Source organism: Cnephaeus nilssonii, assembly GCF_951640355.1.
Source record: "Cnephaeus nilssonii genome assembly, chromosome: 13".
NCBI lineage: Eukaryota > Metazoa > Chordata > Mammalia > Chiroptera > Vespertilionidae > Cnephaeus > Cnephaeus nilssonii.
This window is the reverse complement of record NC_137084.1, coordinates 140,894-210,761: the sequence shown is the minus strand read 5'-3', so window position 1 is coordinate 210,761 and position 69,868 is coordinate 140,894. Positions and strand designations below refer to the sequence as shown.

At 57.0% G+C, this 69,868-nt stretch overlaps 3 protein-coding genes across 14 annotated transcripts; 1 reads left to right on the top strand and 2 right to left on the bottom strand.

Moving 5' to 3' along the window:
- Window positions 1-24,867: 24,867 nt before the first annotated feature.
- LOC307109199 (uncharacterized protein) lies at window positions 24,868-25,494 on the bottom strand (the record flags this gene model as incomplete). Its single annotated transcript, XM_079787896.1, has 1 exon — window positions 24,868-25,494. The coding sequence occupies one exon, from the start codon at window positions 25,492-25,494 to the stop codon at window positions 24,868-24,870; it is 627 nt and encodes a 208-aa protein (XP_079644022.1).
- A 1,910-nt stretch (window positions 25,495-27,404) lies between these two features.
- LOC307109196 (uncharacterized protein) lies at window positions 27,405-64,480 on the top strand (the record flags this gene model as incomplete). 12 transcript variants are annotated; one of them, XM_079787887.1, is made up of 4 exons in its annotated part: window positions 27,405-27,470; window positions 27,591-27,715; window positions 35,103-35,257; window positions 41,966-42,423. In XM_079787887.1, the coding sequence occupies 4 exons, from the start codon at window positions 27,405-27,407 to the stop codon at window positions 42,421-42,423; spliced, it is 804 nt and encodes a 267-aa protein (XP_079644013.1). The 12 variants fall into 12 exon arrangements, with proteins under 12 accessions (XP_079644013.1, XP_079644019.1, XP_079644009.1 ...); XM_079787888.1 differs by lacking the exons at window positions 27,405-27,470; window positions 27,591-27,715; window positions 35,103-35,257 and adding exons at window positions 41,803-41,866; window positions 46,337-46,965 and having other exon boundaries at window positions 41,993-42,031; XM_079787893.1 differs by lacking the exons at window positions 35,103-35,257; window positions 41,966-42,423 and adding an exon at window positions 27,772-28,094 and having other exon boundaries at window positions 27,405-27,609.
- Window positions 39,916-40,545, bottom strand: LOC307109198 (uncharacterized protein; the record flags this gene model as incomplete). The annotated part of the gene is made up of 1 exon (XM_079787895.1): window positions 39,916-40,545. One exon carries the CDS (start codon window positions 40,543-40,545, stop codon window positions 39,916-39,918), a length of 630 nt encoding a protein of 209 aa, XP_079644021.1.
- Window positions 64,481-69,868: the final 5,388 nt, after the last annotated feature.

The following is a 69,868-nucleotide window of genomic DNA, read 5'->3' as shown; positions in this document are numbered from 1 at the left end:
ATGGAAGGTTCTGGAAATGGGACATGATCAGACGTGCACTTGGCGGGTGCGTCCTGGGGAGACGGTGGCTCAGGGTGTAGAGGCCGGGACTTCAGAGAGGGGCCAGCACCGGCCTCGGTGCCCTGGGACAGGATAATAAAATTATACAGGATTCAAGTGTACAATTCTATATACATCATCTTCCCCGTGTGGGGAAGGGGGGGTCACACAGTTCATGCAGGGACGAGCTGACAGGCAGGCGCCTGCGAGGCAGCCAGGACGTGCCTGGGCAGTGGGTTTCAGGAGAGAATGCCTTGCATACAGATGTCTGTCATGGGGAGAGATAGAGAGATGGAGAAGAGATAGAGAAGATAGAGATAGAGAAGAAAGAGCAGGAGGAGGAGGAGAGGAGGGAGAAGGTCAGAGGGAGTTCAGGGTCCCACAGATGGGGACAGGCAGGGGGACAGGCAGGGGGACAGGCAGGGGACAGGCAGGGGACAGGCAGGGGGGCAGGCAGGGGGACAGGAAGGGGGACAGGAAGGGGACAGGCAGGGGGGCAGGTGGGATGGACTGAGGCAGCCCCAGTCCCAGTCCCAGACCCAGGCTGGGGGACAGTCCCAGTCCCAGGCTGAGATGTAGCTTGTTACCCACCAACCAGCACAGGGGGCAGGCATGGGGACAGGCAGGGACACAGGCAGGGGGACAAGCAGGGGGACAGGTGGGGGGACAGGAAGGGGACAGGCAGGGGGGCAGGCAGAAGGACAGGCAGAGGCCTGTGGGCACGAGAGGATGAGATTGGAAAGGGACCTTTCGTGGTGGAAGATGCTGGTTGCCCACCTGTGCTGGGTGGCGGGTAACAAGCTACACCTCAGCCTGGGACTGGTCTCCGGGGAAATAAACACACTCAGCCCCCACCTCCTCCAGCCTCACGGCGGGCCCGGCACCTCTGCTCCCCGGGAAGGCTGTGCCCCAGCCGGGCTCCGTGTGACAGAGAGGGTGAGGCACAGAGGACCTCGTCCCTGCGGGAGGGCGGGGTCACCAGCCAGCACACGGGCATCGCCCCTGCCCAGAGCACCAGCAGTGGGCACAGTGACAGGGCCCGGGCGACACCTGCTCACACAGCAATCGCTCAGCACGTAGCACACTTGTAGCCCCAGCAGCCTTGTGGCTTGAGGACAGCGAGCCCGAGCAGCAGGCAGCCCCTCCCGGGCCCGGGCGCCCACAGCGGCAGGCTCCTGAGTGACCAGCTGCAGACGGGGCTCCACCAGGGGTGCTGGGCTGCGTCTGGAGCCCACGGCGGGCACGTGGAGGCACCCGGGGCCCCGCTGACCGCCTCTCCCACACTGACCGGGGCTGTCAGCTGAACCTGAGACCAGCTGAGGGAGATCCCGTGGGCTCTGCCTCCTGGGCCAGGGCCCCATGACTGTGTGTGGAAAGGTGTGCGTGGACACCGCTGTCCAGCAGGGGGCAGGTGTGGGCGCGGGCTGGGCTGAGCTCACCTGGCTGCAGGGCTGGGCTGGGGCTGCCTCAGGGATAGGGGAGCAGGCCCACTTGGGCCCTGGGGTCTCCCCTGCAGCATCGGGGATCAGCCCACCTCCCCGCCCTGGAGGTTAACCTTCATTCTCAGCCTTCACCTGGTGAAGCCGTCCGTGCCGCACCAGCACCTGGGCTCACGGTGGCTGGCGGGACAGCCCCTCTCCTGGCTCCAGGACGGGTGGTCCCCGTGGGCCCCAGCGCGGGCTCCAGGAGCCCCTCTGCTCTGTGAGGAGGAAGGGCCCTCCCAGCCGGGACGGGAGACGGGGTCTGACACAGCTGTCCCCTCCCGGACCTGCACAGCCTCGTCTTCCCCCCGGGCCCGGGGCCCTCTCCCCCCTCCACACGCCCCAGACAGGACATGGGACGTCCCGTCTCACTCAGACACGGACACACTGTGGTGTGTGTGCCTGCGCACGCGGCCCCTTGTCATTAGGGAAACAGGGGCAGGTACCTCCAAACCACCCAGAGCCACTGAACAGTCAGGCGCCCGGTGTGTGGGAAGACACCTGAGACACACGGCAGCGCTGGTCACCCTCGTTTCCAGGGGCCGGCACGATCCACTAGCCGCCCACCCAGAGGAAAAGGGGCCGAAGGATGTGGGCACCGTGTATGAAATGGGGAACCACATCAGGAAAAGCAAGAAGAGAAACGCAGGGGAGACGTGACGGAGCCGTGGGCCCGGGGCAGGCGTGGGGCCGGGGGCCGCAGGCACGGGGGACTTTCTGGGCACGGCCCGCAGGGCCCCGCCCGAGCTGCCCCGAGCCCACAGGCCGCTTCCTGCTGCCGTTGATCTGCAGAAGCACCCGCAGGCCTCGCAGGAGGAATGCTGGCTAAAGGTCCCGCCGTGATCACGGGAAGGCACAGCCGCCTGGAACACTGCGAGCCAGCACACGGGTGTCAGGACCAGGAATGTCGTGGGAAACGCACACGTCCTGCGCAGCTGGCATCGCTCGGCTTTGCGAGGAGACGTCATTGCCCGGAGCCGACGCTGGAGGCCCAGGGAGGAGGGAGGCGGGGGACCCGGCGCTGGGACAGGGTCTGCTTCAGTCCATGGCGTGTTTTACAACAAAGTGTCCCAACTTCTCAAACCCACGAGTTGTTTCTGAAAAGCGAGTGTATCACAGACCACCCAGCCACGGGCTCACACGCGGCAGCGCCGCCCTCACACACGTGTGCTAGGTGAGCTGTGGGGCCGTGGAGGCTGGTGGAGGAGCCCCGGCACACAGCAGGCGCCCCAGCCCCTGGGTCTCTGCTCCCTGATCCCGGGGGAGGGAGGCGCCTGCCCTGTCCTCACGCCCCGGGAAGCAGCGAGGAGCACGGGCTGGGCTGGGGGTGGGGGGTGAGGACAAGGAGGCTCCGGCCAGCTCGGTGTGTTTCTGTTAAGACACAGAGTTACACGGCGTTTCCATGTGACCCCGCACCCCACTCCTACGAATGTCCCCCCACAACTGAGAGCAGAGGCTCCAATGGGTCGTGCTCACCAGGCGCACAGCAGCCCAAGGCGGGGAGCAGCCCGCGTGTCCACAGGCAAACGGGAACACACACGTGGCCCCTGCACACGGAGCCCCCTGGGCACCGAAAGGAAGGACATCCTGACACCTGTGCCCAGGGAGGCCCGAGGACACGCAGGCCCAGGGGACAGGAGGGAGGACGGGAGCCTGCCTGGGGGTCAGACACCGGAGCGGCCCTTTCTCCGTGGCCGGGGGCAGGGATGCGGCCGGGCTGTGTGGGCCAGGCAGGGCCAGGGTGGCCTGGAGGAAGGGCAGGGGGCAGCGGCGGCCCAGCCACCGGGCCCTGGGGTGACGGCCCACAGCAGCGAGCGGAGGGGGTGCGAGGGGCCGGGGGACAGGGCTGGGGCATTCGGGTCGGCATCCCCCGTGGGCGCAGGGGCTGCCTTTGTCCTGGAGGCTTTGGGGAGCAGGTGGGGACTCCCGGGGCCAGAGGATGGACCTGCAGACCTCGCCCCCTGGGAGGGAGCTGCCGGCCCAGCCAAGGCCGGGGAGCCGGGTGCTGAGCTGCTGCTCAGAGGGGCCTGGGAGCCTCTGCCCGGACGCTCCCGTGGGTGCTGAGCCCCTTCACCTGCCGCCACACGGGGTCAGGTGGGCTGAGGGTCGGACAAGCCGTGTGGCGTGTGGTGATGTGGCTCCAACAGCGTGTGGGGGCCATGGCCACAGAGTCAGAGGACAGGGGGCCCCAGGATGTCATGCTTGTCCACGTGGCTCTGGGGGCTGAGAGGACGAGGAGGGACCCGGGCAAGAGGGGGAGAGTGGGGTCACAGCCCCCCAAAACAGCCCCCAGTCCCCACAGCTGGAGCCACAGCCCCACAGCTCCTCCAGGGCCATCACTGACCCCAACCAGCGCCTGCCCACCCGGTCCTCGTCCAGTGGGGGCCCTCAGTGTGCATGGACGGTCCTAGATCCTGGGCCCCCTCTCGGCCTCTGCTCCCAGAACGCTCCAGAGGTTCCGCCGTCCCGTCCAACAGGCCAGTTTGGGGCAGAGACGGGCCCTGCTACAGCTGAGGTGCTGTCTCGGGCTGAAGGCACCCCTGTCCCTCTCCCAGGGCCCCACCCCCCCCCCAGGCACTGCCCACCCAGCTCGGGCTGACCCTGGGGGCCAGGCCCGGGTCCGAGAGGTCCCAAATGGGGTCGTGGGGAGATGGAGTGACTGGTGGGGAGCCCCCATAGTCCCGGGGGACCCTGGCGAGCCCTGCACAGCATTACTGCCACATGAAAGGGAAGGGGGGTGGGTGGTGGCCTTGGTGTCCTGTAAACACGCTGATTTCTCAACGTAAACCAGATTCCAGCCCAGGACACAGATAAACATCTGCGTCAGCGCCCCCACCCCGGGGCTCGGGCCTGGTATCGCCGCCTCTGGGGCCTGTCAGAGTGACCGCTGACACGTTTCACAATCAGGCAGGACTGGTCTCGCATTCCTTCCCCAAATCCCCCTGATCTCTGCAATGTCAGGTCTTCTCAAAAACACAAATATTTGGTAACTAAACGACCAAGTGGAAAATGCATAGGATGTTTTCTCAACTGGAAAATGCCAACTAAGGAAGGGAATTCTGCGTTTCGCCCACCTTGGGCTGAGCTGGGAGCTTATCTCTCTGGGAAGAATCTGCTGAGGCCAGGGCCTGGGGCGGGGCGGCCTGAGCCGCTCTGGGAGCTTGGCCTGGGAGGAGGGGGAGCTGAGGCGAGGGCCTGGAGAGGGGCCCAGCGACCCCGACTCTGGGACCCCGGTTTTGGGGACGGAGGCCCCGACGTTGTGAACAGCTATGTGGCAGCACCAAGGACAGGGGCCGTGGCTGCAGTGTGGGTGATGAGCTGAGCCTGCTGCCAGCTGGCTGTGTCCACCCTGTCCCTCTCCTGCCCAGAGGGCGGCCGCGTGGAGGGCTGCTTGTCCAGACTTTTGTTCGTAGAAAATGTGGTGTATTTCTGGGTTCCATGCTAATTGCTCCCTTTCCTTCTCAGTTTTTTCTTCTTCTTTATGTCTGTGACCAGATGGAGCACAGAGGGGCCCTGGCTCTTGTAACGTCCCCGTCCCCGTCCCAGTCCCCGTCCCCGTTCCTGGTGTCTCGCCACTGGGGGACATTTCCTGGGCTTTGTCTGCAAGAAGGACACGCACGTTGATTTCTTCTTCTTCCTCACACAAGATAGCTTTGTGTAAAGCTCGTATCGCCTCTTTGAAAATAAGCGTTTTATGTGAAATGGTTGTAGAGTCCCAGGAAGCTGTAAAAGTAATTCAGGGGTTTCCCACAAGCTTTCCAGAAGCCAGCGGGGTGGTCGCAGCCTGGACCGGCTTTGCTACAATGTGTCTCCCTCTGAGCCAGCTCCCTGGACCCTCTGTCCCCCTCACTCTGGCCTCCAGCTACGCTGTCTCTGTGGCTGCTGTCCTGTCCTGTGAATAAATGCAATCACACCGCCTGCGACCTTTGACACGGCGTGTCTCAGCGCAGTGCCCGGGGCCCGCGTCTCGCCTCTCCGTGCGTGTTTCTTTCTTGGGAAGGAGCACCCAGCGTGCCTGCAGACCAGCATGGGTCGACGCTCACCTGGGGAAGACATTGGAGCTGTGTTTTGTGTTTCTCTGTTGCAAATAGAGCCGCAGGGAACCCGTGTCCATTTTCTCGTGTGAACATAAGTTTTCACTTGGGAGGGTCAGCCCGGTGCCCCGCGGGGCCATCTGGGAAGTGCGTGGGAGGTTTTAGAGAAACTGTCAAACTGCTTTCCAGGTTGGACGGACGTTTTCCATGCCCGGCAGCTGCGCCGTGACCCCTCCCGTTCCCACGGGGCCAGCCTGGGGCTCGGCCGTCGGTTTTACTGAGCGGCTCCCACGGGAGCGGGGTGTCTCCCTGTGGCCCCTCGTGTCTGAGGCCCGTGTCGTCGGTCTCGTTGCTGCTGAGCTTTGACCGTCTGTGAATTGCCTACGAGCGAGTCCTCTGACACGTGGCGGGTTTCCTCCCCACCTCTTCCCAGCGGCCTCTTCAGGGCCAAAGGGCGTCATCGGATGAAAGCTTAGTTATTCATTTTTAAAACTGTGAGGATCATGGTTTTCATGTTACATTTAAGACGCCCTGAAGATTTTGTCCTGTGTGTCCTTCTGAAAGTCTTATATCTTGTTGAAATCTTGGGATCCGGTTTGAGTTGATTTTTGCATAAAGTGGTGTGAGGTTCGGTCCAGGGGGCCCCCAGAACGTGTAACGGCTGCAGCCCCGTTTGTTGAAGGGACCACACTCCCTCTAGCGATTCTGCTGTAAGGAGCCTCCTGTGGGGTCCCCTGGGGGTCCCCTCTGCCCCTCCCCAGGGCCCCCACCCCCGGCCACAGAGCTTCACAGGAAGTCTGAGCACTGAAGGGTCTGATTCCTCCCACGTGAGGCTTGCTCTTTGTGTTTCTAAATGGACGACATTAGTCCTTTTGCCTCCGATCACTTAGTCAGGGCCTGGTGCTCTGGTGGGACTGTTTAAGCCACATAATCAGGTTAGGGACGGTTACGTGAAAACGGGAAGCAACCAGCATAAGCAACTACATTAATGAAGTTAGACATCAGGGGTGGAGGGGGGGCAAGCTGTTTCCTATCCCCGAGCCCCTCTGAGTCCCCCCTCCCCTGCGGCCGGCCTTCGGCTTGGCTGGCCTCTGCTTATGGACTGTGCAGGGGCTTGAACATGGCTCTTTTCCGAGCCGTATTCGCTAGAAAGGTTTTCTCTCAAGCTGCCTTCCTCCATTTCCTCGTGGCTTTCCCTGGGGGGGGGGGGGGGTGTCACCGGAAAGCGACTCGGAGACATTGGGCTGTTAGTTCTGAGGTGCGGGCGGGGTCCGCGCACCCTACCCCCTGGGAGCACCCTCGCCCCCTGCGTGTCCCTCAGACACACGACACTTTTATTTTCCTGTTTGGCTTTCGGTCGCTCTTTACTTTCCCGGCCGAGCTAGGCAGGGTGGCAATGCCGTCTCCCCTTTTCCTGTTGACTGCAGCCTGTCCGTCTGTCCCGGGTCCTGCGGGCGCCTGTGGTGGACGTGCCGGGGCCCTCATTGTCCCGGCTCTAATCTGCAGTCCTGCCCGCAGGCTGAGTCACTGCCCTGCTATCTTGCTGGGAAATCTGGGCCCCTGACTTCATATTTTTCTTTAAAAAATGTTAATAGCTGCTCTGCCCACATGCCCTTTGATGAGACTCTCAGAGAACGCCGGAGGGTGAAAATAGCCCCTATTGTAACCGGGGTGGAATGACGTGGGCAGGCTCGCTAGGGGAAACCCCACGTCTTCCCACCGGGGCACGGCGTTTTTTCTCCGGTTGGTAAATCTTGTCTTGGGGGGAGTAGGATCTTAAGACCTTTTTCTTTTGGCTAAACTTTCTTCCATTGATTTTCATTTTCTCCACGGAGCTTGCTGCAGGGGTCGGATGTCGACACTCTGAGTGGGAAGTGTCCCAGGCCCTGGGCCGTGAGCGCTGTCTGCACAGAGCTGGACGGCTCTGGTGGGCTTACACCTTCCTCCTCAATATTTCCCTTACGCCCGGCCAGCGTGGCTCAGGGGTTGAGCATCGACCTATGAACCAGGAGGTCAGGGTTCGATTCCCGGCAGGGCACATGCCCGGGTTGCAGGCTCGATCCCCAGTGGGGGGCATGCAGGAGGCAGCCGGTCCATGATTCTCTCTCATCATGGATGTTTCTATCTCTCTCTCCCTCTCCCTTCCTCTCTTAACCAATAAAAATATATTTAAAAAACATTTTCCATCGCACTTTTTATTCGTCCCCCACCCTCACCCATGGCCGTGTTAGCTCACACCGGCCCGGCGCCCTGGCCGCCCCCTAAGATGGGTCAGTCCCACTCCCCAGGCCTGCCTGGCCGGGGGACAGGCACTGCTAGCTTTCCAAGTTCCCCTCTTCTCTCAGCAGCCCTGGGCTTTGACCTTCAGGGCTTTGACCTTCAGGACCGAGATGCACGTGAGCCTCTGCAGCTCCCGCTGACGTGCCAGGATCACCTGAGCCAGCGTGGCCCTCGGCTTCCCGGAACCCCTCAGCCCGGTCGGTGCCTGGCACATAGCAGACGCTCCACAGATGCCGGCCGCGTAGCTGAGCGCCCGGCGGGGGGGCCAGGGAGAGCCCCCGTGTGGGGCCTGCGAGCTGGGGGGACGTGAACCGAGGGCCCCCGTGGCCCACACGCTCCCTTAGTGGGTCCCCCTCAGCGGCAGAGGAGGGGGCCATGGGTGCAGCGAGGACACGGGTGTCCCCAAACCCTCGTGCTAAGGGACAAGGCCAGGCCCTGAGGCACCTGTGTCACGGTTCGCTCTCTGAAGAGCCGTGACTGAGAGCGGCCGTGTGGGCACTTGGAGGGCAGCACGCAGGGCGTCCCAGCTCACCCCCCGCCCCCAGTCACTTCCCGTCTGGTGCACGTCAGTCATCACACAGGACTGGCCGGCCCCCACGCTCTCCAGGCCTCCAACTGATTAGATGAGGCCCCGTCGCCTCACGGAGGACCCTCTGCTTCCCTCAGAGTCCAGAAAAGCAAATGTTAGACTCGGCCCAACCCCTCTGAGCTCTCTATCCCCCGGGCTGTGTCCCGGGCTGTGTGTCCTGGGCTGTGTGTCCTGGGCTATTTTTTGAGAGAGAGGAAGGGAAAGGGAGAGAGAAAAACAACGTTGAGCAGCTGCCTCCTGCACACACCCTGATGGGGGGATCGAACTCACAACCTGGGCATGTGCCCTGACTGGGAATTGAACCCAAGACCCTTCAGAGCCCGGGTCAGACAACACTCCAGCCAATGGAGCCTGCCAGCCAGGGTGACAAATCCTCGTCTGAGCACACCATGATGAATTCTAAGTCGTCTGTGGTGGTTAATTGTATGTGTCCACTCAGGGGGGTTGGGGCTGGGGCTGTAACATTACTTTTCTGGACGTGGCGTGAAGCAGATGGTCTTCTGTGAGCTGGGTGGGCCTCAGCTCATCAGTTGAAGGCCTGAGCAGAGCAAGGACTGAGCTCCCTGAGGGAGAGGGAGTCCCGGCAGACGGCCTTCTGACTTCAGGGGCACCAGTTGCTCTCGGGGCCTCCAGCCTGCTGGCCTCCTGCAGATTTTGGGCTCACCCCCATCATCTCCCGAGCCCATCCTTAGGGTAACCCTTCACACACAGGCACCCACATATGCTCATTGGCTGGTCTGTCTCTCACGAGAACCGGCTGCCAGGATCCCAGAGAACCGGGATCCACAGGGAAGTGGCCTTCAGCCCCAGGGACTTGTGACGCCCGACAGTGCCCGTGTGGAGAGGCAGCCCTGGCAGAAAGCACCGAGGAATCCAGCGCCGTCGAGGGGTGCTGGGCCTGCTGACCTGAGGGGCCGGGCGCCAGCGAGGCCTGGGCAGGGACTCCCCCTGACACGGTCCCCGGGACCCGGCTCTTCTCCTGTGTCTGAGAGGAGGTGACTTTAGCTGGGAAGGAAGCTCTGTGGCTCATACTTTGGACTGATGTCTGTACACACTGTCGGAGGCCATGGAGACTTTTTGGGGTGCCGGCCCCGGCATGGCCCTCAGTACGGTGACCTTGGCCAGCCTCCCAGTCCCTCTGAGCACCAGTCTCCTCCGCTGTGAATTGGGTGGCAGGGGCAGGGGGACAGCACGGGCTTCGCAGAGATGTCTGGGGGCTGCCTGTCACACACAGGTAATGGGGGACCCTTCCGCGCTCCCTCCCCCACTCCTGCTCCCCAAATGGACAGCGTGAGGGCCCCAGCGGGGGCTTGAGCACCAGGCACAAGGTCACGGCCCCGAGGAGGGCAGGAAGCGCTGATCCCAGCGGCTCCAGGCTCCAGGCAGTATCTGCTGCCCCCCCGCCCCTGGAATGTCCAGGCGGCTGAGCTGAGAGCGAGGACGTGCCTTATCAGGAAAGTCAGCAGGGCTCTGGCTCCCGGCAAACCGTAAACAAGGCCATTCCAGCCTCTGCCCTGGAGACTCCTCGGAAATAACTCTCCCACGGCAGCTCAGCCTGCTCAGCCCTTCTGGGGTGTTCCTCACCGCCCCCCGAGCAGCCCCCTGCCCCCCAGGCCCGCGCAGAGCCCCGCTCTCTGTGGCTCCCCTGGTGCCCGAGGCCAGGGAACCAATGCGGGGTCCCTTCTCCTTCAGAGTGAGCACAAGGCCCTGATGTCCAATCCAGACGCGTGTTCTCACGGCAGCCAGGCCGGGGGTCCCCTGAGGGCCTGTGCACCGGAGAGGGGGACCCTGTGCTCCGGCCCCTCGGGGGGCTGTGGGCCCTCCTGGCACCGAGGCCACGGCGGGACCGTACCCAGTACCCAGGGCGCCAGGTGGCGTCCCTTCTGTGTCCTGCCCGGTTGACGGGGACACCCTCAGGGGTGGGACCACCTCCTCCATCAGTCCCTCACCCGAACCCCCAGAGGCGAATGTTCCGAAATGCACGTGGGGATTGGCCAGACTTTCTGGAACCCAAGGGTCTGGAGAGTCATCACCCCTCGGATGCAGGGGACACTCCCTGAGCCGGGGGTGGGGACATCGGGCCCGTGGACTGAAGCCTGTGGGTCTGGCCCTGCCATGGCGTGAGGGGAGTGAGTTACATGTGGCCAAGCAGATGGTGAGGGGGTAACTGTGTGGCCCGCGAATAATGTTGTAAACACCAGGTGGCCTTTGGCAGAAAGAGGTTCCCCACCCCGTTCCTTCGGCCCCCGGGGCTGGGCCGAGGGCGGCGGCGAGAGGAGACCCCAGAGGATGGCCCTGCTGTGGGGACCTGAAACTCCCGTGCACGGGTGGGCTCAGGGCGTGGCAAACGCGCCCACCGCCGGCGCTGCGACCAGGGCTCTGCTCTGCCGTCGTGAACGGAGGGGTGACTGCGCCCCAGGAAAGCAGTCACTGAATAGGGACGTCCACAAAGTGTTACTCTCTGATTTCTGTTAAGCAGTAACATGTACAATCCTTCTCAGCTCATGGCCGCAGAGAAGAAGGGGTGCACGGGGCTCAACCTGGGGCCCAGCCCTGGGTCAGGGTCCCCCAGGGTCCCTGCTGACTGGTCTCTAGAACAGGAGGGGGTCCGGGGCCTGCCCTGAGGGCAGAGGCGCACCCGTGTTAGCAACGCAGACCCCACACCTCCCCCCTCCAGAATCCAGGCCAGGCCCCCACAGCCCGGACTCTGAGCGGGTGCAGCAGGGAGGGAGCCCCCCGGCCAGAAAGGGGGGCAGAGCCAGGCTGACCGTCAGGGAGCTGCTTCCTCCCGACATGGCAGAGCTCCAGGCAGGAGAGGGACAGGGTGGGACAGCCAGCTGGCAGCAGGCTCAGCTCATCACCCACACTGCAGCCACGGCCCCTGTCCTTGGTGCTGCCACATAGCTGCTCATAACGTCGGGGCCTCCGTCCCCAAAACCAGGGTCCCAGAGTCGGGGTCGCTGGGCCCCTCTCCAGCCCTCGCCTCAGCTCCCCCTCCTCCCAGGCCAAGCTCCCAGAGCGGCTCAGGCCGCCCCGCCCCAGGCCCTGGCCTCAGCAGATTCTTCCCAGAGAGATAAGCTCCCAGCTCAGCCCAAGGTGGGCGAAACGCAGAATTCCCTTCCTTAGTTGGCATTTTCCAGTTGAGAAAACATTCTATGCATTTTCCACTTGGTCGTTTAGTTACCAAATATTTGTGTTTTTGAGAAGACCTGACATTGCAGAGATCAGGGGGATTTGGGGAAGGAATGCGAGACCAGTCCTGCCTGATTGTGAAACGTGTCAGCGGTCACTCTGACAGGCCCCAGAGGCGGCGATACCAGGCCCGAGCCCCGGGGTGGGGGCGCTGACGCAGATGTTTATCTGTGTCCTGGGCTGGAATCTGGTTTACGTTGAGAAATCAGCTTGTTTACAGGACACCAAGGCCGCCCCCCACCCCCCTTCCCTTTCATGTGGCAGTAATGCTGTGCAGGGCTCGCCGGGGTCCCCCGGGACTATGGGGGCTCCCCACCAGTCACTCCATCTCCCCACGACCCCATTTGGGACCCCTCGGCCCCGGGCCTGGCCCCCAGGGTCAGCCCGAGCTGGGTGGGCAGTGCCTGGGGGGTGGGGGGCCCTGGGAGAGGGACAGGGGTGCCTTCAGCCCGAGATAGCACCTCAGCTGTAGCAGGGCCCGTCTCTGTCCCAAACTGGCCTGTTGGACGGGACGGCGGAACCTCTGGAGCGTTCTGGGAGCAGAGGCCGAGAGGGGGCCCCAGGATCTAGGACCGTCCATGCACACTGAGGGCCCCCACTGGACGGGGACCGGGTGGGCAGGAGCTGGTGGGGGTCAGTGATGGCCCTGGAGGAGCTGTGGGGCTGTGGCTCCAGCTGTGGGGACTGGGGGCTGTTTTGGGGGGCTGTGACCCCGCTCTCCCCCTCTTGCCCGGGTCCCTCCTCGTCCTCTCAGCCCCCAGAGCCACGTGGACAAACATGACATCCTGGGGCCCCTTGTCCTCTGACTCTGTGGCCATGGCCCCCACACGCTGTTGGAGCCACATCACCACACGCCCCACGGCTTGTCCGACCCTCAGCCCACCTGACCCCGTGTGGCGGCTGGTGAAGGGGCTCAGCACCCACGGGAGCGTCCGGGCAGAGGCTCCCAGGCCCCTCTGAGCAGCAGCTCAGCACCCGGCTCCCCGGCCTTGGCTGGGCCGGCAGCTCCCTCCCAGGGGGCGAGGTCTGCAGGCCCATCCTCTGGCCCCGGGAGTCCCCACCTGCTCCCCAAAGCCTCCAGGACAAAGGCAGCCCCTGCGCCCACGGGGGATGCCAACCCCAAAGCCCCAGACCTGTCCCCCCGCCCCCTCGCACCCCCTTCGCTCGCTGCTGTGAGCCGTCACCCCAGGGCCCGGTGGCTGGGCCGCCGCTGCCCCCTGCCCTTCCTCCAGGCCACCCTGGCCCTGCCTGGCCCACATCCCTGCCCCCGGCCGCATCCCTGCCCCCGGCCACGGAGAAAGGGCCACTCAGGTGTCTGACCCCCAGGCAGGCTCCCGTCCTCCCTGCTGTCCCCTGGGCCTGCGTGTCCTCGGGCCTCCCCGGGCGCAGGTGTCAGGATGTCCTTTCTTTCGGTGCCCAGGGGGCTCCATGTGCAGGGGCCACGTGTGTGTTCCCGTTTGCCGGTGGACACGCGGGCTGCTCCCCGCCTTGGGCTGCTGTGCGCCTGGTGAGCGCGACCCATTGGAGCCTCTACTCTCAGTTGTGGGGGGACATTCGTAGGAGTGGGGTGCGGGGTCACATGGAAACGCCGTGTAACTCTGTGTCTTAACAGAAACACACTGAGCTGGCCGGAGCCTCCTTGTCCTCACCCCCCACCCCCAGCCCAGCCCGTGCTCCTCGCTGCTTCCCGGGGCGTGAGGACAGGGCAGGCGCCTCCCTCCCCCGGGATCAGGGAGCAGAGACCCAGGGGCTGGGGCGCCTGCTGTGTGCCAGGGCTCCTCCACCAGCCTCCACGGCCCGACAGCTCACCTCGCACACGTGTGTGAGGACGGCGCTGCCGCGTGTGAGCCCGTGGCTGGGCGGTCTGTGATACACTCGCTTTTCAGAAACAACTCGTGGGTTTGAGAAGTTGGGACACTTTGTTGTAAAACACGCCATGGACTGAAGCAGACCCTGTCCCTGCGCCGGGTCCCCCGCCTCCCTCCTCCCTGGGCCTCCAGCCTCGGCTCCGGGCAATGACGTCTTCTCGCAAAGCCGAGCGATGCCAGCTGCGCAGGACGTGTGCGTTTCCCACGACATTCCTGGTCCTGACACCCGAGTGCTGGCTCGCGGTGTTCCAGGGCGGCTGTGCCTTCCCGTGATCACGGCGGGACCTTTAGCCAGCATTCCTCCTGCGAGGCCTGCGGGTGCTTCTGCAGATGAACGGCAGCAGGAAGCGGCCTGTGGGCTCGGGGCAGCTCGGGCGGGGCCCTGCGGGCCGTGCCCAGAAAGTCCCCCGTGCCTGCGGCCCCCGGCCCCACGCCTGCCCCGGGCCCACGGCTCCGTCACGTCTCCCCTGCGTTTCTCTTCTTGCTTTTTCCTGATGTGGTTCCCCATTTCAGACACGGTGCCCACCTCCCTCGGCCCCTTTTCTTCTGGGTGGGTGGTTAGTGGATCGTGCCGGCCCCTGGAAACGAGGTGACCAGCGCTGCCGTGTGTCTCAGGTGTCTTCCCACACGCCGGGCACCTGACTGTTCAGTGACTCTGGGTGGTTTGGAGGTACCTGCCCCTGTTTCCCTAATGACAAAGGGCCGCGTGCGCAGGCACACACACCGCAGTGTGTCCGTGTCTGAGTGAGACGGGACGTCCCATGTCCTGTCCTGGGCGTGTGGAGGGGGGAGATGGCCCCGGGCCCAGGGGGAAGACGAGGCTGTGCAGGTCCGGGAGGGGACAGCTGGGTCAGACCCCGTCTCCCGTCCCGGCTGGGAGGGCCCTTCCTCCTCACAGAGCAGAGGGGCTCCTGGAGCCCGCGCTGGGGCCCACGGGGACCACCCGTCCTGGAGCAGGAGAGGGGCTGCCCCACCGGCCACCGTGAGCCCAGGTGCTGGTGCGGGACGGACGCTTCACCCAGGTGAAGGGCTGAGAATGAAGGTTAACCTCCAGGGCGGGGAGGTGGGCTGATCCCCGATGCTGCAGGGGAGACCCCAGGGCCCAAGTAGGCCTGCTCCCCTGTCCCTGAGGCAGCCCCAGCCCAGCCCTGCAGCCAGGTGAGCTCAGCCCAGCCCGCGCCCACACCTGCCCCCTGCTGGACAGCGGTGTCCATGCAGACCTTTCCACACACAGTCACGGGGCCCTGGCCCAGGAGGCAGAGCCCACGGGATCTCCCTCAGCTGGTCTCAGGTTCAGCTCACAGCCCCGGTCAGTGTGGGAGAGGCGGTCAGCGGGGCCCCGGGCGCCTCCACGTGCCCGCCGTGGGCTCCAGACGCAGCCCAGCACCCCTGATGGAGCCCCGTCTGCAGCTGGTCACTCAGGCGCCTGCCGCTGTGGGCGCCAGGGCCCGGGAGGGGCTGCCTGCTGCTCAGGCTCGCTGTCCTCAAGCCACAAGGCTGCTGTGGCTACAAGTGTGCTACGTGCTGAGCGATTGCTGTGTGGGCAGGTGTCGCCCGGGCCCTGTCACTGTGCCCACTGCTGGTGCTCTGGGCAGGGGCGATGCCCGTGTGCTGGCTGGTGACCCCGCCCTCCCGCAGGGCCGAGGTCCTCTGTGCCTCACCCTCTCCGTCACATGGAGCCCGGCTGGGGCACAGCCTTCCCGGGGAGCAGAGCTGCCGGGCCCCCCGTGAGGCTGGAGGAGGTGGGGGCTGAGTGTGTTTATTTCCCCAGAGACCAGTCCCAGGCTGAGGTGTAGCTTGTTGCCCACCACCCAGCACAGGTGGGCAACCAGCATCTTCCACCACGAAAGGTCCCTTTCCAATCTCATCCTCTCGTGCCCACAGGCCTCTGCCTGTCCCCTACCTGTCCCCCCTGCCTGTCCCCCTGCCTGTCCCCTGCCTGTCCCCTACCTTTCCCTCTGCCTGTCCCCCTGCCTGTCCCCCCACCTGTCCCCCTGCCTGTCCCCCTGCTTGTCCCCCTGCCTGTCCTCCTGCTTGTCCCTCTGCCTGTCCCCTGCCTGTCCTCCTGCCTGTCCCCCCACCTGTCCCCCTGCCTGTCCCCCTGCCTGTTCCTCCGCCTGTCCCCCTGCCTGTCCCCCTGCCTGTCCCCCTTCCTGTCCCCCTGCTTGTCCCTCTGCCTGTCCCCCTGCCTGTCCCCCTGCCTGTCCCCATCTGTGGGACCCTGAACTCCCTCTGACCTTCTCCCTCCTCTCCTCCTCCTCTTCCCCCTCCCTCCTCCTCCTGCTCTTTCTTCTCTATCTCTATCTTCTCCATCTCTTCTCCATCTCTCTATCTCTCCCCATGACATCTGTATGCAAGGCATTCTCTCCTGAAACCCACTGCCCAGGCACGCCCTGGCTGCCTCTCAGGCGCCTGCCTGTCAGCTCGTCCCTGCATGAACTGCATGACCCCCACTTCCCCACACGGAGGTCACCGTCCCCCAGGCTGACCCTGACAGTCCCCATCCCACCCGCAACGGGTCCTGTCTCGGCCACTCAGACCCCTGCCCTGATTGGCCCTGCCTGGGAGTCTCAGCCTTCCCGTGTCAGCTGCCATCCTTGGTAACCCCCTCTGTCTCCCTGCCCACCGGCCGTGGCCATGGGAGGCGGTGGTGGTCTCACGCACCCCGTCCTGGCCACTGCTGTGCTCAGGACAAAAGCTGAGGGCCCTGCAGAGCCTGGGGCTGGCCGGCGTCCGGAGTGTCCGGGGGCGGTCGGAGACCACCCGTGAGAGCAATGGCTCCAGGACACCTGCCTCCGGGACAGGTTTGCGTGGCTCTCTCCCCCCTCATAAGTTTCATTGTTCAATCAAGCTAGCCCAGTGGTTGGAAAACTGCGGCTCGAGAGCCACATGCGGCTCTTTGGCCCCTTGAGTTTTTAGCAAAGGCCAGCTTAGGAGTACCCTGATTAAGTTATTAACAATGTACCTACCTATATAGTTTAAGTTTAAAAAATTTGGCTCTTAAAAGAAATTTCAGTCGTTGTCCTGGTGACATTTGGCTCTGTTGACTACTGAGTTTGCCAACCACTGAGCTAGGCAATTCAGTTTTATAGCTTATGGCCCGTGGATCTAACCCCTTTTCATTTCTTTCTGGGTATTCTGGGAGCTGGCCCCGTGTCCCTGGTCAAAGGGAAGTGGCAGCGCGGTCTGGTCTCCCGTGGGGGCCGGGGGCACACGGGTCCCCCCGGACACACTGCTCTTCTTCCTGGACCCCACCCGCCAGGCCTCCTCACGGACCAGCCCGGGTTCAGTCCCATCAGGCTTCCTGGGTCTTTTTCATCTGCATTTCTCTCCCTTAAGCTTCTCTCTTTACCAATTCCCCTCTTTGGGTTCCTTCCTACGGTTTATTGAAGGGTAAGGTTGGTCTCTCACTCCTGACAAGTTGTTGTGATTCGCAGGCTGTGCTCTGTGGGGACAGTTTCTTAATCTGCTCATCCCTGCATCATGGCAGGACCCTCGGGCCAGGCTCACTGTTGCCAGGACACAGAGTGAGGTAAGCAGAGCAGCAGTCAGCACTGCCCGGTGCTGGGGGGTGCGTCCGCGGGCACCCACTGCCTCCAGAACAGGACGATCTAACGTCACCAGCTGCGCGGCGTGCAGGCGGCCCCTCATCGCTAATTACGTGAAGCAGCTGCCCTGCGGGTGGACACCTGGCCATTCCCCGGCCGTTTCCATGGCGCCTATCTCGGGTGCAGGCACCCTGCTGGCGACGGCCTGTGCGGGCGCACGTCCCAGCCACAGGTATTTGCAACTCAGATGAAAACAGCCCGGCCCGCATGCATGGCTCAGGGGTGGAATGTCGACCTATGAACCAGGAGGTCAGGGTTTGATTCCCGGTCAGGGCACAGGCCGGGGTTGTGGGCTTGATCCCCAGTGTGGGGTGTGCAGGAGGCAGCTGATCCATGATTCTCTCTCGTCACTGATGTTTCTGTCTCTCCCTCCCTCTCCCTTCCTCTCTGAGATCAATAAAAATATATTTTTAAGAAAAAGATGAAAACAAAAGACTAGTAGAAAAGCGCGCAGTGCCACTGGGAAACGGTAGATTGGTAGATCAAGGACACACTGACGGCGGGCACCCGCGGGCAGACCGGGGCCGTGGGCCTAGCAGATGCCCCAGAGTTCCCCTGTCCCTGGGTGGGAGCGGGCCTGCCGAGGCCGGGGTGGCCTGTCGTCCCCGTGTGCCCAGCCTCATCAGGGCTCTCCCTGAGCATCCTGCATCCCAGGCACCCCCTCTGCCGGCCGACCCCCCTGAGCGGGTCTCTGAGGAGCGGTCAACAGCCGGCACTGCCCTCCCACCTGCGCCCCCCGCTCCGTCTGTCCTGGCCTCTGCCCCCCGCGTGGCAGCACTGCCCCCTGCACGGTGCTGGCGAGGAACCTGGTCCTCATTGCGGGGACCAGCCTTTGGGGGTCACATTTTAGATTCTGTTCCCGTTTCCATCTGTTTGACAGGGTGGTTATGAATGGCTGCCGGCCTCAGGCCTTATCTCGGGAAAGCGTTAAGTCCCGGGGCTGGGGCGCCTGGGAAACTGATGAGTCATGTTCCAGCCTGGGCAGAGCGGGTCTGTGCGTCCTCCACCCACTCTGACCACCGGCAAGGAGGGAAGGGGCCTGGGCCCAGGCCCCCCAAGTAGCCCGTGGGAGCCATGCCTCCTTCCCGGGCCCAGAGGTGCCCATCCCAGTGCCCAGACCTCACAGCACTGTCCCTGCCCCTCCTAGGGCGGCCGCAGCCCCCCGGGCAGCTGAGACCCCAGTGCCTGTCTCTTTCCACGGGGCACACAGGGCCGCCAGCTTGTCTACGTGAGGGCCGCTAGCGGAACCCCGCTCTGCGCTGGTCTCGGGGACTCTGCTCGTGCCACGCTGGGGGGCCCCGCCCTGGCCCCCGCTGGGGTGTGGGGGGGTAAGCCCTGCTGCCATCCGCTCGGGCAGGTCACAGGCTGGTGGCACTTGGGACACCATAGCGTCTCCTCAAACAGGCTCAGGGACTCGGCTCTGCTGTCCACTTGGGAGTCTTCCCTTCCATTGACACAGGAGAGAGGGACAGTCACACAGGGACAGAGACAGAGACAGAAAGAGGGACAGAGACAGAGACAGAAAGAGGGACAGAGGCAGAGAGAGACGGCACCCCAGAGCAGGAGGCAGGGAGGAGTCTCAGGAGGTGGCAGCTGAGAGCCGAGGACTCAGAGCACCCGTGGTCAGTCAGTCGATTGACTCTTTGGGCTAAAATTCTGCTTTTGAGGCTACTTTTTTAAAAACTATTTTTTATTGATTTTTAGAGAGAGAGGGAGAGAGAAAAAAAACATCTGACTTGAGAGGGAGACGGCTGTGGGCTGGCTGCCTCCTGCCCGCCCTCTGCTGGGAGCCCGACCGGAACCAGGGGACTCAAGCACCGGGCCGCAGGCGGGCTTGGCTGCTTCTGAGACAACGGAAGGAGCGCGTCACAATTCGAGTTGGGGTGCCGCTGGACTTCGGAGCTAAAAAGCATTTGGGGTCCCCCACCCCCCCCGCGCACCGCCCCAGGAGGCTGGGGCTCAGTTTCCTGACAATCACAATGTCCCTCTCCTGTGAGTTTGGTCCACGCCAGGTAGCAGTCCAGTGCCCAGGCAGGTCCACCAGGGGAAAGGGGGGGCGGGGCCTGTTCTATCAGAAGCTAAAACCCTGCTGGTTGGGGGCCCAGGGAAGGCCCCTTTATTTGACTTTCTTGCGCTAACGTCTCTCCCAAGTCCCAGGCAGGACCGAAGACCTGGACTTGCTTGGTTCTCTTGGTGGAATGGAAGCCCCAGGCCAAGCTGTCCCCAGGCCCCCGGGCCCCAGGTTTTGGCTCCCAGGCCCTCTGACTTGAGACGAAGGAAACAGATGAGCAGGTGAGGGCTGTCCCTTCACCAGGGACACCTGGCCCGGGTGCTGGCGCGTTCGCTGCCGTGGGCCAGAGGGGTGCACGGCGGGGGGTCCTCGGTGGCTGAGCCTGTCCAGCACGACCCATCCAAGCCGCTGACCACTCCGTCCCCTGTCCGGCTGGTCCCAACAGCACCCAGGGCAGCCGATGTGTGCTCAGCGGACAAGCTCCTGATGATGGCCGCTTGCTGACCACCAGCACCTCCGGCAGGCAGAGCGGGTGGACAGGACGTCCACGGAGCCACGGCCGCAGGGTGCAGGGCAGGGCGGGCTGGGCGGGCAGCCTCTTGGCGGGGCTGCCATGTCCTGCACACAAAATGCCAACAACAAACCACAGGGAGAGCTGGGCACCCCGTCACCCACAGAACAGTAACCCTTTGTCCCTTTGGGGAAGGCCGGCAGCCTGTCCCCAAGCCGCCTCGTTCCAGCGGCGACTCCCAGGCCAGGGCGAGGCCGCGGTCCCAGCCCGGCACCTGCTCCGCCCTGCGGCACTCACGGTGGTCCCTGCACTTGCCCTTCCCCTGGGATGGGCTGCATCCCGCCATCCGCTCCCATTTCCCAGGCAACACTGCCCCCTGGTGGCCAGAGCGCCCTCTGCTGGGAAAGAACATTTCAGAAAACGGGACCCGGACAAAGTGACTTTTTAAACCACTGAGCCAGATTCAGGTGCCTGCCCTGGACTCCAGGCAAAGAGCTAAGCGTTCTAGAAGCCCAGTTTACAAAGCGGCCCTTGTTCACCCACAGCAAGTGCAGCCCGATGTGGGGGAGTCGGACCTTAGACCCCCGGGAAGGGCCGCTCTGCACAGGGGTCTGCGCATCGGTGGTGACCGCACTGTCCCGCTCTGCAGGCCAGGGCTCCGCGCCCTGGGGTCCCCGAGGGCCCCTCAGCCCTGCTCTGGGGACACCCGTTCCGTCCCGTCCTCCTGACAGCCGGCGTGGGTCTCCGCCACAGCCCGGGGCCCCCGTCCATTACCAACAGGGCGTTTCCGTCTCCTCCTCTCGCTGCAGCCGGAGGCAGCTCAGCTTGGGCCTCCCGGGGACGCGGGGCAGGGGCACTTCGTCCGTCCGTGTGGCCCAGGTTCAGCTGGGGACCAGGCTGCGCTGCCGCCTCAGTCTGGGGAGCCCAGACCCCAAGAGGGCTTCTTGGGGGGTGCCCAGAGGGGCGGCGATGGGTGCTCTTTCTGAGACGGGACATGGAAGATCTGGGAAAAGGCGGGATCAGAACATGCTTTTATTTATTATTTTTTTAAATATTTTTAATTGACTTCAGAGAGGAAGGGAGAGGGAGAGAAACAGCAATGACGAGAGAGAATCATTGATTGGCTGCCTCCTGCACCCCCCTACCCGACCCCGCCCACTGGGGATCAAGCCCACAACCTGGGCATGTGCTCTTGACCAGGAATTGAACCTGGGACCCTTGAGCCCACATCCCACGCTCTATCCACTGAGCCAACCCGGCGAGGGCAGGACATGCTTTTAAAGGAGCCAGAGCATGCGGCCGGGGCCTTTGGGGGAGGCAGACAGCGTCTCCAGTGAGCCGCCCCTCAGGAGCCTCTGGTGCGTGCTCTCGTCTTGTCCGGATGTCCCTGTGGGGCTGGCCCGTGTGGCTCAGTGAGCAGAGAGGAGGGCTCAGCCCCGGGGACACGTCCCGCCCGGGAGATGCAGCTTCAGGCCTTTCCCACCAGGTGCTCGAAGGTTGGGGAGAGACAGGGACGAGGACGGGGAAGAGTGCGGGCGAGGCCCCCCAGCTCGGACTGCCCACATCCGGCGGCACCTACAGGGACAGGAAACAGGCGCTGGTGGGTTTGGTCACAGCAGTAACTGTGGCATCAACCAGGCAGGACTCCACCCGCCTCCTCCCTGCCCTGCAGCTACCCACCTCTGCCCGGGCCTCTGGCTGCACCGGGAAACCACGGCGGCTTTCCCGGGTCAGGTCCGGCCCACAGTGAAGTGCCACACGCTGGTGACCGTGCCAGACTTGCCGTGGCAGGAGCAGGCTGGGCCCCTGCCGACCGGCCGCTGGGCTCCCAAGACCAGCCTGCAAGTTGGACGGTCACCATCCCCAAAGCAGCACAACCGAACGCGCCGAGGCACCAGCACCACGGGCCTCGGGGCCACAGGCACGCCTCCCCCCAAGGGCCCTGAACTGCTCCCAGCGACCCGCCGGCGGTTCAACGCAGGTGGGTCCCGGGGCCTCTGCATTGCTGGGCGCGGTGGTGGGGAGCTGGCGGGGAAGCCCACCGAGTCGGAGAAGGTCAGGGATGGCCGGAGCAGGCACAGCTGACTGCATGCAGATGGAGTACCGCTCACCTGCCCCATGTTCATCCCCCGGACCACTCACCACCTGCCCAGAGACAGTTCCACCCAGCACCCTCCCTGCCTCCAGCCCCACTAATTCCAGCTCCGTCACCTCCATTCCTGTAACTCTCTCCTTTGCTCCCTGAGCTCCACTCAAACACAACAGACTCCAGCTTATTTGAGCCTCAGGGCCTTTGCACGGGATCTGCCCCTGGCTCTACAAGATGATGCGGCCCTGGCCGGTTTGGCTCAGTGGATAGAGCGTCAGCCTGCGAACTGAAGGGTCCTGGGTTCAATTCCCAGTCAGGGCACATGCCCAGGTTGTGGGCTTGATCCGTGCAGGAGGCAGCCGATCAATGATTCTCTCTCATCATGGATCTTTCTATTTCTCTCTGAAATCAATTAAAAAAAAAACATATTTGGGAAAAATTTTTAAATAAAATAAGATGATGACAACAACGTCCAGTTCACCTACTTCTACAACAAACATGTCAAACTCAAAGGCTAACACAGGCCAAGTAAACGAGACACGAGGCCTGCAGGCCGCGAGTTTGACATGCTGTTCTACAAGAACCAAGCTGTGTTCCTACCTTAGGGCAGTGGTTCTCAACCTTCCTGAAGCCGCGACCCTTCAATACAGTTCCTCATGTTGTGGTGACCCCCAGCCGTAAAATTATTTTCGTCGCGACCCACAGGTTGAGAACCGCTGCTGTAGAGCCTAAGACCATCGGAAAACACAGATATTTCCATTACGATTCATTAACAGTAGCAAAATTGCAGTTATGAAGTAGCAACGAAAATAATTTTATGGTTGGGGGTCACCACAACACGAGGAGCTGTATGAAAGGGTCGCGGCGTTAGGAAGGTTGAGAACCACTGCCTTAGGGCCACTGACAGCCACAGAACCCAGCGGAGGCCAGCCCATGGCCAGGAATCGCCCTTTGCCTGCAGAGCCGCGGTCAACAGCGCCCCCTGGTGGCTCCTCCGCTCGGAGCCGCGCCTCCAGCCCTGGTCCCACCTGCAGCCCAGAAGCAGAGCAGGGCAGAGTGAGGTGAGGCCACACAGCCTCCTGCAAACATGGACTGAATTTCCACTACGCGCTGGCCCTCCTGACGGCGCAGAACGGGGAGTGAGCAAAACGCCAGGCGCTGTTGCCGCTGCTCATCCAGCCCGGGCCGGACAGGAAGGGAGGAGGGGCCTCGGGGGGATGCAGGGAGAAGCCCTGAGAGGGGGCAGGGCTGCTGCGGCCCTCGGACATCCTGGGCGCAGCATCCTGGGCCCTCGGACATCCTGGCCCTTACCTAGGAGAAGGGAAAGGCAGCCCGCAGCGTCCACGCCCACGTGGCCCACACCTGTGCCGGCAGCTGGGCCCGGCTTCCCCGGCACCCACTTTGGGGGGAAATGAAACAGGGGCGCTGCTCCGACCCCTGCTTTGCACCGAGTGCGAATCACAGGTGCGTCTCTTGTGAGCTCTCCTTCACCTTCTTACAATTTTCCTTACATTTATTTTTTAAAAGTGTGAACAGCCCTAGCCAGTTTGGCTCAGTGGGTAGATCGTCAGCCTGCAGACCAAAGCGTCTCGGGTTCGATTCCGGTCAAGGGCACGTGTCTCGGTGGCAGACTCCTCCCCGGCCCAGCCTGGGACCTGGTGGGGGCTTGTGCGGGAGGCAACCAATCGATGTGTTTCTCTCACATCGATGTTTCTCTCTCTTTCCCCCTTCCTTCCACTCTCTCAAAAAATCAATGGAAAAATATCCTCAGGTGAGGATTAAAAATAATAGTAATAATAAACAAATAAAAAGTGTGGACACCAGAGAATGTCTAGTGCAGTGATGGGCAACCTTTTGAGCTTGGTGTGTCAAACTTCGCCAAAAAACTGAGCATAGCTCGGGTAGTGTGTCACTTTGAGGAAAAAACTAACTCCAAGGCTCTAGTCGCAAATGTTTCATCCTCAGGAACAGCAAATGTTTCATCCTCGGCATGTGGCCGCGTGTCATCAGAAATGGCTACGCGTGTCAGTGCTGACACGTGTGTCATAGGTTCGCCATCACTGGTCTAGTGCCTTTCGAACAACGTCCTCCCTCCAGGAGGGAGACGTGGGCAGGGCCGGCCCTGGTGTTGCCTGGAGAAGAGCTCCAGGGGCTGGAGGGGGGCCCGTGAGGGCCGGGGCTCCATGGGGAGAAGCATATTGAGCTTGGAGCGCCGATGCCCACGGGAGGACACCCCTCCCCACTCAGCCGCAGCCCTGTCCCTGGAGCTCTGACCCGGGGACCTGACCTCCCCATGCAGGGATTCTCCCCTCTCATGGGGTCCCAGGGACGTGCATGGAGGCCCGTCCAGGAATCATCCACCAAATGGACGCTCTTTATCGGCACTTAGCGAACACTGGGACTTCTGTTAGCACCGTTTTAGGGACGAGCAAGTAATGAGACGCCTTTTCCCTGTCGATGCGCGAAGCATTTTGATAGATTTATCTATATCACGCACGTTTGTGTTCTTTTTAAAAATATTTTTATTGATTTTATTATATATATTTTTTTATTTCAGAGAAGAAGGGAGGGGGGGTAAAAACATCAATGATGAGAATCATGAATCGGCTGCCTCCTGCACGCCCCCTATTGGGGATTGAGCCCGCAACCCGGGCATGTGCCCTTAACCGGGAATTGAACCGTGACCTCCTGGTTCATAGGTCGACGCTCAGCCACTGAGCCCCGCTGGCCGGCAGAGATGAGAGTTTCACAGCACAGACAGAGAGAGGAACTGAGCTCCCACGCTGTCTCTCTGGAGGACCCAGGGTGGGTCTGGAGGCACAGAGGAACCTGAGGGCACTCCCCCCCCCCACCCCCCGAGCAGGGCCAGCTCTGGGTCCCAGGAGTGAGCTGCCTCGGGCCTCTCTGGGCCAGAGTGCGTGTTAGGTGAGGTCGGGAGCGGGCGGGCAGTCCGGGAGAAGAGGTGGGTGATGAACCACGGGAGTCCCATGGGGAGAAGGTGGTTCCAGGTTCTCTCCACCCCACGGATACATTTCAGAAGCTCGGGCAGGAGACGATGACATCAGCGACCGAAGTCATGGAGGCAGGAAGTCAAGAGGCCCAGACACAGGGCTGGGAGCCTGGGCCCTGCATCCCCACGGCCACCTGAGGGAGGAGGTCAGAGCCTCAGATCTTGCACTGGCAGCAAACGGGGGCACAGCAGCTGGATGGGCAGCAGCAGGGTTTGCAGCAGCTGGACTGGCAGCAGCAGGGTTTGCAGCAGCTGGACTGGCAGCAGCAGGGTTTGCAGCAGCTGGACTGGCAGCAACAGGGTTTGCAGCAGCTGGACTGGCAGCAGCAGGGTTTGCAGCAGCTGGACTGGCAGCAGCAGGGTTTGCAGCAGCTGGACTGGCAGCAGCAGGGTTTGCAGCAGCAGACAGGCACACAGCAGCTGGAGCCACAGCCCCCCTTGCAGCCCCCACAGGAGCCACAGCCCCCCTTGCAGCCCCCACAGGAGCCACAGCCCCCCTTGCAGCCCCCACAGCTGGAGCCACAGCCCCCCTTGCAGCCTCCACAGCTGGAGCCACAGCCCCCCTTGCAGCCTCCACAGCTGGAGCCACAGCCCCCCTTGCAGCCCCCACAGCTGGAGCCACAGCCCCCTTTACCGCAGCTGGAGCAGGAACAGGCTGGCACACAGCAGCACACGGGCTTACAGCAGCACACGGGCTTACAGCAGCAGACGGGCACACAGCAGCTGGAGCCACAGCCCCCACAGCTGGAGCCACAGCCCCCGGAACAGCCACAGCAGGTCATGGTTCTGGTGGTTGAGGGTGGAGCAGGTAGAGGAGCAGGTGTAGAGGGAGGTGGTGAGGTGTGGAGCCTCCTGGGTCAGGGGTCTTTATATACCTGCCCGGACCACCCCCCCCATCCCGGGTCCCCACATCCTGCTGTGCAGGACACTTCCTGGATGTGCCTGTTTGTTTGCTGGATGTCAGGCTCTCATTGGCCCAGGCCGTTTCCTTTGTCAGATTCCTAAATGCTGCCACTTCCCTGCACGGGACCCTGTAATTATCTGAACACCTGCCTTCGCTGCTCCCCTCAGGTGACCTTAGAGGACAGTTTCTTCACCTGCCACCCCCTCCCTAACCGAACGCCCCCTCAATTGGCTGCAGCCTCTCGAACATGATTAATAACACCCATTGCTTCCGATTCCAACACAAGTGCTTGTGCAGAAAAGGAAACTCGAAATGCAAGGAGGTGCAATCACCAGGCGCCCCAGCTTTCCGTGAGGTTCGGCGGCACCTCCTCCTCCGTCACGGTCTCGGTGGGGACGCCGTGGGTTTTGCTGCACTTCCATCCACACCATTAAAGAAGCAGAATGGGAAAGAGGGCCCGTGGCCTCGCCCAGCTTCGCACACGCAGGGACGTGGCTAACTGTCCCTCGACTGTCAGAACCTCACCTGCTCCCGCTCGGCTGGGACACACGGCCCGTGTCACTGTGTATTTTGAAATCTGTGTGAACGCACAGCTGGAAAGGGGCATTCCTTTCTTTCTTCCATTCCTTCCTAGTGAAGGTGATTTCTTTTTGAGTTCTATTTTCCCCAGGCTCTGTCGGCTTTACGGAGTTATTTATAGGTTGAGGAAATAAATTCCTAGCCTCCAAACCAGATCGGTGTTTACACAGGAAGGAGCCGAGTTTATGATGTTTTTAAAACCCATTTTCAGTTTTCCTTAATGGCCGTGTTTTTGTTTTGTGCTGCTGTTGGTTTCCCCGCCTGGACAACACCTTTCCTGGTGTGCGAACGCCTGTCTGAGGAATCAAGCCTGCCTCGTGCGGAGAGGCGATTCCCGCTAATTCCCAAGGCTGAGGGGGGGGGGGGGGGGGCAGACAGAGGCTAAGAGAAACGGAGGGGAAGGGACCCAGTGCTCAGCGGGTCCCCTGTCGGCCTTCGCACCTGCGGTCCAGTGCCTGGGAGGACTCGTGGGCGACACCATGTGGCCGCAGGAAGAACAGCATGTGCCTGTCCCCTGACCACAGGCATATGGACACCAGGTAATACTTGGGACCTACTTATACTTAAACAGCACTTGCTGTCTCTCTGAAGCCCTGGGCGCCCTGAATTCCTCCTGTCGGCTCTGCCACCTGGGGGATGGGCCAGGTAGACAGGCCTGCAGGGCCCTGAGCAAGACCTTTGTGAGGACAGGAGCACACCTGTGTGTGGGGCCCACAGCACAGTCCTGGGGGTGATGCCTGACACCCACATCTCAGCCAACCCTCAAGAGCTCAGGGAAGCCGTCCCAGGGGAGGCACCTGCGGACCAGGAGGCAGAAGCCCCGAGCAGCCCCGTGAGGTGGCGCTGCCAGGAGCTCCCTGCGGACGATGGAGCAGAGGCCCAGGCGCCCCCAGAGCAAGAGAAGGAGCAGCAACGATGACATCACCCCGAGGCCGAGTCTGCGGGAATCTCAGTGCTGCTCCACGACCAGTGCTGACCGAGGGGACCAGGGCAGAGAGCGCAGGCACCCACGTGGTTATTGGAAAACACCGAAGGTGTCAGGGAGATGGCACAAACAGGAACCCAAACAGGAAGTGATCGTGTGCCCAGCATCTCCCCTGACCCCTGACACCGGCAGTATATAAAGGCCCCTGACCCAGGAGGCTCCACACCTCACCACCTCCCTCTCCACCTGCTCCTCTACCTGCTCCACCCTCAACCACCAGAACCATGACCTGCTGTGGCTGTTCCGGGGGCTGTGGCTCCAGCTGTGGGGGCTGTGGCTCCAGCTGCTGTGTGCCCGTCTGCTGCTGTAAGCCCGTGTGCTGCTGTAAGCCCGTGTGCTGCTGTGTGCCAGCCTGTTCCTGCTCCAGCTGCAGTAAAGGGGGCTGTGGCTCCAGCTGTGGGGGCTGCAAGGGGGGCTGTGGCTCCAGCTGTGGAGGCTGCAAGGGGGGCTGTGGCTCCAGCTGTGGGGGCTGCAAGCGGGGCTGTGGCTCCAGCTGTGGGGGCTGCAAGGGGGGCTGTGGCTCCAGCTGTGGAGGGTGCAAAGGGAGCTGTGGCTCCAGCTGCTGTGTGCCTGTCTGCTGCTGTAAACCCTGCTGCTGCCAGTCCAGCTGCTGCAAACCCTGCTGCTGCCAGTCCAGCTGCTGCAAACCCTGCTGCTGCGAGTCCAGCTGCTGTAAACCCTGCTGCTGCCAGTCCAGCTGCTGCAAACCCTGCTGCTGCCAGTCCAGCTGCTGCAAACCCTGCTGCTGCCAGTCCAGCTGCTGCAAACCCTGCTGCTGCCAGTCCAGCTGCTGCAAACCCTGCTGCTGCCAGTCCAGCTGCTGCAAACCCTGCTGCTGCCAGTCCAGCTGCTGCAAACCCTGCTGCTGCCAGTCCAGCTGCTGTGCCCCCGTTTGCTGCCAGTGCAAGATCTGAGGCTCTGACCTCCCACCTCAGGTGACCCCTGCTAACCCAGCTTTCCCAGCCGTGACCTGTCTTCCATTGCTAACTCCAAAATCTCACTCGGGGCCCACCTCCCACCCCCCACGCCCCGCCCCCTGTAGAATGAACCCTGATGTGGCTGCTTGTTCCTAAGTAGAAGCCACCCTAATGTCCATGTATCCTGACACATCTCCTCCTGAGTCACACTCGAGCCCGTCTCCTGGTCCCCTGAGCCCTGTGCGTGACGCGGAGCCTATGCCGCTGTGGGGACTTCTCTGGGAACCCGTGGGTTGAAGAGACATCCTCGGAGCTGCTTTGCACGTCACACGCTCTGCTTGACCTTCAATCGTTGTTGCGACTCAATAAAGATATCGCTGACGAGCTGAAGCCCTGCTCCTGGAACTCTCTGGCGCGGCCTCCTCACCGCGGCTCTGGGCGCCGTTCTTTTCCGGTGATAATTCAGACTTTGGGGGTTGACAGGGACGATGGTGGGAGGTGATGAGGCCTCACCTCCAGGACAAGGCCGCATTCCTGGGCCCCTCTCCCCGCTCTCAGGACCCCTCATCCCACGTCCTATCAGCCATGGGTCTGGTGGAGACAGACTGTCCCTGGGCCAGGCCAACTGAGGCTGTTGAAAACTCCTGGGGTTCACATTGCCCCCTTTCCCTGGTCCAGGCCTCTGCCATCTACCTGCTTAGGTGAGTGGCGAGTTTTTCCTGCAGCTGCCATGGGGGCAGTCCCTGCCTTCATCTGTGTGGCCGGGGCCGGGAACGGAGACAGATGTGAGGACTGCTCACACCCAGCCTCCTGGGACGGACACGCACCTGCTCACCGGCCCAGGGAAGAGGATCGGGCCTGGCATCTCCCCATAGCCCTCCTCCTGCCTGACCCAGTCTGGGTGACACGTGGGGAACCACTGAGAACAAGAAACCCAGCCGCAGGACCAGGGAACAGACCGAGGGCTCCCTGGTACCTGAGACACCCCCCCTCCCCCCACAAACTCCTTAAAGGGCAGTAGGAATAGAGATGAATCACTTCACGTCCTTTGAAAACACGCATTCCTTGTGGGATGTGCCGTGAGAACAGACAGACACCAGCGGACATCGGAGCTGTTTTCAGTGACGAGTCTGGTGTTCAGAGACACGGGGCGGGGGGGGGGGGGGGGGCACAGCCTGTGGAGAAACAGGTGAAAAACGACGCTGGTGCCAGGACCCGGGGCTCCCGCTGGGGGTCCCTGAGGCCAGGGAAGACCCGGGGGCTCTGCATTTGATTCAATAGTATCAAAATGAGCCCAGCCGGTGTGGCTCAGTGGTTGAGCATCGACCTATGAACCAGGAGGTCACGGTTTGATTCCCGGACAGGGCATGGGCTCAATCCCCGGTGTGGGGCGAGCAGGAGGCAGCCAATCAGTGATTCTCATCATGGATGTTTCTCTCTCCCTCTCCCTTCCTCTCTGAAATCAATAAAAATATTTTCTAAAAAGCATCCACATGAAGTTGTGACGTATGTTATCTAAAGATCTAGAGAAATGACCAGCCCGGTGGCTGTGAGCTCTCCTAGCACCTAGACTCCCTGATGAACACCGTTTCTGTATCTAATGGAAACTGGTTCTCTGGGAAGGGCCGGAAACAGGCGGGATGAACCTGGAGCGTCCTGTTATCTGGACAGACAGGAGGACACAGCGACCACCAGCCACGGCAGAGGGTCCAAGGGCCCAACTCAGAGGGACGCCCTGGACACCAGGTCTTCAAGGGCACGCTGCCCACAGCATCCCGGGAAGATGGAGGGAAAGCCCTTGACCCTGGTCTTGGCCATAACCGTCTGGCTCTGGCACCAACAGCAAAGGCGCCAAAAGCAAACACACGTGAGTGGGGCCACGTCAGACGACCAAGTGTCCGTCCGCACAGCACAGGAAGCAGCCGAGGGAAAGCACCTGGGGAATCAGAGACAATGTTTGCAAACCGCATCGCCCACGAGGAGCGAATACCCAAACAGTAAGGAACTCACACAACTCAACAGCAACATAACAAACCAATTAGCTCGGTTTAAAAATGGGCAGGGGTCCTGAATAGACAATTTTCCAAAGATGACATATGAACAGCCAACGGGTCCCTGAGAAGATGCTCAGGGTCACTAATCATCAGCGAGATGGAGACCACACCGCAGCGAGGTGCCACTTCACACCTGTCGGATGGCTCTTCGCACGTCCCCCAACAAGTGCTGGTGAGGACGCGGAGAATGGGGAGCCCTGTGCATGCTGGGGGGTTGTAAATGGGTGCAGCCACTTTGGAAAACAGTATGGCGGTTCCTCCAGAAAATAAAAAACAGAACTACCATATAACCCAGCGATCTACTTCTGGGTATAAGCCCAAAGGAAATAAAATGAATATCCGGAAGAGATCGCTGCACTTCAATGTTCATTGCAGCATTAGTCACAGTAGCCGAGATGTGGAAACAGTCTGAATGTGTGTCAACAGATAAAAGGATAAAGAAAATGTGGTGTCTACACAATGGAATCTTACCTAATAATAGACAAACATGTAAATTGACCATGCCTCCACTATGCCCACAGCCAATCAGAGTGAGTATGCAAATTAGAAGGCCAAAGGTGGCGGCCGCCCAGCTGCTCCAGGCGTGGAGTGGCCAGGCGGGGCAGGACACCTGCTATGAGAGGGAGGACGGGCGGGGGGGAGGTGTTCAGGGGGCGGGGGCGAAGGGATCTACAGGAGCAGAGTGCCCCAGGGAAGACAAGACTGCAGACTCCAGAGTCTGCAGCGAAGACAAAGATGGCAGACTCTGTCCGGAGTGAAGGCCTGGGTCCCGGGTGTCAGAGGAAAACTGGTGCTGGAAGCCAAGGAAAGGAAGGCCTATTGCACGAATCTCTTCGTGCAACGGGCCTCTAGTATTAGATAACCTTTAAAAGTGCCCAGTCAGCCAAAGCCGGTTTGGCTCAGTGGATAGAGCGTCGGCCTGCGGACTCAAGGGTCCCAGGTTCGATTCCGGTCCAGGGCATGTACCTTGGTTGTGGGCACATCCCCAGTAGGGGGTGTGCAGGAGGCAGCTGATCGATGTTTCTCTCTCATCGATATTTCTAACTGTCTATCCCTCTCTGTAAAAAATCAATAAAATATGAAAAAAAAATAAAAAATAAAATAAAATAAAAGTGCCCAGTCAGTGTGGCTCAGTGGTTAAGCACTAATCTATGGACCAGGAAGTCACAGTTCAATTCCTGGTCAGGGCATATGTCCAAGTTGCAGGCTCAATCCATGATTCTCTCTCATCATTTATGTTTCTATCTCTGTCTCCCTCTCCCTTCTTCTCTGAAATCAATAAAAATACATTTTTTTAAAAAATAAAATAAAATAAAAAGAAGAAAATCCTGCCATTTGCAACAGCGTAGGTGGACCTGGGAGACATTACATAAAATAAGCCATAGCAACAAAGAATAGAATGGTGGTTGCCAGGGAGGGAGGGAGGGAAGAATGGGTAGAAAGTTTCAGTTGTACGAAGAATAAGTTCTAGGATCTATTGTTAACGGGTGACTACAGCTAACAAGAGTGTATTGAATATGTCAGTTTTGCTAAGAGAATAAACCTTGTTACTCACAAAGAAGGGTAACTGTGTGAAGTGATAGATACATTGATCACCTTGATTGTTGTGATCATTTCTCAATGTGTATATATATCAAAACATCACACTATACAACCTAAGTAGATACAAATTTTCTTCATGAGTCATACCTTGTAAATCTGGGGGGAAAAGACACAAAACACAAACCTCATCAGTTGCCTTTGAAGGATCCTGGAAATCAATTCATTATTTTGAACATGCGTAAATACAGGAAAGACTCATGCATTTATCCTATTTTTTACATAGAAACTCTATCTTATAATAACCAAGGAGTGAGTCGAAGTACTCAAGCTTATAAATAAAGGAGAAATCATAGGACTGGAATCTCACTATTTTGTAACCCCTAATGAAATAATCGGTCTATGCAATGACAATGAATCATTACATATCAAATTTACCAAATGCAACCAAAGCTGTGCTTAGAGGAAAACTCATAGCCTTCAATGCATATGAAACAGGGGGGCTACGGAACTCTCAGCCTAACTGGTAACTATTTAGAAGCTCTTTGATCGGCAAAAGACGATGAAAACTCGACTTAAAACGTACCCACTCTGCCCAGCTGGTATGGCTCAGTGGTTGAGCTATGAACCAGGTTGCAGGCTTGATTCCCCAGTAGGGGGCATGCAAGAGGCAGTCGATCAATGATTCTCATCATTGATGTTTCTATCTCCCTTCCCCTTCCTCTTTGAAGTCAATAAAAATTTATTTTAAAAACGACAACAAAAACACAAAAGTACCCACACTAAGTGTGAGGTTTCACAAGGATGGGCCACAGTGCAGGCAGGGGATCGGCAATTACCCCTAATAAGAGGACGTGCCTCGGAGGACATTGCCGTGATTATAAAGAGCAGATGCTTACAAAGGGCATGAAAGAGCAGCAGGAGTAGAAAGCGCTGTTGACGGCACTTGATCCCCAACATGTTTCCAAAGTGGAACCCCTGGGAGCGGGTGGCCCCAAAGGAAGCCCAGAGCCTGTGCTGTTCTGGCCGGTCCCTCAATCACCCGTGTGTCAGGGGTGGCTCCCGCTGCTCCGAACTTTCTTCAGAACCCAGACACAGGGAGAACTGCTCCTCCGGGGTCCCTCCGGGCACCCAGCCCAGGTTGCTGGGTTCTGCCAGGGTAGGGCCTGGACGCCCAGCACAGGCACCGAATCCCCGGGCCGAAAGGGCCACCACACCCTGGAATATTCAGAGGAGATGAGCACCCTAAACCACCTCCCCCTGGGACAGCGCACCTGCTGAGGGCACAGTGTACCCCATCCCACCTCGTGCTCCTCTGCACAGGCCGGGCTATGGCTCACTGCTGCTCAGCAGGATGAATGTTGGGAAAGTGAGGCCCGCCCCACACGCGCAGGGAGCCGTGCACGGAGACAGACAGGCTGCCACACCCACCACCACAGGAGCTAGAGACCCATCACAGCATCCAGCCCAACGCAAACCCGAATCGCTAAGGCTCCTGGAGGAAGCACCCCGTCAGTCAGAGTTAAAGATGTGAGGCTGGATGTCAGGAAACGTAAAAAGTGCTTTCCTATTACAGATGCTATGAAACCCTGGCCGGGTGGCTCAGTTGGTTGGGGCATGGTCCCCTGCACCAAAAGGTTGTAAGTTTGATCCCCAGTCGGGACACATACAGGAGACAACCCATCGATGTCTCTCTCTCTCTCTCTCCCCCCTTACTCTCTCCAAAATCAATGAACATGTGCTCGGGTGAGGATTTTTTAAAATGCTATTAAATAACAATGAGGCAAACCAAATACTAGGAGAAAATTGTACATAACATTTATGTAATTTATATAATTACACATAATATCTATATATATAAAAGCCAAGTGACTAGAATGACCGGTTGCTATGACGCACACTGCAATGACCAACCAGCCCGATTGGGCCCCTGATTGCCCCCCCCAATCTCCTGAGGCCCCTCCCCCCCCGCTGGCTCCACCCCCAATCACATCCCCCCCTGATTGAGGGCAGGGCCGGACAGCCAACCTCCCCCATCTCCTCCCCACTGCCAGCCCAGCCCCAATGGGCCTCCATCGGGGCAGTCCTGCCGGACCCCACCCATGCACAAATTCATGCACCGGGCCTCTAATCTATATATATAAAAGGCTAATATGCAAAGTGTCCCCTCGGGAGTTCACCCGGGAGAACGGGAGTTTGACCGCTCACTATGATGTGCACTGACCACCAGGGGGCGGCATGGAACATGGTGGGCAACCAGCAGCAGCTGAGGGAGCAAGGGAAGGGGGAGGTGAGGAGGCAGGGAACCTGATTGGCTCTGATCACTAGCCAGGCCTAGGGACCCTATTCGTTCACAACTTTCATGCACCGGGCCTCTAGTACTAACATAATAGTATGTATTATATATAATATATAATTATGTAGAGAGCAAAACACTTTATGGAGTCAGAATTTATGAAGAACTCCAGCAAATCAATAACAAAAAGACAAAAACTCGGAGGAAAAATGGGGTGGTAGCCACATCAGTTCACATGTAGCAAACCTTGTGGGACTGTGTATTTCAAATATGTGCATTTCACTGGGTGTACATTTTATCTAAAAAAAAAAAAGTAAAATTTATTTTCCAGAGAATAAAAGTGCATGAGAGACAATGGCTCCTCAAATTGTGTCCGATCCATTCAAACTATTTTCATGGCTTTGAAGGAAATAGCTTTCAATTCTGTCTGTGACTTGTGGGGTTTTTACAAAGATAGACGAGAACCAGTGAGTGCCCAGAGGCACTGTGAGCGCCGGTCGGAGAGAGCAGCGTGGACCCGTTTCAGGAAGACGCTGACCAGAGGGAGGGGCTGGCAGCTAAGGCCACTGGAAGCTAAAGGCCTCAAAAGGTTGTTTCACAAATTTAACAAGATGGTCCTGGTAGTTTTTAGGTGGTGGAACTACCAACCATCTCATCTCATGCCTGATACACTTACTTACAGAAATAATTACCAATGCGTTTTCAAGTCGGGAACAAAACTCTCTGTGGGTGACGGGGATTCGAACCAAAGAGTAAAGACAGGGGAGCCCAGCACGGGGCCCAGGGGCCCAAAGAAGGAGCTAGTCTGTCTTTACAGAGAGAAGCACCCAGAGGAAGAGGCCAAATTTAGAAACAGAAGAAAATTGTCCGAGGGCCCAGGAAATGGGAAATCACAACAAACAAACACAAACATGGCCCCGAGGAAACAGTCCAGACACAAGGAAGTAACCATGCCCAGCAACTCACCTGACCCCTGACCGCAGCGGTATATAAAGGCCCCCGGCCCAGGAGGCTCCACACCTCACCACCTCCCACTCTACCCGCTCCTCTACCTGCTCCACCCTCAACCACCAGAACCATGACCTGCTATGGCTGTTCCGGGGGCTGTGGCTCCAGCTGTGGGGGCTGTGGCTCCAGCTGCTGTGTGCCCGTCTGCTGCTGTAAGCCCGTGTGCTGCTGTAAGCCCGTGTGCTGCTGTGTGCCAGCCTGTTCCTGCTCCAGCTGCAGTAAAGGGGGCTGTGGCTCCAGCTGTGGGGGCTGCAAGGGGGGCTGTGGCTCCAGCTGTGGGGGCTGCAAGGGGGGCTGTGGCTCCAGCTGTGGGGGCTGCAAGGGGGGCTGTGGCTCCAGCTGTGGGGGCTGCAAGGGGGGCTGTAGCTCCAGCTGTGGGGGCTGCAAGGGGGGCTGTGGCTCCAGCTGCTGTATGCCTGTCTGCTGCTGCAAACCCTGCTGCTGCCAGTCCAGCTGCTGCAAACCCTGCTGCTGCCAGTCCAGCTGCTGTAAACCCTGCTGCTGCCAGTCCAGCTGCTGCAAACCCTGCTGCTGCCAGTCCAGCTGCTGCAAACCCTGCTGTTGCCAGTCCAGCTGCTGCAAACCCTGCTGCTGCCAGTCCAGCTGCTGCAAACCCTGCTGCTGCCCGTCCAGCTGCTGTGCCCCCGTTTGCTGCCAGTGCAAGATCTGAGGCTCTGAACCCAGACCTTCGGTCTCAGTGTTTGGGGATCCACTGAATCAGGTCCTCCCTGCAGCACCGCAACCTCCTCCTTCTTCTCATTCATGCTCGGCTCCCCCTCTGCGCTCAGCGCTCCCGGCCTTCTCTGTCCTCCTCCCTCAAGAGCAGTGTGTCCTGGTCACTGCAGGTGCCTGGAGGCAGGTGCCAGCTGACAGCCGAGACTGGCCCCCTGGCTGGTGCATGGGTCATTCTCTGCCCCAACCCCCCTGGGCGGCTGAGATGCGTGGACGACCCTGCACAGCCAGGGTGTGTGTCTGAGTGATGGCCGAGGGCTGCTGACACCTGGCTCCTCAGCCACCAGGGCCCTGGCCATCCTGGCCACGCCCTCCTTCCCCGCGACCCGCCTCCCTATGAGGCTTTCCTTCCTCCTTCGCTTCCACTCTTTCTGTTAAAAATAACTGAATTTCCCTTTAATAAAACTTCTGTGTCCCTGTAGCCAACTGTATACTTGGTGCCATTCTTTCCTGGGGGTGACGCATCACTAACCTCCTCGTAGATGTGACTACGGATCCGTCCCCTCTGCCGGGGATCCAGGCAGCGTGCCTGGGGCGTCCCCAGGAACCACCACCGGCTTCTGTCTTCCCAGTGGCTGCCAGACCCATCGCCCGTCCCCTTCCAGGGCGAGAGTCCTCAACCGGAGGCGTGGGCATCGGGTGCCCGCCGGGGAGGCCCCATAGGGCAGGCAGAAGGGGACGGGGTACCACAACGGCAAGCTGTGCACCCACGTCCCGCTGCCTGGGGTGTCTCCTCTCAGCACCAGCTCTGAAAAGGAACAAGGTTCTGACACCTGCTACAGTGTCCAACTCTGAAAGAAGTATATCACGTGAAGGAAGATAGTCACAACAGACAACATATAACTCCATGTTTTATTTGTTAACATATTTTTATTTATTTCAGAGAGGAAGGAAGAGAGAGAGAAAGAGGTACAAACATCAATGATGAGAGAATCATTGATTGGCTGCCTCCTGCACCCCCCATACTAGGGATCTAGCCCGAAATCTGGCATGTGCCCTGACCAGGAATTGAACTCTGACCTCCTGGTTCATAGGTGGACGCTCAACCACTGAGCCACGCCGGCCGGCTGTTACTCCATTTAAACGAAGTGTCTAAAAGAGGTGAACAGAGCCAGAGTAGTGACCATTTTCTAGGGGCCGGGCGGAGAGGGAGGGACGAAGCTGCCTGCTAAGTGTGCTCAGCCTCTTTGGGGTCGGAGGGGGTGATCAAATGCCCTGGAATCAGATGACAGGGATGGCGGCGCAGCTTGTGAACACACTAATCGTGGATTGTACACGTTAAAGGGTATGTTTTGTGGCATATGAATTCTATCTCAATGTTAAATCCATGTCATGATTTTGTTTTAGGATTAACCTGTACATATTTAGATACTTTTAATATTAAAGAATTTTTCCTGGTCAGTGTGGCTCAGTCATTGAGCACCCATCTATGCACCAGGAGGTCACAGTTCAATTCCTGGTCAGGGCACAGGCCCGGGTTGTGGGCTTGGTCCCCAGTAGTGGGTGTGCAGGAGGCAGCTGATTGATTCTCTCTCATCACTGATGTTTCTATCTCTCTCTTTCCCTCACCCTTCCTCTCTGACATCAATAAAAACATTTTTAAAAAGAGAAAGCTAACCCTTTCGCACCCAGCACGTCAGGAGCTTAGAAGTGACACTCTCATCCACGCGGCAAGAAAAAAGCTGAACAAACCCCAAAGCAACAGCTTCTCTCCCATTAACCAAAGACCTGAGGCCACAGAGCACAGTGCAGCCGGAAACTGGAGGGAGGGGCAGGCCGGTCGGGAACTGAGCCTTAGAGCTGGGCTGGGCGGGAAAGCCTGAATCGGACCACACACTGCAGAGGCTCAGCCTGCACAGGTCTAGGCATGGAAAGCTGGGGGAGTGGAGGGGGGGGGGGGGGGACCGGGCTGGAGCACGCTTTGTTAGCTTTACCTCTAGGTTCTCAGCGATCAGAGAATTCCCTGGCGCTTCTGAAATACCGGCGCATCCTCTGAGGCTGCCTCCGGGAAGGTAGCTCTCAGACAAGCTGCCTGCAGGGCGGGGTTTCTCTGCGCCTGCTGACCCCAGGGAGGGGGATGCCAGCTCGGCCCCTCTGGCCTTTCTGAGACGCTTCAGGGGAACAGAGAGGCTGAGTCCCTTGTGAAGGTCACAGCTCAGGTCCCTTTAGACGGAGCCAGAATCACAGGCCTAGAGAACACTACCCCCCCCCCCGCCCCACCCCCCCACACACACACACCTCCTGCACGGTGCCTTTTCCCAGGCCATTGTGCCCAGTTTTCAACAAAAAAAATGACCAGGCAGACCACAGGCACGAGCGGACCTTGGAGACACTGAGTAAGAATCAGAGGCGGCCCTGGCCGTTTTGGCTCAGTGGATAGAGCACTGGCCCGCAGACTGAAAGGTCTCGGGGTTCAGTTCCGGTCGGGGCCACATAGCTCGGTGGCAGGCTTGATCCCCATGTGGGAGGCACCCAGTCGATGTGTCCCTCTCACATCGATGTTTCTCTCTGTCTCTCCCCCCACCCCACGCCCACCCCCGCTCTCTCTGAAAATCAACAGGAAAGTGTCCTTGGGTGAGGATTAACAACAACAAAAGAATCGACGTGGACAGGCAGGGCTGTGGGCATGGCCATCCAGGTGCTCAGGGCTCTGGCTGCAAGAACAGGCAGTGCCGTGCCAGAGAGATGGACGACCTGAGAATCAGAGAAATGCCGGAGCTCAGAAAAACGGCAACAGCGAAGACTGCCCCTGGTGGGCTCCCAGCGATGGGACGTGCTGAGGGGCAGGTGGAGGCCTGGCGGGTGGAGAGAAGCTTCCACTGGAAGAAATGAGAGCACACAGGGCACATCAGAACGCTGCTGGGACAGCTGTCATCAGAAGGAACAGACTTGATCCTCTTTTCTATTGTTCCTCACACGAGGATGGATGTCAGCTAAGTGGACGGTCATCACTTCACAGTGTGTGTAAGGCAAGTCCTTACCCTTCCCCCCCCCCCCAGGCTTCTATAGTGCTGGATCAAATTACAACCCAATAAAACGGGGGGGAGGGGTGCCTGGACGGCGTGGCTCAGTGGTTGAGTGTTGACCTATGAACCAGGAGGTTATGGTTCGATTCCTGGTCAGGGCACATGCCCGGGGTTTCGGCTCGATCCCCAGAGTGGGGGGTGCAGGAGTCAGCCGATCAATGATTCTCTCTCATCATTGATGTTTGTACCTCTTTCTCTCCCTCTTCCTTCCTCTCCCTGAAATAAATAAAAATATGTTAACAAATAAAACATGGAGTTATACGTTGTCTGTTGTGACTATCTTCCTTCACGTGATATAGTTCTTTCAGAGTTGGACTTTGTAGCAGGTGTCAGAACCTTGTTCCTTTTCAGAGCTGGTGCTGAGAGGAGACACCCCAGGCAGCGGGACGTGGGTGCACAGCTTGCCGTTGTGGTACCCCGTCCCCTTCTGCCTGCCCTATGGGGCCTCCCCGGCGGGCACCCGATGCCCACGCCTCCGGTTGAGGACTCTCGCCCTGGAAGGGGACGGGCGATGGGTCTGGCAGCCACTGGGAAGACAGAAGCCGGTGGTGGTTCCTGGGGACGCCCCAGGCACACTGCATGGATCCCCGGCAGAGGGGACGGATCCGGAGTCACATCTAGAGGAGGTTAGTGATGCGTCACCCCCAGGAAAGAACGGCACCAAGTATACAGTTGGCTACAGGGACACAGAAGTTTTATTAAAGGGAAATTCAATTATTTTTAACAGAAAGAGTGGAAGCGAAGGAGGAAGGAAAGCCTCATAGGGAGGCGGGTCGCGGGGAAGGAGGGCGTGGCCAGGATGGCCAGGGCCCTGGTGGCTGAGGAGCCAGGTGTCAGCAGCCCTCGGCCATCACTCAGACACACGCCCTGGCTGTGCAGGGTCGTCCACGCATCTCAGCCGCCCAGGGGGGGAGGGGGGGCAGAGAATGACCCATGCACCAGCCAGGGGGCCAGTCTCGGCTGTCAGCTGGCATCTGCCTCCAGGCACCTCCAGTGACCAGGACACACTGCTCTTGAGGGAGGAGGACAGAGAAGGCCGGGAGCGCTGAGCACAGAGGGGGAGCCGAGCATGAATGAGGGGAAGGAGGAGGTTGCGGTGCTGCAGGGAGGACCTGATTCAGTGGATCCCCAAACACTGAGACCAAAGGTCTGGGTTCAGAGCCTCAGATCTTGCACTGGCAGCAAACGGGGGCACAGCAGCTGGATGGGCAGCAGCAGGGTTTGCAGCAGCTGGACTGGCAGCAGCAGGGTTTGCAGCAGCTGGACTGGCAGCAGCAGGGTTTACAGCAGCTGGACTGGCAGCAGCAGGGTTTGCAGCAGCTGGACTGGCAGCAGCAGGGTTTACAGCAGCTGGACTGGCAGCAGCAGGGTTTGCAGCAGCTGGACTGGCAGCAGCAGGGTTTGCAGCAGCTTGACTGGCAGCAGCAGGGTTTGCAGCAGCAGACAGGCACACAGCAGCTGGAGCCACAGCCCCCCTTGCAGCCCCCACAGCTGGAGCCACAGCCCCCCTTGCAGCCCCCACAGCTGGAGCCACAGCCCCCCTTGCAGCCCCCACAGCTGGAGCCACAGCCCCCCTTGCAGCCCCCACAGCTGGAGCCACAGCCCCCCTTGCAGCCCCCACAGCTGGAGCCACAGCCCCCTTTACTGCAGCTGGAGCAGGAACAGGCTGGCACACAGCAGCACACGGGCTTACAGCAGCACACGGGCTTACAGCAGCAGACGGGCACACAGCAGCTGGAGCCACAGCCCCCACAGCTGGAGCCACAGCCCCCGGAACAGCCACAACAGGTCATGGTTCTGGTGGTTGAGGGTGGAGCAGGTAGAGGAGCAGGTAGAGAGGGAGGTGGTGAGGTGTGGAGCCTTCTGGGCCGGGGGCCTTTATATACCGCCGGGTCAGGGGTCAGGTGAGATGCTGGGCATGGTCACTTCCTTGTGTCTGGCCCATTTCCTCGGGGTCATGTTTGTGTTTGTTGTCCTTTCCCCCGTGAATTCCCATTTTCTGGGTCCACGGACAATTTTCTTAGTTTTCTAAATCTGGCCTCTTCCTCATGCAGGCTGACCTCAGTCCTTCCTCCCTCAGGGTCCCTGGCAGGTGGTCACCTGCTTTCTGTGCCGACACATGTGACCTGTTGTGACCACATCCTGCCAGGCTCCCTTCCATCTGTTGTGGGAACATGTGCTGTTGATGAAGGTGAAGAACGTGAGACAGAGAGACCGCCTGCGTGATTGGGCCCTAATGTGGCCACAGGGCCCTGATGAAAAGGAGGCAGAGGGAGTGGGACCACACACAGAGGGGAAGGTGGACAGAGAGGTTGGCTTTGAACCTTATAGCCACGTGCAGTGCCGCAGCCTCCGGAGGTGAAGGGCCTGAGTGGTCCTCCCTCCCAGCTCCCGGGGCCGTCAGCCATGAGACTGCCTGTCTGTGGCCTGGGCTCAGCCAGGAAGACTCGGGGGCACGTCTGGGCTCCAGGTCTGGGGGGATCTTTTCTGTTGTTTTTATCACCGCATTTGTGGTAATTCGTTAAGTAGGGACAAGGAAATTGTACAATTTTGACACTGGGAAGTGGTTTGCTGTGATAGCAAGAACCTAAAGGGTGGAGTAGGGTTTGAAATCCGGTGGAGGGATTCTGAGGTGCGTGACCAGAAAGGCCTGAATTACCCAAGTGAATGTGGTAGAAGCGCAGACGGACGTTCCAGGTCAGACGTGGTGTTGGAAAAGGGAGGAAGGTTACGTCCTGGCAGAAAGCGCAGCTGAACTGTGGGTAGCATCGTGAGTAGGACAGACCCCCCACCTCAGTTTTTCAAAAAATATATTTTTTATTGATTTCAGAGAGGAAGGAAGGGGGGGTACGACTCATGGGGAAAAGGACAACAAACATAAACATTATCCCGAGGAAACAGTCCAGACACAAGGAAGTGACCGTGCCCAGCATCTCCCCTGACCCCTGACCCCGGCAGTATATAAAGGCCCCTGACCCAGGAGGCTCCACACCTCACCACCTCCCTCTCCACCTGCTCCTCTACCTGCTCCACCTTCAACCACCAGAACCATGACCTGCTGTGGCTGTTCCGGGGGCTGTGGCTCCAGCTGTGGGGGCTGTGGCTCCAGCTGCTGTGTGCCCATGTGCTGCTGTAAGCCCGTGTGCTGCTGTAAGCCCGTGTGCTGCTGTAAGCCCGTGTGCTGCTGTAAGCCCGTGTGCTGCTGTGTGCCAGCCTGTTCCTGCTCCAGCTGCAGTAAAGGGGGCTGTGGCTCCAGCTGTGGGGGCTGCAAGGGGGGCTGTGGCTCCAGCTGTGGGGGCTGCAAGGGGGGCTGTGGCTCCAGCTGTGGGGGCTGCAAGGGGGGCTGTGGCTCCAGCTGTGGAGGCAGCAAGGGGGGCTGTGGCTCCAGCTGTGGGGGATGCAAGGGGGGCTGTGGCTCCAGCTGCTGTGTGCCTGTCTGCTGCTGCAAACCCTGCTGCTGCCAGTCCAGCTGCTGCAAACCCTGCTGCTGCCAGTCCAGCTGCTGCAAACCCTGTTGCTGCCAGTCCAGCTGCTGCAAACCCTGCTGCTGCCAGTCCAGCTGCTGCAAACCCTGCTGCTGCCAGTCCAGCTGCTGCAAACCCTGCTGCTGCAAACCCTGCTGCTGCCAGTCCAGCTGCTGTGCCCCCGTTTGCTGCCAGTGCAAGATCTGATGTATTGCACTAACTTCTTCCAACTGTCCCATCCAGTGAAGCTTCTGGTTTCATCACCTCCCCTGCACACTCCCAGCTCCTGCCAACCCCATTCTCATTCTCATTGCTCACGAGAGGGGCCGTGTCCTCCGAGATATCCTGACTCAGAGTAAGAGCATATTCCAATGCTCACCAGCTCCTCTCAAACCAAGTGGCCAGGCCCTGGCTGAGCTGCTCAGTGATTAGAGCATCTTCCCACGAAGCCCAGGTTGCGGGTTCGATCCCCGGTCTGGGCACAGACAAGAACCAGCCAATGGAGGCATAAATAAGTGGAACAACAAATGGATGTTTCTCTCTCTCTCTCCTCTCTCTCTCTCTCCTCTCTCTCCTCTCTCTCTCTCTCCCTCTCTTCTCTCTCTCTCTCTCTCTCTCTCTCTCTCTCTCTTTCTCTCTCTTTCTCAGAAATCAGTAAATAAAAATAAAATAAAAATAAATCAAGTAGCCACCGCTTGTGTTCCTGACTCTTCTAAGCACTATTATCTACCACTTGCAGGCACCAACCCTGTACTAAGGAGCTGCCCATGACTGGCAGGGACAGCACCCCTGGCTCCTCAGTGAGAAAAGCACTGCCCCCTCACATCCCAGCCACTTCCTTCTCCCAACAAAGTCAGTCCCTGGGGATCCTTTATCTCCAACAGTTTCCATATTTGTCTGTTAAACTACAATAAAATGTCCTGCCCACAAAACCAGGCCTGTCACTGCAAACACTTTCACGGCAGTGTGACTCTGCATGGCAGTCTGCCTCCCAGGCTCATGGGTAAGGAACCCCACTGGGCCTAGGCCAGCCAGCTGGCACTCCTCCAGCACCCCCACTGCCTCCAGCCACGCGTGTCCTCCACTGATGTTTGGCAAGGGAATGGTCTGAGACATGGCGAAGGAGGTAGGGAGCCCTGGGCGGAGTCTGGGGTAGGGTTGTGTCCTTTGTCTGGTACTGTCCAGCAGTGGGCCCTTCCCTTTGAGGCAGTAGGATTAGTGTGCTGAGACCAGCACCTTCCTACCCTCCTTCCCTCTCCTGTCACAGAGGCCGGAAAGCACTGCCCTGACTCCCTTGCAGCTGTGGGTCCAGATGCAATTAGGCTCAGTCCTTCTGCTTTCTCGTGACATTAGGAAAACACAATGGGCAGAAGCACTGGGGGCGTCCTGGACCTCATGGGGGACATTAGCCACACAACACGGTCCGGCCGTGGGCCTCAGGCCTGCCAAGGCACTGGGCCCAGAGAGTCATTCCTGGAGGTCGGCTTCTCCGTTCTTTCAGTGACTCTGAACCCCCCTATCTCCATAGCAAACCCACTGTGGTTAGCACAGTGAGGTGGCAGAATGATGCTCCCCAAAATAACCTGCCCTGATCCCCACGACCTGTGACTCCGCTTGGTGACCTGGCAAAGGGAATTCAGGTGGCAGGTGGACTTAAGGCTGCTGACCGGCCAACTTAGGAGGGAGTCCTGAAACAGGGAAGAGGGAAGCAAAAGAGGCACAACCAGAAAGATGTTGGAGAGTCGTCCCGTGAGAAAGACAGGACCTGGGGCGGCTCCGAGGTCTGAGTCCCTGACTGCCCTCGGAGGATGAGGTTGCCTTTTAGGGGAAGTGTGGGCGCATCTGGGGAGCATCTCGGTGGGGGCAGGCAGTCCAAGGTGCCAGTAAGACTCCCCAGAGGGGAAGCGTGGTGGCAACAGGGGGTGAGCATCTAGGGCGCAAGGCTGCAGGACCCCAACATGCTCAGCGTGGTGGAGAGTGCATGGGAGAGAGGAAGGGCCAGGCCAGAGCACCACTCCTGCTAATGAGAATTTTCGACAACTTGAAACCATCAAATTAGTATGTTTTTGCACAGCAAAGGAAACCATCAACAAAATGCAAAAGGAACTTACTGAATGGGAGAACGTATTCACCTATCATACATCCGATAAGGAATTAATTTCCAAAATATATAAAGAACTCAAACAATTCCACACCAAAAAAATAAATAAATAAATAAACAAAAACAAGCGCAAGCGCAAGCACGCGCGCGCACACACACACACACACACACACACACACACACAACACACAATCCAATTAAAAAATGGGCAGAGTACCTGAATAGACACGTCTCTAAAGGGGACATACAGATGGCCAATTGACATACGAAAAGATGCTAAACATCACTAATCATCAGAGAGATGTAATTTAAACCACAATGAGGTATCCCCTCACTCCAGTCAGAATGGCTACCATCAATAAATCAACAAACTACAGGTGCTGCGAGGATGTGGAGAAAAGGGAACCCTCGTGCACTGCTGGTGGGAATGCAGACTGGTGCAGCCATTATGGAAACAGGATGGAGTTCCCTCAAAAAACTACAAATGGCACTGCCTTGGGACCCATGAATGCACGTCTGGGGATAAATCCAAAGAAACCTGAAACACTGATTCAGAAGAACACGTGCACCCCTATGCTCACTGCAGCGGTATTTACAAACAGCCAAGACTTGGAAGCAGCCCAAGTGCCATCAGTCGATGAGCGGATGAAACAGCTGTGGTTTATCTACACAACGGAATACGACTCAGCAACAATAAAAGATGGAAATCTTACCTTTGCCACAGCATGGAGGGACCTGGAGAGCATTATGCTGAGTGAAATAAACCAGTCAGAGAAGGACAAGTACCATATGATTTCACTTCAGTGTGGAATCTAATGAACAGAATAAACTAACAAGCAAACTGGACTCATAGATACAGAGAACAGACTGACAGCTGTTGGAGGGGAGTGGTGGGGTGGGTGACAAAAGGTAAAGCCATTAAGCAAACAAACAAACAAAACCCAGAGCCAACAGGATGGTGACTGCCAGAGGGAAAGGGGGTGGTGGGAGGTGAAGAGGGTAGAGGGGATAAATGGTGACAGAAGGAGATTAGATTGTGGGTGTGAACACACAATATAGAGATGATGTATATAGAATTGTACACTGGAAACCTGTATAATTTTATTAACCAATGTCACCCCAATAAATTCAATCAATTTTTAAAAAAATAAATAAAAAATTAAAGAGCCAAACTTATAAAAACACACACACACACACACACAAAAACCCCTTATGTGCTGCACCGTGATTAAAACGTTAAATTAATTTTTAAGCCCAGCCGGCATGGTCAGGGGTTGAGCGTCGACCTGTGAGCCAGGAGGTCACAATTCGATCCCCGGTCAGGGCACATGTCCGGGTTGTGGGCTCCATCCCCAGTGTGGGGCATGCAGGAGGCAGCCAATCCAAGATTCTCCCTCATCATTTATGTTTTTCTCTCTCTCCCACTCCTTTCTTCTGTGAAATCAATAAAAGTATGTATTTTTAATTAAATTAATTAAAAATAGTAAATAATAGAACTAGTATGAAAATTAATTGAAAGCTAACAGTTTTCTAAATAAACCCAAGGAATTGGACCCGGGGCACTGAGACCAAATGAGGCTCGCTTACCTCGTGCCCCTCCCCGGCCTCCACACGTCCCGGATGCTCCTGGGACTCTTGTCCTGCAGCCTGGGCCACCCTATCACAGGTCACACACGATGAGCAGAAAAGGCAGGTGAGCAGCTCCTGTTGGCACCGGGAAGCATTAAGCAAGCAGGAGCTGAGTCTCTAATCATGGAAGACATCAAACTAGAAACCGAAGAACGTGGGTGCAGCCTGAGCCAGCCAGAAGACAGGGACACAGAGGAAAAAACCACAGCACAGAAGTGGCACAAGCAGGAACCAGGAAGTGACCGTGCCCAGCATCTCACCTGACCCCTGACCCTGCAATATATAAAGGCCCCTGACCCAGGAGGCTCCACACCTCACCACCTCCCTCTCCACCTGCTCCTCTACCTGCTCGACCTTCAACCACCAGAACCATGACCTGCTGTGGCTGTTCCGGGGGCTGTGGCTCCAGCTGTGGGGGCTGTGGCTCCAGCTGTGGGGCCTGTGGCTCCAGCTGCTGTGTGCCTGTCTGCTGCTGTAAGCCCGTGTGCTGCTGTAAGCCCGTGTGCTGCTGTGTGCCAGCCTGTTCCTGCTCCAGCTGCAGTAAAGGGGGCTGTGGCTCCAGCTGTGGGGGCTGCAAGGGGGGCTGTGGCTCCAGCTGTGGGGGCTGCAAGGGGGGCTGTGGCTCCAGCTGTGGGGGCTGCAAGGGGGGCTGTGGCTCCAGCTGTGGGGGCTGCAAGGGGGGCTGTGGCTCCAGCTGCTGTGTGCCTGTCTGCTGCTGTAAACCCTGCTGCTGCCAGTCCAGCTGCTGCAAACCCTGCTGCTGCCAGTCCAGCTGCTGCAAACCCTGCTGCTGCCAGTCCAGCTGCTGCAAACCCTGCTGCTGCCAGTCCAGCTGCTGCAAACCCTGCTGCTGCCAGTCCAGCTGCTGCAAACCCTGCTGCTGCCAGTCCAGCTGCTGCAAACCCTGTTGCTGCCAGTCCAGCTGCTGCAAACCTTGCTGCTGCCAGTCCAGCTGCTGCAAACCCTGCTGCTGCCAGTCCAGCTGCTGTGCCCCCGTTTGCTGCCAGTGCAAGATCTGATGTATTGCACTAACTTCTTCCAACTGTCCCATCCACTGAAGCTTCTGGTTTCATCACCTCCCCTGCACACTCCCAGCTCCTGCCAACCCCATTCCCATTCTCATTGCTCACGAGAGGGGCCGTGTCCTCTGAGATATCCTGACTCTGAGGAAGAGCATATTCCAATGCTCACCAGCTCCTCTCAAACCAAGTGGCCAGGCCCTGGCTGAGCTGCTCAGTGATTAGAGCATCTTCCCACGAAGCCCAGGTTGCGGGTTCGATCCCCGGTCTGGGCACAGACAAGAACCAGCCAATGGAGGCATAAATAAGTGGAACAACAAATGGATGTTTCTCTCTCTCTCCTCTCTCTCTCTCTCTCTCTCTCCTCTCTCTCTCTCTCTCTCTCTCCTCTCTCTCTGTCTCTCTCTCTCTCCCTCTCTCTCCTTTCTCAGAAATCAGTAAATAAAAATAAAAATAAATCAAGTAGCCACCGCTTGTGTTCCTGACTCTTCTAAGCACTATTATCTACCACTTGCAGGCACCAACCCTGTACTAAGGAGCTGCCCATGACTGGCAGGGACAGCACCCCTGGCTCCTCAGTGAGAAAAGCACTGCCCCCTCACGTCCCAGCCACTTCCTTCTCCCAACGAAGTCAGTCCCTGGGGATCCTTTATCTCCAACAGTTTCCGTATTTGTATGTTAAACTACAATAAAATGTCCTGCCCACAAAACCAGGCCTGTCACTGCAAACACTTTCACGGCAGTGTGACTCTGCATGGCAGTCTGCCTCCCAGGCTCATGGGTAAGGAACCCCACTGGGCCCAGGCCAGGCAGCTGGCACTCCTCCAGCACCCCCACTGCCTCCAGCCACGCGTGTCCTCCACTGATGTTTGGCAAGGGAATGGTCTGAGACATGGCGAAGGAGGTAGGGAGCCCTGGGCGGAGTCTGGGGTAGGGTTGTGTCCTTTGTCTGGTACTGTCCAGCAGTGGGCCCTTCCCTTTGAGGCAGTAGGATTAGTGTGCTGGGACCAGCACCTTCCTACCCTCCTTCCCTCTCCTGTCACAGAGGCCGGAAAGCACTGCCTGACTCCCTTGCAGCTGTGGGTCCAGATGCAATTAGGCTCAGTCCTTCTGCTTTCTCGTGACATTAGGAAAACACAATGGGCAGAAGCACTGGGGGCGTCCTGGACCTCATGGGGGACATTAGCCACACAACACGGTCCGGCCGTGGGCCTCAGGCCTGCCAAGGCACTGGGCCCAGAAAGTCATTCCTGGAGGTCGGCTTCTCCGTTCTTTCAGTGACTCTGAACCCCCCTATCTCCATATCAAACCCACTGTGGTTAGCACAGTGAGGTGGCAGAATGATGCTCCCCAAAACAACCTGTCCTGATCCCCACGACCTGTGACTCTGCTTGGTGACCTGGCAAAGGGAATTCAGGTGGCAGGTGGACTTAAGGCTGCTGACCGGCCAACTTAGGAGGGAGTCCTGAAACAGGGAAGAGGGAAGCAAAAGAGGCACAACCAGAAAGATGTTGGAGAGTCGTCCCGTGAGAAAGACAGGACCTGGGGCGGCTCCGAGGTCTGAGCCCCTGACAGCCCTCGGAGGATGAGGTTGCCTTTTAGGGGAAGTGTGGGCGCATCTGGGGAGCATCTCGGCGGGGGCAGGCAGTCCGAGGTGCCAGTAAGACTCCCCAGAGGGGAATCGTGGTGGCAACAGGGGGTGAGCATCTAGGGCGCAAGGCTGCAGGACCCCAACATGCTCAGCGTGGTGGAGAGAGCATGGGAGAGAGGAAGGGCCAGGCCAGAGCACCACTCCTGCTAATGAGAATTTTCGACAACTTGAAACCATCAAATTAGTATGTTTTTGCACAGCAAAGGAAACCATCAACAAAATGAAAAAGGAACTTACTGAATGGGAGAACGTATTCACCTATGATACATCCGATAAGGAATTAATTTCCAAAACAATTCCACACCAAAAAAATAAATAAATAAATAAACAAACAAATAAAAACAAGCGCGCGCGCGTACACACACACACACACACACACCACACAATCCAATTAAAAAATGGGCAGAGTACCTGAATAGACACGTCTCTAAAGGGGACATACAGATGGCCAATTAACATATGAAAAGATGCTAAACATCACTAATCATCAGAGAGATGTAATTAAAACCACAATGAGGTATCCCCTCACTCCAGTCAGAATGGCTACCATCAATAAATCAACAAACTACAGGTGCTGGCGAGGATGTGGAGAAAAGGGAACCCTCGTGCACTGCTGGTGGGAATGCAGACTGGTGCAGCCACTGTGGAAGACAGTATGGAGTTTCCTCAAAAAACTACAAATGGCATTGCCTTGGGACCCATGAATGCACTTCTGGGGATAAATCCAAAGAAACCCGAAACACTGATTCAGAAGAACACGTGCACCCCTATGCTCACTGCAGCGGTATTTACAAACAGCCAAGACTTGGAAGCAGCCCAAGTGCCATCAGTCGATGAGCGGATGAAACAGCTGTGGTTTATCTACACAACGGAATACGACTCAGCAACAATAAAAGATGGAAATCTTACCTTTGCCACAGCATGGAGGGACCTGGAGAGCATTATGCTGAGTGAAATAAACCAGTCAGAGAAGGACAAGTACCATATGATTTCACTTCAGTGTGGAATCTAATGAACAGAATAAACTAACAAGCAAACTGGACTCATGGATACAGAGAACAGACTGACAGTTGTTGGAGGGGAGGGGTGGGGTGGGTGAGAAAAGGTGAAGCCATTAAGCAAACAAACAAAACCCAGAGCCAACAGGATGGTGACTGCCAGAGGGAAAGGGGGTGGTGGGAGGTGAAGAGGGTAGAGGGGATAAATGGTGACAGAAGGAGATTAGGTTGTGGGTGTGAACACACAATATAGAGATGATGTATATAGAATTGTACACTGGAAACCTGTATAATTTTATTAACCAATGTCACCCCAATAAATTCAATCAATTTTTTAAAAAATAAATAAAAAATTAAAGAGCCAAACTTATAAAACACACACACATACACACACACACACACACACACACACACACACACACACAAAAACCCTTATGTGCTGCACCGTGATTAAAACATTAAATTAATTTTTCAGCCCGGCCGGCATGGTCAGGGGTTGAGCGTCGACCTGTGAGCCAGGAGGTCACAATTCGATCCCCGGTCAGGGCACATGTCCGGGTTGTGGGCTCCATCCCCAGTGTGGGGCATGCAGGAGGCAGCCAATCCAAGATTCTCCCTCATCATTTATGTTTTTCTCTCTCTCTCTCCCTCTCCTTTCTTCTCTGAAATCAATAAAAGTATGTATTTTTAATTAAATTAATTAAAAATAGTAAATAATAGAACTAGTATGAAAATTAATTGAAAGCTAACAGTTTTTCTAAATAAACCCAAGGAATTGGACCCTGGACACTGAGACCAAACGAGGCTCGCTTACCTCGTGCCCCTCCCCGCCCTCCACACGTCCCGGACGCTCCTGGGACTCTTGTCCTGCAGCCTGGGCCACCCTATCACAGGTCACACACGATGAGCAGAAAAGGCAGGTGAGCAGCTCCTGTTGGCACCGGGAAGCATTAAGCAAGCAGAAGCTGAGTCTCTAATCATGGAAGACATCAAACTAGAGACCGAAGAACGTGGGTGCAGCCTGAGCCAGCCAGAAGACAGGGACACAGAGGAAAAAACCACAGCACAGAAGTGGCACAAACAGGAACCAGGAAGTGACCGTGCCCAGCATCTCACCTGACCCCTGACCCGGCAGTATATAAAGGCCCCTGACCCAGGAGGCTCCACACCTCACCACCTCCCTCTCCACCTGCTCCTCTACCTGCTCGACCTTCAACCACCAGAACCATGACCTGCTGTGGCTGTTCCGGGGGCTGTGGCTCCAGCTGTGGGGGCTGTGGCTCCAGCTGCTGTGTGCCCGTGTGCTGCTGTAAGCCCGTGTGCTGCTGTAAGCCCGTGTGCTGCTGTGTGCCAGCCTGTTCCTGCTCCAGCTGCAGTAAAGGGGGCTGTGGCTCCAGCTGTGGGGGCTGCAAGGGGGGCTGTGGCTCCAGCTGTGGGGGCTGCAAGGGGGGCTGTGGCTCCAGCTGTGGGGGCTGCAAGGGTAGCTGTGGCTCCAGCTGTGGGGGCTGCAAGGGGGGCTGTGGCTCCAGCTGTGGAGGGTGCAAAGGGGGCTGTGGCTCCAGCTGCTGTGTGCCTGTCTGCTGCTGTAAACCCTGCTGCTGCCAGTCCAGCTGCTGCAAACCCTGTTGCTGCCAGTCCAGCTGCTGCCAGTCCAGCTGCTGTAAACCCTGCTGCTGCCAGTCCAGCTGCTGCAAACCCTGCTGCTGCCAGTCCAGCTGCTGTAAACCCTGCTGCTGCCAGTCCAGCTGCTGCCAGTCCAGCTGTTGCCCGTCCAGCTGCTGCAAACCCTGCTGCTGCCCGTCCAGCTGCTGTGCCCCCGTTTGCTGCCAGTGCAAGATCTGAGGCTCTGACATGCAGCTAGGTGATTTCTGGCCGTGAGTGGAGACACATCCACGGTCAGGACCACACTCCGAGTCCAGGAACCTCCTCATCCTTGCCGGCTAGACTTTGCCATCCCAGAGAACCAGCCCTCAGGCACTGCAGGGGGCACGGAGCCTCCCAGCTCCCCCCTCCGGCCTCTCCCTGCTCAGTCCTTGTTCCCATGAAACCCCAGGGCTGATGCTGAGCCCAGAGCCTGGGCCCTGACCCACCGAACACCCCTTCCCGTCCCTGGCTTCCCCCTGACACCAGCTCATCTGATTCTTGATCTAATAAATTCCTCTCTGGAGGTGGAAAAGCCTCTAAATAAGCCAATTCTCCTGTGACCAGCCTGGTCTTTCTGTAGTTCTTTCCTCACGCCGTTCTCGGGGGAAACCTTCCTGGACCAGAGCCCTCCGCATGCTGCCAGGGGTGGGGCATGCGGGGAGCTGACACGCACCTACACACAGAGACGGAGTCAGCAACCGCCCACAGCAAACACCCCTCCACGCAGGCTCCCCGGGACACATCCTTGGGGGACTCCAGGCCTGTGGGGCCTCTATCGGCTGGGTTTGTGCTCACATCACAGAAAAGAGTGATCACGGCCATGTGTATCCCAGAGATAGGTGAGGTGGCATGGATTTAATTATTTTATTTTTAATTTTTAAAAAGACGCTTTTTAGTTCGGTTGGTGTGGCTCAGGGGTTGAGCATCGATCTATGAACCAGAAGGTCACGGTTCAATTTCCAGTCAGGGCACAGGCCCTGGTTGTGGGCTCGATCCCCAGTGTGGGGCGTGCAGGAGGCAGCTGATGGATGATTCTCTCTCATCATTGATGTTTCTCTCTCTCTCTCTCTCTCTCTCTCTCTCTCTCTCTCTCTCTCTCTCCTCTCCCTCTCCCTCTCCCTCTCCCTCTCCCTCTCCCTCTCCCTCTCCCTCTCCCTCTCCCTTCCTCTCTGAAATCAATAAAAATATGTGAAATAAAATAAAAGTGCTTCATTTTTTAAAAAAGACTCAAAGCTACCGCACCGAGTGAATGCTTCACCAGGAAAGGGCGAGGCCTCCCACAGGAGTGCTCTCTTCCGGGGGTGGAGGGGGGGGGCAGGAGTAAGCATTCTAACACCTACACCCACTGCACCGCCAGCTCAGTAAGGAGGTAAAGGTGGCAGCCTGTGCCCAGCGAGGGGTCCAGCACCAGAGGGGCAGAGCGGGCCTCGCCCGAGGGGAGCTACGTGCTGGCTCTGACCCACACGGGGCTGGCATGAGCATCGCCTATTGCAGACCCCTCCCTGCTGCAACCTGGCTGTGCAGGAGCCCTCCTTGAACACCTGGGAAGGCAGGTATCCTAGATGCGACAAACAACAGACATGCCGAAACCTGGGAGGAAGGCTGAAGGGGAGACCCTGCGGAAAATAAGGGCTTTGAAACCACCACGAGTACCAGGGAATTCGAAGGCCACACGCTCCAGCCAAGGGCGTTCAGAAAGGCCCGGGAAGACTCGGCTTCTCCTCCAGCTGGCGGCATGCCCGGGGCAGGCAGGCAATGAGCGCAGGCAGAGCGAAGGATCCAGGGAGGACCCCACAGAGCTGCCTGCAAACCCCGAGGGAGGACCTATCCTTTTGTCGTTGTTCTAAGCATTTAAGAAAAGTGTCCTCAAGCCACCGGCTGACTACTAAGCGCCAGAAACACAGATCTGAGACCACACAGGACAAAGAATACAGTCTTTCCAAAAACGGTCTAGAAACCACGGAGTGAGCAAACACCTACCACTCACCAAGCAATGGCAGCAGCCCTGGGGCGGGGAGAGGAGCGGGTTTACAGCCACCATCTTAGGATATGACAACGTCCAGTGTTCAGCAGCAGCAACAGAAGTGACCCCCAGAAGTGGGGCTGCTGGTTCTCTGGCGGCTCCACCTTTGGTTTCCTCAGGGCCCTCCGCGCTGTCCCCACCGTGGCCGCGCTGTTTCAGTCCCACAGTGGGGCTCCCGTGCGCCATGTCCTCGCCAGCGCTGGCTTGTCGTCCTTGGGCGAAAGCCACTCTAACGGCGTGAGGGATGCCTCTGTGTGATTTTGATTTGCGTTTCCCTGACGACTAGTGACATTGAGCATCTGTGGGCAAAGCCAGCTGATTTCTGACCACCGAAAAGGGAGGAAGAGTCTTTTAAACAAATGGCACTGGATATCCCGGTGCCAAAGAATGAAGGTGGACCCGACTTCACAGCAAAACTGACTCCAAATAGATCAAAGACATAACTTAGAGAGTTCGAGCAATGAAACTCCTGGAAGAAAGTGTAGTGTATTCTTAAAATAAAAAATAATAATAAAATAAAAAATAATTTAAAAAAAGAAAGTGTAGTGTAGGGAGCATTTGAGATCTTGCTCCCAGGCAACGGTCATCAATTTGGCTCAAATAAACTCTTACAGAAATTCAAAACAAAAACAAACAAACAAAAACACACCATAGTGTAAATCTTCATGACCTTGGGTTTGGCAAAGAATTCTTAGACTTGGCTCCAAAAGCACCAGCAGCAAAGGAAAAATAGACAAATTGGACTTTGTCAAAATTAAAAATGTTTGTGTATCCAACAGCACCACTATGAAAGCGAAACGTGAAAAGACAACACGGGAGGAGGGAAAGCGTATGCAAATCATGCATCTGACAATGGATGTGCATCTGGGACATGTAAGAAATGCTTGCAGCTCAGTGGGAAAAGGAGAAATAACCCAGTTCACAAATGGGGACAGAGTTGAATAGACATGTCTCCAAAGAAGCCCCACAAATGGCTAACGAGCACATGGAAAGGTATTCGTCACCATTAGTCTCTGAGGAAATGCACGTCAAAACCATGAGGTACCACGTCATACCTCTCAGGGCGGCTATTGATAATGTTCATTCCCATAAGGGGACCCACGAAACGGAGGCGGCCCCCATGGCCCAGCCCACGTCACAAACCTAAACCCAAGTCAGCCGCTCTTACTGGGACACCAAGTCCTCCCGTTCAGCTTCAGCAGCTCACGAGCCCTAGAAACAGGACCTACTGCCTTACAAGGAAATCCCGGTCTCCTGGCCAGTCTGCCCATCCGCCCCATATTGCCTCTGCAGCTCCCTGTAATTGGGCGGGAAGAAAGTGGAGATGAATGAGTGACTGCTAATGCTTACAAGTTTTCTTTTGGGGATAATGCAATATTCTAAAATTAAACTGTGATGATGATGTTTATAAATATACTGAAATCATTGAGTCATGTCATTTAAGTGGATGAGCTTTATGCTGTGTAGATCATGTCTCAAGAGGTGCTTAAAAATCGCATTAGCAAAGTAAATATAGGCACTTAACCCGTCAAAGATCAAGGACGACAAGGTGTGCGAGCGCTTGAAATCAACCACGGAATTCACCACAATAACGAAATGTTCTATGATGATTTAAATGAAAAGCAAAGGCACTTAAAATATTCAACATTCATTCACGATTTTACAAAGAAAGACACTGCAATATGGAAGTCAGTGAGAAGTTGCTGAATGAGACGGGGCTAAAAAACATCAAAAAACCACCAAGCACCGTTCTTAGTAGTGCAGTATTTTAAAATTTGCCCCCAAGGTTGTGAACAACAAAAATTTTCACTATCACTGTTGCTATTCCTTATTGTCCTGAAGGAGCCAATGCAATAAATAATTTAAAAATTAAAGTTTTACAAATATGTGATACCTTAATCAATAAAGTATTTTAAAAAATTAAAGTTTTGAGGATTAGAAAAGAGGTCATCATACAGGTCCACTGACTGTGCATGTAGGAACTCTGAACGGCTGCAGGAACACTAGTGAATGTATTGCTGGGGTGATTCAATTAGAATTATGATAGTCAACCACTGGAATAGGCCTACAGCTGTTAAAGAGTGAACCAATAATTAATAACCTTCCAGAACAGAGAGCACCAGACCCCGATGGGCTCTGGTGAATCCGACCAAACGTCTAAGGAAGAATTTCACCAGCTCTCTCCGTGCTGTTTCAGGAGGTAGAAGCCGAGGGGGCACTTCCTGACTCACCCCGTGAGGCCAGCACCACCCTGATACCAAAACCAAGCAAACACATCACAGGAAAAGAAAACCACAGACCAGTGTCACTCATGAACATAGATGTAAATCTTGCAAAAAAAAAAACCACAAAACATTAGTAAATCAAATCCACACAAGTATACGCCAGGACCAGGTGCAGTTTATCCCAAATCTGCAAGGCTGGTTCAATATTCAAAAATGAACTAATGCACCGCATCACTTTGACAGACTAAAAAGGAAAATGTCGCGACCGTGTCAACAGATGCAGCATTTGACAAAATCCAAACCCCTTCGTGATAAAAATGCGCAGTAAACTAGGAACTGAGGGAACTTCCTTGACTTGATAGAGAACATGTACAAAAACCCACAGGTAACGTCACACACCATGGGAAACAAGGTTTCCTGCAAAGGTCAGGTTCAGAGCAAGAATGTCCGCTCTCACCGCTCCTTTCCAACACCGTGCTGGGAGGCCTTGCTAGGGTGATAAGACAAGAAAAGGAGGTAAAAGGAGTACTGATTGGGAAGGAAGGAATGAAACTGTCTTTGTTCATAAATTACATGATTGTCTATGTAGGAAATTCGAAAGACTCTGCAAGGAAAAAATCCTAGAACTTATAAGTGATCATAGAAAGATGGAAGGATACAAGGTTAATATACAAAAGTCAATCACTTTCCTATATTCCTGCAATGCACAAATAGAATTGGACATTAAAAACACAATATCATTTACACTAGCACCCCAAAAAGTGAAAACATAGGTATACACTTCATTTAAAATGTCCAAGATCAGCCCTAGCCAGTTTGGCTCAGTGGATAGAGCCTTGGCCTGTGGACCAAAGGGTCCCGGGTTTGATTCTAGTCAAGGGCACGTACCTCGGTTGCAGGCTCCTCCCTAGCCCGGGCCCTGGTCCAGGCTCATGCAGGAGGCAACCAATCAATGTGTTTCTCTCACATCAATGTTCCTCTCTGTCTTTCCCTCTCTCTTCCACTCTCTCTAAAAATCAATGGAAAAATTTCCTCGATGAGGATTAACAAAAAATAAAATAAAATGTCCAAGATCAATATGAGGTAAGCTACAAAACTCAGATTAAAAAAAAATAAAAGAAGAAATAAATTAATGGAGAGATAGTCCATGTTCATGGATAGGAAGACACAAATTGTCGAGATATTAGTTTTTCCCAACTTGACCTATAGAGTCGATGCGATCCCAACCAGATCCCAGCGGGTTATTTTGCAGATGTTGACAAACTTACTCTAGAATTCGCACGGGGGCAAAAGACCCCGAATAACCCACACGATGTTGAAGGAGAACAAAGCTGGCAGACGGACACTGCCCGACCTCAAGGCTGACTATTCAGCCACAGGAGTCAGGAGAGGACGGTATTAGCAAAAGGACAGGCCCATGGATCAATGGATCCGAACAGAGAGCCCAGAGGTATCTCTGCACAAATATGTCAACTGATCCTTGACACAGAGCACATGCCCCTGCGGGTGAGGGAGGGTCTGGGCTTCCCCTGGGGCCCAGCACACAGAGCAGCACACACCTTAGAATGCAGGTAGCCCGTTTCTAGAGAATTCCACAAACACTAACAATCCTGGAAGTTACTTTCCGTGAATAAAGACTAAACAAAACGGGAAGAGATTAAATTTAGAAACATGAGAAAGAGGACCAGACATACACACACAGACATACAAACACACTCGCACTCATACAACAGGCCCTGGAGGAACGGCACAAAAAGCCAGCACGATGCTGCCACCCACACGCAATGCAGTCGGCACAGAGAGCAGGTGACCCCCTGCCAGGACTCCGAGGGAAGAAGGCCTGAGGTCCGTGTGGATGAGGAAGAGGCCAAATTTAGAAACCTCCAAAAACAGTTGGTGGACCCAGGTAAGAGGAGCCACGGGGGACAGGACAATCAACACAAACCGACCCTGAGGCAATAGTCCTGGCATGTGCCCTGACCAGGAATTGAAAACAAGGAAGGGACCATGCCCAGCATCTCACCTGATCCCTGACCCGGCGGTATATAAAGGCCCCCGGCCCAGGAGGCTCCACACCTCACCACCTCCCTCTCTACCTGCTCCTCTACTTGCTCCACCCTCAACCACCAGAACCATGACCTGCTGTGGCTGTTCCGGGGGCTGTGGCTCCAGCTGTGGGGGCTGTGGCTCCAGCTGCTGTGTGCCCGTGTGCTGCTGCAAGCCCGTGTGCTGCTGTAAGCCCGTGTGCTGCTGTGTGCCAGCCTGTTCCTGCTCCAGCTGCAGTAAAGGGGGCTGTGGCTCCAGCTGTGGGGGCTGCAAGGGGGGCTGTGGCTCCAGCTGTGGGGGCTGCAAGGGGGGCTGTGGCTCCAGCTGTGGGGGCTGCAAGGGGGGCTGTGGCTCCAGCTGTGGAGGGTGCAAGGGAGGCTGTGGCTCCAGCTGTGGGGGTTGCAAGGGGGGCTGTGGCTCCAACTGCTGTGTGCCTGTCTGCTGCTGCAAACCCTGCTGCTGCCAATCCAGCTGCTGCAAACCCTGCTGCTGCCAGTCCAGCTGCTGCAAACCCTGCTGCTGCCAGTCCAGCTGCTGCAAACCCTGCTGCTGCCAGTCCAGCTGCAGCAAACCCTGCTGCTGCCAGTCCAGCTGCTGCAAACCCTGCTGTTGCCAGTCCAGCTGCTGCAAACCCTGCTGCTGCCAGTCCAGCTGCTGCAAACCCTGCTGCTGCCCGTCCAGCTGCTGTGCCCCCGTTTGCTGCCAGTGCAAGATCTGAGGCTCTGAACCCAGACCTTCAGTCTCAGTGTTTGGGGATCGGCTGAATCAGGTCCTCCCTGCAGCACCGCAACCTCCTCCTTCTTCTCATTCATGCTCGGCTCCCCCTCTGCGCTCAGCGCTCCCGGCCTTCTCTGTCCTCCTCCCTCAAGAGCAGTGTGTCCTGGTCACTGGAGGTGCCTGGAGGCAGGTGCCAGCTGACAGCCGAGACTGGCCCCCTGTCTGGTGCATGGGTCATTCTCTGCCCCAACCCCCCTGGGCGGCTGAGATGCGTGGACGACCCTGCACAGCCAGGGCGTGTGTCTGAGTGATGGCCGAGGGCTGCTGACACCTGGCTCCTCAGCCACCAGGGCCCTGGCCGTCCTGGCCACGCCCTCCTTCCCCGCGACCCGCCTCCCTATGAGGCTTTCCTTCCTCCTTCACTTCCACTCTTTCTGTTAAAAATAACTGAATTTCCCTTTAATAAAACTTCTGTGTCCCTGTAGCCAACTGTATACTTGGTGCCATTCTTTCCTGGGGGTGACGCATCACTAACCTCCTCTAGATGTGACTCCGGATCCGTCCCCTCTGCCGGGGATCCATGCAGCGTGCCTGGGGCGACCCCAGGAACCACCCACTGGCCAGGTTGGTGGGCCTCAGTGGTTGAGCATCAACTGTTGAACCAGGAGGTCACAGTTCAATTCCTGGTCAGGGCACATGCCCAGGTTTTGGGCTTGATCCCCAGTATGGGGTGTGCAGGAGGCAGCTGAACGATGTTTCTCTGTCATTGATGTGTCTTTTTTAATTGATTTCAGAGAGGAAGGGAGAGGGAGAGAGAGAAAAACATCAATGATGAGAGAGAGCCCACACCGGCAGGGCTCTCATCCATATTTTTATCTCTCGCTCTCCCTCTCCCTTCCTTTCTGAAATCAATAAAAACATATATTTAAAAAAAAAAAAACACCACCCACTTGGCTTATGTCTCCCCAGCAGCCACCCAAGGTCATTGCCCTTCCAGGACGAGAGTGCTCCGCCAGAGCAGTGGGCACTGGGTGGCACTTCCACGCAGACAGACTGGTCTGGGTACCCACAACCACCGGAGCGGGGACTTGGTGGGAGCGCCAGTTGATAAGGGACAGGGCCTTCCTCCCACCTCCCCCCTCCCAAGTCCCAGGACAGAAAGGCTGGTCCTGGAGGGTCCCGAGGATGCAAACACCAGGATCCCCGCCCACCGAGCCTCCATCCACCTTCGATTCAAACACACACTTAGAGGTTGGAATTGAAAGCAAAGGGTCACCTCACAGCGCCCTGGTCCAGTGTCCCCCTGGGAAAGCGAGACCACGGCACATCTGGGGGAACTCAAGGGACTGCTGTGTGGACCCGCCCCGCAGTGGGACTGTCCTGGGACTGGGCCCCCTAAGCAGGGCTCTGGAAACCGCACCGTTTCTGGGGAGGAGGGGCCCAATGTTACTGAGGAGGTTCTGTAGCCAAATGGACCTTGAATAAGAGAGAAAAGTGTGCCAAAGCCAGAACCATGCTGAGCAGCGGCTGCACCCAGTGAGCACGGCTGGGAACAGGATGGAGGGACGGAGGCAAGGCTGAGGAACGGGTTCCTGAGACAAAGGAGGGGGAGGGGAGGATAATCTAGAAACACAATGTCAGGTGTTTTCAACAACATTTAGGAGAGGAGTAAGTCCTGCAGAGGTCCCGTCTCACCGGGGAGCATGGTAGTGTTTGTCTGCTGGTCTTGGGAGGAAATCTTATTTAAGATCATGGGAATGGGGGTTCGGGAAAGTGGCATTGGTGGGAGCACGGGTTTTCTGTATTGTCATCCGCACACACAGAGGCAGGCAGAGCAACTAGCTAGGAACCAAACTCATGGCTGACTGTGATGCCAAGACCAGGTGAGCCCCAACGTATGGATTTCCGTGCGCCACCATCCTCGGGGCACGGCCTCTGCAGGAGAGAACGGACCTGACTCGCCTGCGGACAGGGCAGCCCCAGACGGCCATCAGGGAGCCGCTGGGAAAGCACTTGAAATGGGGTCGGAGGGGGCCTCCCTCAGGGTGGGGGGGTGCCCTGGGGAAGTCCTCGTGGGCAGAGTTGGCACGACTGTGAGACATGCCCTAAAACAGACCTAAATGCAGCCCACGCTCCCCAACCAGCAGACCAGCCCCAGGTGAGTGTCCTGGTCCCACCCACCCACCGTTCTCCTCCCGGCCCCCAGTCCTTTCCCCTCGGCTCAGGAGGCTCTAGGGCCCTCTCCTCCCTCAGCCCTCAGCGCTCAGGAACACCGCAAAAGTGTCCTCCCAAACAGCCACCCTCCTTTTTAAAAAGTATGTTTTTATTAATTTCAGAGAGAGGAGGGGAGAGGGAGAGAGAGAGAGAGAGAGAGAGAGAGAGAGAGAGAGAGAGAGAGAGACATCAGTGAGGAGAGAGAATCATGGACCGGCTGCCTCCTGCACGCCCCACACTGGGGATGGAGCCTGCAACCCAGGCTGGGAATTGAGGTGGTGACCTCCTGGTTCACAAGTCGAGGCTCAACCACTGAGCCACACCAGCCGGGCTGTTGCTACTTCAAATGCCTTATTTTCCACTAGATTTTCTAATTCTTTATGCAAAGAGAAAGGCTCTGTTTTTGTTTGTTGGCCTAGAAACCTCAAAAACATTGATTTTACTGTTACTGCTCGTTCTTTGAGGTTGTCCAGGCAAATTATCATATTCTCTGCAAGAATGTACCTTTCACCTGGTCCTGGTGGCCTGGGAGCGCGGCCCCAGGCGGTCCCGAGGTCTCTGCTCTGGGTGGTGTTTGCTACGGGCCTTGGCAGCTCCGGCTTTACCCACACCCTCCTCTCCCATATATGCCCTCAGAATATGCCCTCTGACCGCCCAGCCCACCAGACCGCGTGGCCTTAAGGGCCCAGGGCCGGCAAGTGGCCCGGCGTCCTCCACATCCCCTCGTTTCCGCCTCCTCACCTGAGCCCAGGCCCAGGCACTTCGTGGTGGGTCAGCTACTCCTCTACAACCTCCGCTCAGCCTGCTGCTGGGGAGGGGGAGTCCAGGCTGTCTCAGGAGAGCGCAGCCCTGCCCCGCAGCTCCCAGCGCCTCTCCCTGCTCCTCGGCCTGCTGCCCACTCAGCTCCAGACTGAAGCGGATTGGTTCCGGGTCCGAGGTCAAGAGCCAGGAGGCAGCTGCCAGCAGCGTGGGGAGCGCACCTGTGGCCAAACTCTGAGCACGTGGGTGGTGAGCACGTGACTGTGTAAATAAACAATGAGCCCGCGGGGCAGCTGAGACGCTGATGCGCACCCACGCATGACCAAGGGGTGAGCAGGCATCTGCCCCAGTTCCTGGCACTATTGGGGGCGGGGCAGGAAAAGGAATAATGAATAATTCACAAAAACACATGAGTATCTACAGATACATTATTAGAATTGAGCCCTGGCTGGTGTGGCTCATTATATTTAGGCAGTCTTGTCTAAGACGTGCATGAAGTGAAAAAATAAACAAATAAATAAAACTTTTAAGTATGAAATGCATAGGGTTGTCACTGAAACAGGGAATATAGTAGATAACTTATAAATCAGTCAAAGCAAAGATGCATGGTTCAGTGGGTGAGCATCAACCTATGAACCAGGAGGTCACAGTTTGATTCCTAGTTGGGGGCTCCATCCCCAGTGTGGGGCCTGCAAGAGGCAACCGATCAATGATTCTCTCTCATCATTGATGTTTCTATCTCTCTCCCTCTCCTTCCTCTCTGAAATCAATACAAATACATATTTTTTTAAACCATATGACAGCGCTTGCTGGTGTGGCTCTGTTGGTTGACACGGCTTCCATGAACCAAAGGGCTGTGGGTTCAATTCCTGGTCAGGGCACATGCCCAGGTTTCGGGTTCAATCCCCCATTGGATATGGGAGGCAACCGGTCGATATCTCTCTCACTCCCTCCCTTCCTCTCTCTAAAAAACATCCTCGGGTGAGGATTTAAAATACAAGAGACAATAGCTAGAACTGACTGATCATGAAGATACTAGGTACCCAGACTTGGGCTACCTAACTAAACCTTGCTTTAAAATAATGTTTAGCCCTAAATGCTTGAGCCAGAAAAAGAAAGATTGAAGATGAATGAGCAAAGTATTCACATTAAGAGAGAAGAAAAACAAGAACAGAGAAAAATAATAGAGTAGGAGGAAATAAAAAAATAAACAAATTTTGAAACAAACCATAAAGGGGGCCAATACCATCAAAAGCTGGTCTTTGAAAAGCTAAGAAAATTGACACCATTGAGTGAAGTTGATCAGAGGACAGAAAGGGAAGGAGGAAGGAGAGGAGGAGGCAGACGCCCCCCTCTGGCAGGAACTCACACAAGAGGCCGTGGGAAAGCATCTACAACCCACCAGGAAACCGGGGTGACCTGTCATCTCACCTGAGGAAGAAACGGAAAATGGACGGGGGACAGGTCTGCTCTCTACCTCCGCCCTCCCCATGCTCCCTGCTCGATTGCGTCACAGACAGGTTCTGCCCCGTGGTCAAGGAATGAATCACCCCATGTTGGGCAAACGGTTCCGCACGCAGGACGTGCGGGCCACACCCAGCTCACAGGTGCCGCAGGAGGGGCGGTTGGGAGAAGAGAGAGCCCTGCCGTTACTCACCTAAAAACTGAGTGCCAGCCCCTGGGGTGACGCCCAGGGGTGCGCGGCTACGGCCTGTTTAAATTCATTATGAAATTCGCCACAGTAACGGCAGGAGGAACCTACCTGACCATCTCAGCAGCTGCAGAAAGGCACTCAGTGAAGGTCCGGAAAGGAAAGAGTGAAGACAAAGGAAGGAATGTTGCCAAATTAGGAACAAAGGAACCTCCCTTAATCTGACAACATTTTCTACTAAAAGTTTACAAAAGGCATGTGCCCGAAGGGCTACAGGTGAGAAGCGTTACCTTTAAAATCGGGAATGAGGCAAGGCTGTGAGACATCGTCCTGACAGCACAGTAAGGCACACAGACAAACAAAAGTTATAAAGATGGAAAAGGGGAATAACGAATAATTCGCAAAAACACATGAATGTCCACAGGAAGCCAAGGGGCATCTACAGATACATTATTAGAATTGAGCCCTGGCTGGTGTGGCTCAGTGGTTAAGCATCGACCTATGAACCAGGAGGTCATGGTTTGATTCCCAGTGGAGCACGTGCCCCAGTTTCGGGCTCCATCCCCAGTGTGGGGCGTGCAGGAGGCAGCAGATCGACGATTCTCTCTCATCGTGATGTTTCTATCTCTCTCTCTCCTTCTCCCTTCCTCTCTGAAATAAAACTATATATATATATATATATATATATATATATATATATATATATATATCAAAACTATATATATTATATCAAATCAGACACCAGGCAATGGAAATGCACTGGAACCTAGGGTGAGATGAGCAATTGATAGCAGATAATGGCACATGGACCTAAAATCTAGGAAAACAAGGTGAAAGAGATCCTAAATATGGCACAAACAGGAACCAGGAAGCGACCATGTGCCCAGCATCTCACCTGACCCCTGACCCTGGCAGGTATATAAAGGCCCCCGGCCCAGGAGGCTCCACACCTCACCACCTCCTTCTCTACCTGCTCCTCTACCTGCTCCACCCTCAACCACCAGAACCATGACCTGCTGTGGCTGTTCCGGGGGCTGTGGCTCCAGCTGTGGGGGCTGTGGCTCCAGCTGCTGTGTGCCCGTCTGCTGCTGTAAGCCCGTGTGCTGCTGTAAGCCCGTGTGCTGCTGTGTGCCAGCCTGTTCCTGCTCCAGCTGCAGTAAAGGGGGCTGTGGCTCCTGTGGGGGCTGCAAGGGGGGCTGTGGCTCCTGTGGGGGCTGCAAGGGGGGCTGTGGCTCCAGCTGTGGGGGCTGCAAGGGGGGCTGTGGCTCCAGCTGTGGGGGCTGCAAGGGGGGCTGTGGCTCCAGCTGTGGGGGCTGCAAGGGGGGCTGTGGCTCCAACTGCTGTGTGCCTGTCTGCTGCTGCAAACCCTGCTGCTGCCAGTCCAGCTGCTGCAAACCCTGCTGCTGCGAGTCCAGCTGCTGCAAACCCTGCTGCTGCCAGTCCAGCTGCTGCAAACCCTGCTGCTGCCAGTCCAGCTGCTGCAAACCCTGCTGCTGCCAGTCCAGCTGCTGCCAGTCCAGCTGCTGCAAGCCCTGCTGCTGCCAGTCCAGCTGCTGTGCCCCTGTTTGCTGCCAGTGCAAGATCTGATTTTTGAGTTTTGCTGGGACTCCCAAAGTCAGTGCCATCCCAGGTCAGGAGTCATGGGTTCCAGGCTAGCCCTCACCTGCCTTTCCCCAGCACCCCCTGAAGGAGACTGTCCCTCTCCACCTCAGAGCCTTATTTCCCGTCCTCCTCCCTTGCCACCTGTGAGCAGTCCTCTTTGACCTCCTGCAAGAAATGGCATGGCACCTGTGTCCAAGAATGACTTGCGGAGCTCTGTCTCCCACCTGCAGCGAAGGCCTGTCCCCGAGCCCTGCCCACTGACACCTTCTCCAGAGCGGACATCTGCACGGGATGGCACAGGCCCTCCAGTCCGGCTCGTGCGAAGGTTACTGGGTGGTGTCTGTCTATCTTTTTAGCATCTAATAAAGCCCTTGCCCAGACCCCATTGCTGTGTTGGTGTGTTTATCTGTTTATGTTCCTCTGTGACGGGGGGTGGGGGGGGGGGACAGCAGGCATTGGAGTAGCACCTGTGGCCATGCTCAATTCTGGGACCCCCTTCCAGGGTGCCTCTGCCAGCTCTGACCTGCCCTTCGCTCCCAGACTCCCTGTGTGTTTCCTACGCCGACTGGCTGAACAGCCTGAATGAACCCCCTCCGCCCAGAGCCTCAGTGTCCGCACCTGTAAAATGGTCTGCGAGCGGTAACAGCCCCAGAGATGGGACTGGTGAGGCTGGGTGAGTGGGTCTGCACACGCCCGCTCTGGGCTCAGGGCTCGGGGCTCAGCGGGGGCAGGTGTGGCCCCATTATCTTTGCTGAAGCAGCCAGACCCAAAGGCAGTCGCCTCTGTGTGCTCTCCTGTGGCTCCGGCACCATGCTGGCCCCTCACTGCTGGCTCACAGCAGCCCTGGTGTCGGACAGGAACGACGCATAGCCCTGGCCGCCGTGGCTCTGTTGGTTGAGCATCGCCCAGTGCACCAAAAGGTCATCAATTTGACTCCCAGTCGGGGCACATGCCCAGGTTGTGGGTTCGATCCCCAGTTGGAGTGCATACAAGAAGCAACTAATTGATATTTTTCTCTCACCTCAATGTTTCTCTCTCTCCCTCTCCTTTCCTCTCCCTAAAATCAATTAAAAAATTTTTTTAAATAAACGAAGCACAGAGAGTAAGTGCCACATGAGCCGGACTCCATTGTTCATGTTGGACCACTGAAGGTTTCCAGCCCCCCCACACACCCCCACACACACACCCCCCCCCCCCCCGCCCACGCTCACACACAGGGTGAACCAAGGAGAAAGCCCATTGCTGCCGGTGGGGAAATAGAACCACTTAAACCCCAGCCTCGCAGACACCCTAAGCCCAGGCTCCTCCCCTAACAGAAGCACGGTCCCCTCTCTCCATTCAGGCCACTGAGGCCAACTCGGGGCCTCCCTGCGTGGCTAGTGCGCCTTGTCCTGCCCTCGCAGTGCCCGCGTGGTGTCCTCGGCCGTGATATCTCAACCATGTGGGGCAGTGGGCGGGTCCCGCCCTCCCTGGACAACCACAGAGCAGGGACCTCACCCACAGCCTCGCCGTGGACAGCTCTGGAGCCAGGACAGGAGCCACGCAGCCTGTTCTGCACCCACAGTCCTGACCTCTGAGACGTGATAGTCTGGTGATCTTTCCCGGCGAAAACCAGGAGAGCGAGTTCCTGCTTCCGAGGGACATGCTTATGGGAGGTCAGCCATCCCACCGCAGCAGTTAGCAAAGGCCAGGCCAATGACAACCCACCGGTTAAAAGGCATTAGCAAATTGCATGTGGTGTGTGTTTTATCACAATGTTTAAAGTGTAAGAATATGTCCTACATGACAGTAGAGAGCTGGGGAAGCACGGCGACCAGACGGAAACGTCTGGAGAGCAAAGCCCTTCTGAGACGCCCTGAGCATCATTTCTGCGCTCTCGTCCTTTGGGGAGTTAGTCATGTCTGGGTGTGGGCTGACCCTCAGGCTTCACCCAGAAGGAGGGGCTCTCCCTGGAGAGAGAGAAACCAGCAGAACTGCTGGCACTCACCAGTGCTGGCACAGGGCACAGGGACACTGCTAATCTCTGGGGCCTGAGCGAGGCCACGCGGCTGACCCGAGGCTGCCACAGCTACGGGACTCTCGTCACCTTGTGGTGCTGAGCCCACAGTGTCCTCCCAGATAAAAGTCTCTGCCTCAGACACAGGCATATCTACCCCTTAAGACATTTTCTGAATTTTGAAGCTGCCTGAACAGAAAACGAATTCCTGGTCAAGGGCACATGCCCGGATTGTAGGCTCGATCCCCAGTGTGGGGCATGCAGGAGGCAGCCCATCAATGATTCTCTCTCATTATTGATGTTTCTATCTCTCTCTCTCCCTTCCTGTCTGACATCAATAAAAATATATTTTTTTAAATAAATGAAGGATACACTAACTGAAATTAAAAATAATTTATAGATAATCAACAGTAGAGGATGCCCAGACTCAAATCAGGGATTTGGAATATGAGAAGCAAAAAACACCCAATCAGAAGAGCAAAAAGAAAAAGTAACCCAAAAATATGAAGATAGTGTAAGGAGCCTCTGGGACAACTTCAAGCATACCAACATTCGCATCAGGGGGGCACCAGGAGAAGAAAGAAAGCAAGATATTGAAAAACTATTTGAAGAAATAATGATGGAAAACCTCCCCTACCTGGTGAAAGAAATAGACTTACAAGTCCAGGAAGCACAGAGAGTCCTAACAAGAGGAACCCAAAGAGTCCCACACCAAGACACATCATAATTAAAATGCCAAGGGCTAAAGACAAAGGGAGAATCTTAAAAGCAGCAAGAGAAAAGCAGTTAGTTACTTACAAGGGAGCACCCATACGACTGTCAGCTGATTTCTCAACAGAAACTACGCAAGCCAGAAGGGAGTGGCAAGAAATATTCAAAGTGATGAATAGCAATGACCTACAACCAAGATTACTCTACCCAGAAAAGCTCTCATTCAGAATTGAAGGTCAGATAAAGAGCTTCACAGACAAGAAAAAGCTAAAGGAGTTCATCACCACCAAACCAGTATTACATAAAATGTTGAAGGGCATTCTAGAAGAAGAAAAAGAAGAGAAGAAGAAGAAGAAGAAGAAGAAGAAGAAGAAGAAGAAGAAGAAGAAGAAGAAGAAGAAGGAGGAGGAGGAGGAGGAGGAGGAGGAGGAGGAGGAGGAGGAGGAGGAGGAGGAGGAGGAGGAGAAGGAAGAAAAGGAGGAGGAGGAGGAGGAGGAGGAGGAGGAGGAGGAGGAGGAGAAGAAGAAGGAGGAGAAGAAATAAATACATATCTATCAACAATTGAATGTAAAAATTAAAATAAATGAACAAGGAATCTAATGAACAAAATAAACTGATGAATAAAATAGAACCAGAGGCATGGAAACATGGAACAGACTGACGAATCTCAGAGGGAAGGGGTGGGGGGTGGCAGAAGAGATTAACCAAAGAACTTATGTTCATATAGGCATTACTCATGGACACAGACAACAGAGTGGTGAAGGCCTGGGGTGGGGTGGGAACTGGGTGGAGAGGGGCAATGGAGGGAAAAGGGGGGCATCTGTGGTAGTCTCAACAATAAAGATTTTAAAATAAATTGAATTAAAGTAAATGTTAAAAAAAGAAAAATGCTGACATGGTGAGGTCTAGGGCATAGGTGTTTGTTATAGTGTTCTCACTGTGCTCATTTGTAAGTTTTTAAATATCATAATAAAAAACAAGAAATAAAATCACCTGTTATGTGTTACAAAGATCATAGAGGAAGATGCTGCCCATTTCATTGTTCTTAGTAGCTGAAATGTGGGAACGAGCTGACAAAATAGAGAGCTGGTTGAACATCACTGCCCGTCCATAGAATACAAATACCACAGAGATCGATCACTGGGTGGTGGGAATCTCAAAAGCATTTCCTTTCCATGAGTGAAAAAAGCCAGACACAAAAGCGTGCCATTTCTATGAAGTTCAAGAACAGGCCACACGCCCCCGCGGTGACAGATCCGAAGGTGAGTGGACACTGTCTGGAAAGGCGCCGGGAACCCTCTGAGGGACGGAAGTGCCTGGTAACCAACCAGGTGCATATGGTTGTCAAAACCATGCATCTCCTTGTTCATCCGAGACGTGCATTTTACTAACTAGGCCTTGACTTGTTAAAAAGTCAGGTAGAGGGAAATAGATACCCTGGAGAAACGGCTACTACGCGTGCGCTGAGTTGCACTATAGCAAGAAACAAAGCGGACCCTCTTCCGTTGCACAGGAAGGATGCTTGGAGAAAAGCCCGCCCAGGACGTCCCCGCTGCGCCATGGGTGCAGGCGGGCGGCAGAGGGCGCGCACGGACCGCTGGGAGCGCAGGGACCGCGGCGCTCCGACCTGCCTGACAGGGGGCGCGGGTCCCACCTGAGGCTGCCCAACCCGCGAGCCACGAGCTGGAGCCAAAAAATCCGGCTGGACCGGACCAGACACCGGACGCCGCCTCGCCGCCTCCCAGGCTCTGCGCGGGGCCCTGCTCCACCACAGGGATCCCGCACACGGTCTGCACGCCCACCAGGCCCGCGTGGCCGCGATCATCTGTGGGGAACCAGGGGCCAGCAGACATTTGGGCTTGGACTTTGCCCCGCCTGGCACGGCGGCCACTGCGGGAGGCCAGGCCCCGCTGGGGAGCTGTAACCCCGCGAGGTGTTCCCTTTCAGCAGTGGCCCACCTCAGACCCACCCCCACCCCCCCCACCCCGCAGCGCGCTCCCCAGCCCCTCCACACCTGCACCCAGAGGGAATGCTCGCTGCCCTGCAGAGCTGAGCCAGGCTGGGGGCAGAGGCTCAGAGCCTACCCCATCAGGTGCCAGCGCTCTGATGGGGGAGGGCGCAGCCAAAAGCTGGGGAGGGGTAGAATCTAGCTCCTGGGCCGGAAAGAACCCAGGGCCAGAGCTCGGGGCTTGGAAAGTCGCCGTCCTCTCCACAGTGGATACCTCCTACCCCCGCTGCCCCCTTGTTGCAGAACGCCAGGTTTAAGGGCTCATTTTGGGGAGAAATAGCCATTAGGGTTATAAAGTACTCGTGGCCTAAATATATTCCCCTGGCCAGGCACAGCCTGGGAAACTGCCACCCACCCACACGGGCAACTTCCAGAAGGGGACGGGAGGACAGCGCCTCAGTTTACTGCCATCTGCTCAGAGCACAGCCAGACTTCTTAGGGACCAAGGGTACCCCCAGACCACATCTGGACTTGGCAGAAAAGGAGCTGCCCCCCCCCCCCGCAGGAGCCCACTTGGACACCCCCACCCACCCCTAGCACCCTACCCCACCTTTCTCCCACCCACTGGACCCACCCTGGGCCTGGCAGGGGGAGAAAGCTGGTTTAGGCAACCCCTCTCCACCCCCCAAAAAAAGTTCTTCTAGAAAGACATGGACAA